The sequence below is a fragment of the Gymnoscopelus microlampas genome (genome assembly GCF_963454915.1).
Source record: "Gymnoscopelus microlampas genome assembly, chromosome: 20".
In the NCBI taxonomy this organism is placed as follows: Eukaryota; Metazoa; Chordata; class Actinopteri; order Myctophiformes; family Myctophidae; genus Gymnoscopelus; species Gymnoscopelus microlampas.
In genome coordinates, this window is record NC_139957.1 from 13,114,776 (window position 1) to 13,186,864 (window position 72,089).

Sequence of the window (72,089 nt, forward strand, 5' to 3'; positions counted from 1 at the left end):
TTGAAGTAGTAGAGAGAACTGCTCAGAGAGGGGAAACCGGGCCACATATACTGTGCCACCAGCAGACACTCAAACCTCCAAAAAATACCTACAAATAACCTTCAAAAACACATCTGCAAAGACTCTGGGTTTGGATATCATTTAATTCTAATATATACATTCCTGCTGATTCAGACATATGAAACTGTATAATATTCGGCTATTATTCACAAAAGTGCAATGTACAACGTCCCAGATGCTTAACCTCTGTTTACAATGGAACAAAGAAGGGGGGATGTGGAGAAAGGCAGAGAGAGACAGAGAGTAGAGTAACATAGTGGAAGAACTTTTGAACCCACACTCCATCCTCCACTGCATCATGACACTCCACCCTGGATCTGGAACACACACACACACACACACACACACACACACACACGGGAAGAAAGGAAATTACGCAACAATAACTGTCTGCTGTTTGTCTTAAAGGGAAGGATGTGAATCAAAATAAATTTGAGTTGTCTTCTCGAGGTCCGCTAACTGCTGTCTACTTTGTTTTAAAGGGGGGATAGAGGCTGAAATAAATTACAGCGCCCAACTGCAGGCCTAACAGCAACAGCCTTTGAGTTAAAGGGAAGGATATGAGCACAAATAAATCAAGATGGAAAATATCTGTATCATCTATTTACTTTTTTTTTTAAGGTTAGCAACCTTGCCACTGAACCTCTAACAATTATCAAGTGCTTATCTTAAAAGGGAGGATAGTAACATTTATCTAAGGTGTGTCTTAAATGAAAGGATATGAGACTGCATAAATTAAAATGTTACTTGAGCACAGGTAGATAAGTATACTGTACTGTAGCATCAGTATAAAAAGTTGAATGATAATGTCAAGTTATTTAACACACTGGTGAATCAACACTGGCCTACAAACTCAAGTTGATATTGTTCATCAAAACAAGTCAGATTAAATAAATGCATGAAATACTGTTAAGTTGTTAAACTCACTGCTGAATCACCGATAGCCTGCACAGCATCAAGCTGTGGACAAAGGACTCCAGATTAGTGATCATCAATATTGAATGTGATAAAGGTGAAAGCACGAGGGAGTAATAGTTGCATCATCAGCATAAAGATGACAGAGTATCACTAATACGTTCAAATGACAATACAAAATAGATCAAAATCAAAATATATCCATAGAAATTTTATTTTTTTACATTCAAATAGTTGTCTCATTTAAGCTGTTGTTTGCTAAAACAAAACAAAAAGAACATCCTGCTGTACAGCGTCAGTAACCGACCTGACGTAGATAAAGCATCTTTACATAAAGAACATTGGTGAAAACTGATCTGAATAAAGCTGACTGTTCTGCCCAGGCTTTGTATACAGGATAACATGGTAAAGCAGGCTTGGGAAATGTCCCCATTCACTAATGCCAAGAACACACAAGTTCAAGCTTAAACACCGATAATAACCCCCGTTTGGCGATGATGACTGATATTCAAGATCTGCCTTGGTCTGTACAAATTAGGGCAGGTCACCATGGACAGGCACATGTATGTGTGTGGGGTTTAGGATTCAAATCTTGTCTTCCGATCAAGCCTCTGACAAGTCAGAGCAGTCATGATTACATCAAACATAATTGATTTTTACAACTAGAATATGGCCAAATCTGAATGTGATCTTGTAGTTTGTGATGCCTAATCCTTCGGCTCGTCGGCAAATGTGTGCACCTCTATGACGGAGTGTTCTTGTCACTGACTAATCTGTGAAAATCAGTCGTTAAATGTAATGTCAAGACTTTTCACAGTATAACAATTATTCTAGTGTTTTCAAGGATTAAGGGAGAAAATAAGGGCATAGTCTATAGACTGAAGAAATGCATCCCTTCCATTAACTAGAAACACTCCTTAAAGACTTAAACACGGCAACTTTCATTTAAGGCCACTGGGCATCACAGCTACAACTATACTCCCACAATCCTGCTATATGGCTTTTACTAGGGATGTCCGATATTATCGGCCTCCCGATATTATCGGCCGATATTAGCATAAAAATTGATATCGGGAAAATATCGGTATCGGTTTTTGCTTTATAAATAAGTTACAGGAGTTCTTACTGTATATGGTGTGTGTGATATGAAATTTGAGCTTACCCTAATCACAATAATCCCCGCATATATCGGTATCGGTTGATATCGGTATCGGTAATTAAGAGTTGGACAATATCGGTATATCGGTTATCGGTAAAAAAGCCAATATCGGACAACCCTAGCTTTTACCAAAGTAGATCTGTAGAAAGTCGGGCATCTGTCTGTGTGCACCAGGAACCGAGCAGAAGGGTTTTAGCACTCCACCACAAGCACAATAAAATATTTGAAATTTTAGCAGAAGCTTTTCTCGTAACAGCAATGGAAAGCGTGACCATCCATTCCCAAAAGGATACACTTGGTACGACTTTAGTTAAGTTATGGAGACCACTGTTACATATTAAAGGCCCACAATTATAACTTCTGTAAAAAATACAAATACAGCCTGAGCAAACTATAGATAGCTCTGGATTGATCACAGATATCACTCTCTTCCAGACAAAAGGCACTGAATTTAAACTGTCTGTGACTAACTGCAGGATCCTCAAGGAAAGTAACAATCCCATCATAAGACCACCAGGAAGCCTGTCATTTAAAACTAAAACTCTGAATCAAACATGTAGAAATGACCACAGTTGTGATGTTTCTATGATGATTTGAAATACAGCCGCTATGAATTTGTGTTTTGTAGATTTGCACTGTTGCTACACCTGCTAGAAGAATTGTAAAGAAAACAAGGTTGATAAGTTTGTACTTAAATAAACTGCCGTTTGTTGGCTTGGGTTTGCACGAGTGACAGAGGACTATGCTGCCCCACAAAGACAAACTGCTTTAACTACACTTTGTGTGTTTAAAAAAGTAAATGACTTAGGTAGGATGTCCCACAGGTGCCTCACCCTACTTGTGATGTAATAGAAGCCTACTGTTTTACCAGTGGTTAAACAGGTACTATTACCTCACAATTGGGGTGTGGCCAGCATCGCAAACTAGTGCAAACTAACCCAGTTTACTGCCAGAGTGTAGTTCCTATTTAAAGGGTGCATGTCATTACCAGGGTTTGGATTTCATATAAACAGAAATGAAACTTAGAAATGCTATTATGATACACTGTCTACGTATGTACCAACAATAATATATTGTTGGTACAGAAAACTGTAATGGTCAGGACAGCTGAATATACACATTTAAATATTTTTTTTCTCAGTTTTCCTACTCTGGTAGTTACATATTTTTGGCTTTATACAGCATCATAAGTGTATTTTTAAATGTGTACACTCTTAAGAGGTACAAATGTATAAATGAGCACATGATTTTACTGTGTATACAGGGAGGATGCTATGGCATCAGGTAAGGTCTGAGGTCACCACGCCAAGTGGAAACTGCAGCACACAAAACAAATAAAGCAAATATATTGACAAGGACATCATTTCAGAAAGTTTCTCCCTAAGGGGTCATTATAACAGCCTGAGACAGGGGGCACTATCATTACCATTGTCATCTCCTCCTGTTCGTCTGCTATGCTAACAGGACAGGGAATGACCTTTGACCTGACTGCATTAAGTCCATGAACCCTTCTTCCTGGTTCATAACTCCGAAGGTGAGGGGGGGAGGGTTCAGATGACCGGAGAACATTATCATGGTATAAAAAACAGTCATTGTTTTAGTGTAAGTCTGTTTATAATGGATAGATAGATATTACAAGGTGGAGAGACAGGGAAGAGAGAGTAGGGTGTGTGTGTGTGTGTGTGTGTGTGTGTGTGTGTGTGTGTGTGTGTGTGTGTGTGTGTGTGTGTGTGTGTGTGTGTGTGTGTGTGTGTGTGTGTGTGTGTGTGTGTGTGTGTGTGTGTGTGACACAGGTCACAAATCAACCATAATGTCACAACTTGCTCTGTCTATGTGGTATGTGCACTAACCACATGCCACATGGCATCAACCACATGCCTTCACACAAGACTTATACAATTTCCTGTCCTTCACAAAAAGACAGAGGAGGAAGGCAATGGCGGGATTTGACTGAAGGACATGCGCCAACTTGCCGGCAAGTGTGTGTGCCAAGGGCACACAGACAATATTAAAAACCAGATTGTCCTCAGCAAGGATGGGCACAGGCAACTGGATTTAGAGATAATCCAAATAGGCTCACTGGTGCCGAATAGGGATGATTCAACGTGCCCTGTAAGCACAGATACAGATGGTGTGATGTCAATATATGGTTGATTATTGTTATTGTTGTTAAGAAAAGACGGCCCTCCTACATCACAACAAATATCTGCCCTGGTATCCTGACATTGAGACAAATACAAATATTAAGGCAATATTCAGCTTCAGAAGTCAGAAAACATCCAGTTTCGGTCATATTTCCGAGATCTATCAAAATAACAAACAAAATGCATCGAAATACACCAGTAAAACAAAAAATGAAATAATTAAAATATACACATTTATTTCACATTGATAAGGAATTGGTTAATAGATTAATTCCCATATTCAATGTTTTGAAATATTTGAAACTAATATACGTAGAGTGAAATTTCTCTAATTTCTCCTCTACACACAAGGCAACCTAGAGGTGTGCATAACTGAGCCATTTCAGCACCCTCAGGTTGACAAATTTGCAGAGTGACATACATAGTACATATATACATCGAAACTAACAGACAACCTCATTACAATAGTTTTGTGTTGCTTTGTGGCTCAACTAAGTAGGTAGTAAAATATTGTGACGATTAGATTTTTTTGTGATTGGTCAACTGGTTAGGTTAGCTATTCATGACTTTAGCTAGCTGGTTAAATGTGACTTGGTGGTATTCTGGGAAATGTCCCACAACAACCTTTTGTTGATGAGTTATGTTTGCTGGCTAGGTAATCATCTATCTAGCTGGCTAGATAAGTTTGTTTTAAGTGATGAGTTTCCTGGCGAATGAATGCATGTGAATAAGATAGAATTACTTGCTGGGTAGTAGACTACAATATTAGTGGTGGGGTTCTTGCTACATGATAATAAAAGAACAAAACAAGTAGGAAAAAAAACTGTAGCTAGATACACTTTGTGGCTGCTGTTGTTTTGGTTGGACTTTGTTTCTTTGGTTTAATTAATTGATTTGCTGGCTAGCTAGGCATGCTAACAGGCAAATGAGTTAGCTGTCTGGTAGTCTTTGTCATGGTTGTAGAAAACGATAATCATGAGATTCTTGTTGTGTAACATCAGCATTTTAAACTTATGGATGAGGCATTTTCTTTGCTGGCTGGCTAGGCATGCTAAAAAGCACGTTAGCATCAGTTAGCTGGGGCCTCCAACAGGCTAGGTGTCTTGCCTAGTCCTCGTCATGGTTGTAAAGGATGTCGGCAGTGGGGTTCTTGCGGTGCGAAGGGGGTATCAGGTGCATGGGCAGCTCGCTGGGAATCTCATAGCCCTCCAGTTTTACTTTGATGAGGTGCTGAGCGAGAGCAAACTCCTCGTCGTCGAGCATGCCGTCATGGTCACAGTCTGCCAGCTTCCAGATCTTGCCCAGTACCGTGTTGGGCAGGCGCGAGTTCATCATCTCCTTCTTGGCGTTAACGCCGGTGATCTTTCCGTTGACGGGCATCAGTGTGTAGAAGATCTCATCGTAGCGATGTTTGTCTCGGTTCACGATCCAGTCCTCCGCGTCTTTCCCGGCACTGATCCCCTCGCCGTAACCCTGACCGAACGGACCGTCCTGAGAACCCTCAAACGCCCCGCCAGACACCATGGCTGGAGGCGCCTTTGACTCTTCTTCTCTGATCATGGCCATGAGGCCAGCAATCTTATGGGCCAACATCTTGTCCACAGACTCTATCAACTTCATCTTCAGAGATGGAAACTTGCTGAAGTCGTAGTGCTGAAGCTGGTCCTAGAGGAGGGAGGGAGGGAGAGATTGTTGTTTAAGTTAGACCTTAATACATCTGAATGTACACGACTATGTCATGTGTGTCATAATCATTACAGATGATATCACACACACACACACACACACACACACACACACACACACACACACACACGGAGTGGGGAGGGGGGCAAGAGAACCAAACTTTAAAACAGCAGCTGGTTCCACCAGACCCAGTTCAAGAACAGAGTTGTGGTCCAAACGGACACTGTGTCCTGCAACATAATCCCTCAGTGACTTTTGAAACCTCCACAGAGCAGGAGATACGTCTCTGCACAGGGAGCCAAATACTACAGAACACAGGTGTGTGTTTATGTGTGTGTGTGTGAGTGTGAGTGTGAGTGTGTGTGTGTGTGTGTGCGCGCGTGTGTGAGAGAGAGAGAGCAAGTGAATGAGGAGAACGTTTTCTATATTTTTTTAACAGGTCATAGGATTACATGTCTCACCAGGGGACCAAACATTCTGTAAAATTCAGTCCAATAAATCCAATCTGTAGCTAGGGAGTGACGCACACACACTGACACACACAGACAGACAGACTGTGTGTGTCAGTCTGTCTGTCTGTCTGTCTCTCTATCTACAGATGTATCTTCTTATCGCGACATGGTGTGAGCTTGTGGATAAGATATTTTGGTGCGCGACACCCACGTGTAATTAAGTATGACTCTTGGCAACTCCGTACCTGCATCTTGGTGACATTGGGGAAGTCTCCAGGTGAGATGTGATGTTCTCTCTGGATGATGGTGTAGATTTCTGGGAGGCGGAGGATCAACTCTTCTTTCTTCTTCTCTCTCCCAAATAAAGATGGCATCTCCTTCTTCAAATAGCTGATGATGTATGCATGCACCTGGAAAGGATGACAGACGTGATTGGTTTTAGAGCTGGGCAATACATTGATATAATGGTAATATTGCGATATGAGACTAGATATCACCTGGGATTTTGGATTATCGTAATATCATAATAATGGCAAGTGTTGTGTTCCCTGGTTTACAAGGCTGCATTACAGTAAAGTTTTGTAATGTCATACCAGACTGTTCCTAGCTGTTCTATGATTTGCCAATACCTAGTTATTATATAGGTCAGGGGTCTTGAACATGTTTCAGGTCAAAGAAGGACCCGTTAGCTGATATAGATACAGAGCAGGGACCCCCTACTACATATCACTGCTGTCGGGCAGTAACCACCTTATCTCCATATTTAAAAAATGAACGCCCTACTTGATCATACTACAGTGTCACACGTAAGCATCAAAAGAAGCAGATCTGCAAGCTAAAAAAGCATTGTGAAGCGACGCATTTTGACATCATCACTGAAATTTGCAGCCAGTTCTAGTTTGTGGTTTTGGAGAAGTAAAAACTCCTGTAGGTGTGGTTACTCTAACAAGCATGACAACACTGTTCTGTGTGAAAGCCATCGAACCTCGGATTGGTAAAGCTGAGCAGTGTGTTCTTCTCCCGCCGCAGCCAGAGTAGAAATGAGAGAAAAGCCTCTTTTGGCTAAATTGACAGCTTTCATGACGAATCCATAACATCTGACACTTCAGCAGTCATATCTTTGGCAACAAGTGACTCCCTGAGTGAGCAGCATACAGCGTGTCCACATCACGTGTGGAGCCACATCCTTTACAAGCAATATTAGTCTACTTTTTAACCAGCTGTGGTTCTTGCACCATCAGTAGTACACAGCACAACACATTGAGTTCATATCTGATGGTATCAATGCGGTGAGCAACGGTTGTGCCCAACACAATAGTTTTCAGTTTTTTGACTTACTCATAATTCCTAAACATTGTTTTACACATATCACTTGCCGAAAGCAATATTAACCACATAAACTCTACCGTCCCTGTTCGGGGTATGTCATATTAGGTAATATATATGTAATATATATTACCTAATATATATTACAAATGTTACATATATATGTAACATTTGGCAAAAATAGTTATTCTACAAGCTCACAACGCATTAACACGCGTTTTGAGCTTGTGGATTGGCTATTTTTGGTGAATAGATTTGGTGTAGAGGGAAAAGGGAGGGGATAGAGCCCCAGTCAACGAAGTGTATAGGGTTTAAGTGGTTAATTCCTATGGAATTCTGTATGGCTTTTCTGAATCTGCTTTCCTCACCAAAAATGTCCCTTAGAGCTAAAGTCAAAGGTTAATCAGTGTGTCACCATATCCCCCCCCCCCCCCCCCCCCCAACACACACACACACACACAGTAATTCTCTACTCCCTTCAACAATCAATACCCAAATTGCCCTTGAGCAAGGTGCTTCAAAAAGGAATTGCTACTCAATGGCCGACAGCAGAAAACTATATATGTACGTATATACAGTATATGTACAAGTTAGAATGTAAAAGGAGATATAGAAAATAAGTGAGGAAGAGAGGAGGGAAATAGAGGGAAGGAAGAGAGAGAAGGAGAGGGGGAGAGAGGGAGACGAGGTGATACAATGTGCAGTCAGGTCAAAGTACCACAGTACACATTCCATAGTACATAATATATCTACAATATATCACACAGACAAGGAAAGGGAGGTTAGACATGGGATGAAACATGGAAAGAATAGAAGGGAGATGGAGGTGGGGGTAGAACAGAGTAGCGCAGTTCAGTGGATTGTGAGGAATGTCTCACATGTGGTCAGTAAAGTTAAGCTCCTACTAAGCTACACTGAGAGAGAGAGAGAGAGAGAGAGAGAGAGAGAGAGAGAGAGAGAGAGAGAGAGAGAGAGAGAGAGATAGAGAGAGAGAGAGAAAGCGAGAGAGTGTGTGTGTGAATGTGTGATGGATATATTGCTGTGAATTGATATGTGGATGCATAGATACAGTATATGTGAGTGTGAGTGTGTGTGTGTGTGTGTGTGTGTGTGTGTGTGTGTGTGTGTGTGTGTGTGTGTGTGTGTGTGTGTGTGTGTGTGTGTGTGTGTGTGTGTGTGTGTGTGTGTGTGTACATTCCATTTTGAAGCAGGGAGTGTGAGGAGAGAGAAGCTGAGGAAAGTTCAGTCAGGCCAGTCTGGAGAACGCTGGATAAGCTCACATGGTCTCACCAGTGTGTGTGTGTGTGTGTGTGTGTTGCCAGATTCCTGTTTGTCTGCCCAGCGAGGGAAACACTGTGAGTGTGAGTGTGTGCGAGAGTGTGTGAGTGCGAGTGTGTGCGAGTGTGTGCGAGTGTGTGCGTGTGTGTGTGTGTGTGTGTGTGTGTGTGTGTGTGTGCATACATACATCAGTGCCAGTCTACAGTACCCAGTACAGACTGTATATCCTCTGTACAAGAGTTCCCATTCAAACAGGCTGTTTTCTATGTTTCTGAATGTAATATTTCTTTGACATTTAGTTGACACTTTCCCTAGACTGCTGAACATCTGCCATGCAATCACATACGTGTCCAATTTCTTATTGGTTTTAGTCCCAGGGATTTGTTCTCCCCTCTGTTCCGGGAGTTCAATTAAAAACAAAACAAAAACAAGCTCTAAGACAGCTGCAGTCGTTCAAACTCCTCCAGGGAGTTTCACTTCTTTATCTGCTGAAAGACACAGAATTGAAAACAGGATCCGGGCAACACGGTTCAGCCACATGCTGAACCTGACTCCGAACCCTAACAACGAGACCCAGTACCCCTCATCATCCTACAGTACAAAAGCGGTTCCCAGCCTTTTCTGGATCAGGGCCCACTTCAAAATCTCAAAAGCGTTCGCGGTCCATCCATCTGACCATTTAACACGGCAGCCAGCCAATCAGTGCGTTCTCAGAGCATGTTTATTTTAACGATCAATCAAATCAAATCAGATTTTGATAAATACATAGTGTTTAGATTGTGATCAACGGAATTAAGGTAGGATGTTCCTATTTATGTGATGACACATTTTTCAAGAATACGTAAAAATACCAGCACACTAAAGAAACGTCTCCTTAGAATTAGAAGTGCATTGTCAAGGACACATGGGACGGAAGCATCATTACACAACGGAATGTGGCCATTGCCGTTTGTTGTTGCATAGGGAACTAATGAGGGAATGGAAGTTTCCTGTAGGAAGTACTTCTCTGAAGGAAAAACTGCTTTGGAAACAACACTGGGTGACAGAAAAGAGGCGAGAGTCAATAAGAGCTGCCTTCAAAGACTGAGATTTAACTAATTTAGAATCCACTGTCTGAATACTGAGATTTATCTACTGTTCACCAAAACATTTCCTGGGACTGAACTTGTATATTTTCGGAACTGAACGGATCACAGACAAGCACAAATACGTTGAAGCCCACGTCATTTTTTAAACAAATTTCCAGAGGTACATGTATCTTGGCGCTTTACCCCTGTATATTTCTGTACTGATCTGAGACCAGCATGTGGTCTTCCTGAACAGCCAGGCTTAAAACACAGATATGAGTTTCTGCCACCCGAACTGTGAAATCTGCAGCAGGCCAAAACAAACACAGGAAGACAAACACATCACTCAACTGTTTAACACCACAGGGAAGAGAAGCTAGCACCACGTCTCAACTCCTCTGTTCTGGTTCTGTCACTTCCTCCTCCCATCATCTTTCTTTCTTTCTTTCTTTTTTGATACTTTTGGGGGCTTTTTAGTCAATCAGAGAGTCAGGAAACTGGGAGAGAAAAGAACAGTGACTTGCAGCAAATGATCCGCCCTGAACCGGGGATTCGATGGGCACTAGAGCCTATGTGGTATGTGCCCTAACCATTCGGCTTTAGATCACAGAAATACTGTGTGCTCACTATATTATTGATCTGATCCTTGGGACTCCTTAATGTTGCTGACAACACATTCTAAAAAACAGTTGCGTCAAACGGGTGATGTGCTGGGGCCACGTCTGTCCATGCGACAGATGGGACTCCCCTGCGTAATACATTGACACGATGGTGCTCTACTGTCGTATCGCATGTTGACGAGGACGGATGATTTTTAAATCTAAGCCTACTGGTATGCAACTCGAACCTGCTGTGTCAGCAGAAGGGGACTCATTAAATATAGCAAAAACAGCTGATGTACTTGTAGATCTGCTATTTTTGCTTAGAATTTGCTTCTCTCTCTCTCTCCCTCTCTCTCACTCACCTTGGCCAGGCGGGCTCTCTTGATGAGGTCGTTGAGTTTTCGGAGCGCTGCGTTGCGAGGAAGACCCTGGATGTCTTTGAAGAGGTCCTGGGTTTCTGCTTCAAAAAGACGCCTGCGGAGGAAGATGAGGAAGAGGAGGAGGCTTTAGCAGAGTTAACATACAGATGCATTTTTGAATAAATGAGCAGGCAGTCTGTTTTCAAAGAAGCTGTCAGGCTGCGTTCACACACTAGCAGCGACAACACACTAAAAGTCATTTTATTGTTTCAAATATTTTTATTGTGAAGCACAGGTTATAGTTGTACATTTAGCTTCCTTTTTTTTTTTTTTTAACAAAAACAAACAGACATAAACACAAAACAGACAGGTCTAAAAGTCATTTTAAATGGAATTCAGCAACATGACGCTACAAACTATCTGACACTTGTCGCTGCATGACGGGCGTGACGCGCTACAAATCAAAGTTGAGATGGCTTCATCTCCCTTGAAATTGGTCCAGTAGGTTAGTAGGTACATCAGTTATAATAGGTAAGTTGTAAGTTAATAGGTAAATAGATAGGTTGGTACAGTAGGTGAGTAGGATAGTGTGTCCGGCCTACCTGTTTTCAGTGACCTGTAGGGGTTTGGCCCAGAAGGAGCCCAGGTAAACTCTGCACACCTCAGGTGTGTTAATCACTTTCCCCAAAGACCACATGAGGGCGCCGTACACACGCATCAGCTGCTGGGTGTCCACCTGACACAGGTGTGGAAGAGGAGGAGAGTCATATCAGGTTCATAATGGTCCAACAGTTATGTGTGACAGGGACTCAACTGGTTTCTCACTGGGACCGTCCTGAACTTTCTTTTTGCATGAAGTCACAAACCAATAATATTGGTTTGTGGTATTGGTATTTATTATATTATAAATAACACAATAATCATAACAATAATCATAATCATCATAATGTGTTGTTGGGGTCTATTCTATTGCAGTGTGTGGTTAACTTGTTTTCCACAACACTTGAACTTTAAACAAATTAAAATCTACTGTATCCTATCCTACCTGGTCAGCCTTGTTGAGGACAACACGGATCTTGTCGTCTTGTCCTCTGAAGGCCTTGATGGCTTCAGAGAACTCATCAGAGATGTCCAGTTTATGAGCATCAAACAGCAGAATGATCCGGTCCACCCGCTCTCCGAACCAACGCAACACCTCAGAGAAATCATAACCTTGAATGGAGAGAGAGAGAGAGAGGAGCTGTTTGCATCACTTTTGTTAGCTTTAGCTTCTGTCTACAGTATGTCTACAGTATATTAGGCTGTGTGTGTCCACCAAAGTATTTTTTCCCCGCTAGGAAGGTGCTCTCCTAAAAACTCATAGAATATATTTCAACACTCAGCGTGTCAGAATGTGTCAGTGCAAAATAGACGCTGAGCACCTCGTCACGCTGCTGGTCTTTCTATACTTTCTATAACTATAATACTTATAATAACATTAGCAATACCCTTGTCTCAGTCCATAAAACAAGGGTATTGCTTGCCATAGTCTATAATATATGGTTTAATTGTCCATTTTTTAAGTTTAGAACATTGAGATATGCTACAGTACATCTGTCCGTAATGTTACCCAATAACAATGTGACAGGAAGCAGAACTGTCCCTGCTCTCACTTCTCCTTGTAGTTACACAACTCATAGCATGCAGAGTATACATATCAGCACACAATATACTCTACAACCTTGTGTTACAACTGTACTGTATATGGCTGCTTTTCCAGCTAAACCATTACTGACAGTGACTGGCCATAAGAACAGAAACATTTCTGTCTATGACACAAGCCCGATATGTTAAGAATGACAATAATCCTGTTAGAAGGTTTCTATGTCTACAGACTGCCTGTATAAACAGGCTCTGTATATAAAATACACTCAGACAGAGGGTGATTGGTTCCCAAGGGCGTTGTGCTGTTTCTGTCAGACTTTCACTGAAACATGCTTAACCCACATCAATTTGATGACATCACAAACCATCTATATATGGAACGCACCACGCAAGCCACAATACCAACACACAACCACAACTAAATGACACTCAAACACACACATAAACAATATACACACAATCATGCTATAATTAAACACATAAAGCACACACACACACACACACACACACACACACACACACACACACACACACAAGCAACGACGCACGCACAAACATAAACAAAACAATTCTCCACACACTACTGGTTCAGAGAACAGAATAAACAGTGAGTGGCAATGAAGCCAACTGGATGTTATGGAGGATACGAGACAGTCACAGTCACGCTATCAGACTGACTTCAGCAGCAGTGTATGTGCACGCGCGCGCACACACACACACACACACACACACACACACACACACAGGTGAGCACCATTTCAACTTGCTATGGAAAGATGACTACTCTCTAAAATCTTTGTGGCATGGTAGACTCCCTTCATGAATTATTCATGAAGGACTCAAGGGAGTCTAACACAAGAAGGACTGATGGGCGGGACCTAGGATCGGGTTACAGCATAGGTGTCGAGTGTCGCCAGTTCACAGCTCTGTTCTCCCTGGGGAGGGGGGGCGTGGCCTATAAACAGTAAGTACAGTCTGTCACAATGAGCCAAGAAATTTAACCTTGCTACCGTACCGACTGACTGACTGGATTACAATCTCTGTTCCAATAATGACTCGTCCCCATAATCTCATGTTCAAACATCTCAGGAACATTTTCACACTGTCCTATATTATACAATTCATTTGTATTTATTCTTTGGGTGAAGTTGTTATCACACAATTGACACAGCTAAACAAGTGAAATTTAAATGACCAATGTGTGAAGTAGCTGGGTAAACAATAGAACAATTCCAGGTAGAAACACACTGAGGACAGCAAATTATGTGCAAGGGTGTTGTTCTGTAACCACATGGTCACACATTCAACAGTCAACAGTCATATATTCTGTCACTGAACCCTACCTGCAACTCATTGTATATCTGTCAGAAATGTCAAATGAAATGATCCCCTTGAGTACAGCAGCTACAATCCTGCAACCTCATATTAAAGAAATAACTCACTTTTCCATTCTGTGGAGTAAAATCACTATCAGCTATTCCATCTCCAGTCTTCCTAACTCAGGACCAGCTCATTATTCCAAGACCGCTGATTATTTCATAGCTATTTCCTTCTTACAAAGGAAACGCCACGGTTCAAACAATAATACTTCCTGTTGCCATGACCTCAGCTACTACAGTATGACTCTGGACTGGAACAAAAACACACACTACACTATGGCCTCTAGTTCGATCCGATATACCCTGCCGATATCCAGTTTTCTCTGAGTTCCATGTACAGGGTTCCTGCACTTCCTGTTCCTGACTTTTTAAGACCCTTTTAAGACCTCAACAAAGGTAATTTAAGACCCAAATAAATGTCACAATAATGTCTTCCTATATTGAAATTGGCTAATGGGAGTGCGGGCCAGTGGGTGGTAAAACTTCCGTTAATACCTTAAATTCCAGATTTTTTTAAGGACCCGCGGGAACGCTGATGTAAGTGCTGAATCAAGACTCTCAGTTATTGTGTGCTTAAACCATCGCTGTGGGTGTAGCATTGCTGACATGTCCATCCATCTTCAACCTCTTATCCAGAGCCGGGTCGTGGGAGCAACAGAAGAGAGCTCCAGACTTCCCTTTCCCGAGCATGCTGGGGGATCCCAAGGTGTTCCAAAGCCAGCGTGGAGATGTAGTCCGCCCATCTGGTCCTTGGTCTGCCCCGGGGCCTCCTCCCAGCGTGACATGCGCAGAGGACCTCTCTAGAGAAACACTCAGGAAGCATCCATACTAGATGCCTGAAGCACTTTAACTGGCTCCTTTCCATGTGAAGGAGCAGCGGCTCTACTCCCGAGTCTCTCTCAGGTGACTGAACTTCTCACCCTAAGGGAGACACCAGCCACCAGTCTGAGAAAACCCATTTCGGCAGCTTGTATCACGATCCTATTCTGTTGGTCATTACCCACACTTCATGACCATAGGCAAGAGTAGGAACTAAGATAGACCGCTACATTGAGAGCTTTGACTTCTGGCTCAGCTCTCTTTTTGTCACAACAGTGCGGTACAATGACTGCAATACCGCTCCTGCTGATTGATGTCATATCTGCAATATTCCGCTGACAATGTGCAAGTTTACACAAGTTCACATTAGCATCCAAGACAGTCAATTTCTAAGATTTACCGACTATGCCTTCCCTGTACCAGCATGCAGTGCACACTGCACATAAGGTTCTCATTGGCGAGACATACTGTATATTTACAGTCAATTACAAAGCTGCAGACTGCAGAACAAATACAATGGAAGTTGAACATCCAAATATGTTTCGTCATGAGTCGGTTGGGTTACTCCACGATTGCTCCATGGTCCACAGGCACATGCAGTTGGAACTCTGCCTGTAGTTCTTCGGCCAGCCAGTGACATCAGAATACATCACTGGGTGGTGGTAGGCTGCTAAAGTGAATACAGAGCAGCCAAGTTCTGCAGACGTTATAGACATGCCACCCCTATGACTAATAACTGGAAATCCGTTGAAAGGCAACAAATGTATGTACTGGACACTGTATACATCATAAGGAGAAAATGGCTTTACAAGGGGGATTCCACACAAAATGTTGTCATATGTACAGTAAAGTGAGAGAAAGACAGAAAGCGAGAGAATAAGAAAGAAAGAAAGAAAGATGCAGGGAGACGCACAATGACATCGTTTTCAGTGATATCATACATTAGAGAGGAGGTCAGTGGGTCCGTCTGCAGACCAGAGACTGGGATGACGATCCCAGTCTCTGGTCTGCACACACACACATACACACACACAGTTTTCTGCCAGACTGAAGGAAGTCGTCTTCTCCACGATGGAACGACTTGTATTCATGATAGACCAGCATGTAATGTTATTTAGCTGAGCCTCTCATACAGAGTAACTTAAAATAAACACAATTAGCATAAGCTTCAGTTCCTAGATCACTGCTACAACCAACTAGCAAAAAGAGCACAAGAACCAGAGAGACAGTGGACACTCATTACTCCTGAGATCCTAGAGGTCGTGAAAATGAGACTTTCAAGAATAGGCATTTCCCACTCTCTCATTAAAAGACAAAAATACAAAAGGAGATTGCACTGCCTACTCTCCTTTGAAATAATATCCAAACTAATGAACCCTATACAGTGTTTGAGACAGTATCTATGTATAAAATACTGTAGTTTCTGTGTTGAGGTGAGTAATTAGAAGATGGGAGAAAATATCATAATTGATTGGTGGTCAAGACTTTCTGGACAAATAGAGGAAGGTCAGAATCTATCGTTGCACTTCAAAGGGCAGACACGACACGCAGTGTCACATGTTTGCACACATGAAAAGTAAACACGCACGCACGCACTTTAGTTTTCTGCCAGACTGAAGGAAGTTGTCTTCTCCATGATGGAACGACTTGTATTCATGATAGACCAGCATGTAATGTTATTTAGCTGAGCCTCTCATACAGAGTAACTTAAAATAAACACAATTAGCATAAGCTTCAGTTCCTAGATCACTGCTACAACCAACTAGCAAAAAGAGCACAAGAACCAGAGAGACAGTGGACACTCATTACTCATGAGATCCTAGAGGTCGTGAAAATGAGACTTTCAAGAATAGGCATTTCCCACTCTATCTCATTAAAAGACAAAAATACAAAAGGAGATTGCACTGCCTACTCTCCTTTGAAATAATATCCAAACTAATGAACCATATACAGTGTTTGAGACAGTATCTGTGTATAAAATACTGTCGTTTCTGTGTTGAGGTGAGCAATTAGAAGATGGGAGAACACATCATAATTGATTGGTGGTCACGACTCTCTGGACAAATGGAGGAAGGTCAGAATCTATCGTTGCACTTCAAAGGGCAGACACGAAACGCAGTGTCACATGTTTGCACACATGAAAAGATAAGCATGCACACGCACACCCACACACACACGGCTGTATGTCTGTCAGTTTCATGCAGTCATCAAACAACAACAAACTAGAAGTGAAGGATGTTTCACTCTTATACTAGCCTGATTATCAGACTGAAGCGTGGCAGTCCACTCAAGAGAGCGGGCGGGGTCTATGGTCTGGAGCCAGGCTACTCTTATACATTTGTTTGTTGACTAATGAGTGCTGCTGAAGCTTCAGTTCATAGATTAACATTAGAACACATCAAACTGGAAGAGATGTGACGATTTAGGTCCTACAGAGGACTGGGGTGCCACAGCAACATTGACACAGACAGACACTGAACCAGGTCGCAACATGTATTCACCCTGCCTATGTCCTGTACCTACTACTGTACACAGTGGAGATATTGTACATGTCCAGTTCAGAAAATGGTTCAAAGTGAATGACAGACAGCCAGACACAGGGTTTTTCCTGGCTGAAAATGGGGCTTGGGTGGTGACAGTGAGTGACAGTGACTGTAGTCTGGCTTAGCTGCCCCGATCAACTCCATGCATCATCTCCCTACGGTCTTGCAATTGCAAGATGAAAATAAAATATATACATTTAAACGTGAAATGTGACACAAATAAAACGTTTTGTGCATGTATTGAAAATATTATATTGCAAATCCCATTGCAATGAATAAGTGGAAACATAACATCTCTGAAAAACGTAATGGTAATGACAGAAAAGGCTTTAAAGACAAGTTAAATAAAACAAAGTGCCTAAAACATCAAACATTAAAACATCAAATATATTTGTTGCCGCTTGTGATAATGCCAATTGGAATTAACGACACAAATTATGCAGATGTCACATCAAGTGACATTGCATTTAACTCTTGTTGTGACGTTATTGATAATAACAATCCCTCCAGATTTTATTCATCAACTGTCAAAAAGAACTTAAGGGAAGTACAACCAAAACACTAAATCCTGTATTGCTGCCAATATGTCAAGGTAACGTGTGTGTTCTCATGGATGATTCTTCTACCAAAATGATCAGACAAGCAATGCCCATGGGGAAGTCTATTAGCAACAAAAATGCAACATAATGACATCTCATTGAATTACATTATGAACAACACTCCTAAAAAATCTGAAATTTCACAGAAATGACATATGCAGGAAAAACCTCAAGACTTAGGCCAATCTTTCGGTCAGCCAACAAATCAGAAACGACGATCAGTCACTCACACAGTCAGTCAGCCATCCAACCAGTCAGTCAGCCAGCCAATCAGTAAGTCAGTCAGCCAATCAGTAAGTCAGTCAGCCATCAAATCAGAAACGACGATCAGTCAGTCAGTCAGTCAGTCAGCCAGCCAGCCAGCCAGTGTGTCGGTGTGACTCAGTTGGACTGCTGAATGTTTTCAGGAGGAATTCATCCTCAGCTGAACTAAACACTTCCAGATGGAGGAACGCCCTCCACACCTCCCTCTATCCGCCAATCCCTCCCTCCATCATCACCCCTCCTCAGCTGCAGGCTTCTAGTGTTCCTTCAGAATCTAGCCTCCATTGTTCTCCATCCGTTTTCTGTTCCTCCATCACTCAAGTATCCTTTATCCATCCCAACATCATTTGTGTAGGCATTCATTCCACCCTTCATCCATCCATCCCTGTAATGTAAACTGCTATAGCCTCCCTCTATCTCTCCATCTTATGTTATCAGTCTTTTATCTGATGTTCTTATCCAGAGATACACTGAGCGAACAACAAGTTGGTGGTTCAGTGCCTTGTTCAAGGGCACTTAGGGAGGATATTGGCTGTTGATAAGACACACTTGTTGAGTTGACTCTCATCAGGCTTGAACCTATTAACCTTCATGCTTAATCCATTAAGGGAACGCATCTGTGTAATTTTTTAGATTTCTTTGGGCTATCAAAAAAATGGCCGATATACAAGCTTGTAGATCTGCTTTTTTTTTTTTGTGAAAATGTGTGCACATCTTTCAATATATATATATTTTTAAAGCGAACATTTGTAACTCAAATCTTTGCCTTTTGGGATTCTACAAATGTCTTCTAAATCCTAAACGTTTTTTTGAAAAAACTTTTGTTGCTATAATCAGTGGTTCTCAAACCTTTTCATGTCAAGGACCCCCATCTCATAATATGTTGTCCCAGGGACCGCCCAAAAACAAAGATCTGAGTTAAAATGTTTGCTTTAAAAATATATATATTCAAATATTTGCAAACATTTTCACAATTTAAAAACAAATAGCAGATCGCTATGAGCTTGTATATCTTTTTGAATAGCCAAAGAAATCTAAAATGACACAGATGCGTTCCCAGTCTTAATGGCCCACACAGGTGGGCTCGCATTTTTGGTAACCGTTCCCCCCAGAATATGGATTCTGGCGTTCAAGTGGTTAAGAGGATGCATTTCAGTTTGCACAAGTCATGGCGTAATTAGGGTGACCACCTCCAAACAGGCCCATTGAGGGACAGGTGAACCCCTTTTGCGGGACATCGCGGGACACATGCACGCGTGCTTCGTTATTGGGCGGATTCTGTTAGTTTTCTTTCCGATTTTTGGTTACTTCATTTTGGTTTTAGGGTTAGGGTTATGTTATTTAATTCTTATTTTAGCCTGATTTTACCGATTTATTATCAAAAAAATAAAAATCAATAAAAAAAAATATATATCTTTTGCAAAAAGTGGGGGGTATGAAATCACGGATCTGTGAGTGAGGGTGTCGCGTCGTACGCACAGTGAATGGCCATGACGCCCCTTGAACCCCTTTCTTTCAGAGGATAGACAGACAATAACACCAAATATAATGCAGCTGAGAAACTTTGGTCAACTTCATTATGTAGCCTACTTGCATAATACAGTCTTTTGGTCGCAAAAAACTTCTACTAAAAAGTCTACTTTGGATCTGCTGGATAGGGTTCTGTGCAGACTGCAGTCCATTTGGAAACACTTGGTTGGACCCTACCTGGTCGTAGTGTCACTGGTCCAGGTCCATTGCTCCTGACATTATCAGAATGGCAGCTGCTAAATCCTTTGATCTCTGATGACCGTAACATTCTCAGTAACATTTCCCCAAATTCGACTTGTAAACAAGCCGGTGAATGAATCACATGTTGCTGCTGGTGGCCGGGATATAATACAAGAACGCCTCGTCCCAAAACACACTCGCCCCGGGTATATCCGGCGGCCTCGGTCGCCGGATATCTAGGAATTTGGACTAATCTGTGGGGAGGGAGGGTGGGAGGGACGTTGGAGTAGTTAGTACATTGTTCGTTCCACGGATTGCAAATATAAAAACAGGAAAAATAAGACTTGTAAAAAAAAAAAAGGCTATCCAAGAATAGTAGGCCTACCTAAAGAGAAAAGATTGTCCATGACTTATTTAACCACGCAAGTATGTTGAGCCAACTCCATTATTCAGGTCAATTCGGTAACAGCTCAATGACTATGGAGAAAATGTAAACATGCAAATTCTAAAAAATAAAACCATTAATGGAACAATGGTCTGTTTATGTATGATATATATATAGCTAAAGCTATGAATAGACAATGACATGTATTGAATTATGGTCCTTCAAACTAAGGCAGCAAATACACATACTGTACATACACATGCATGCACGCACGCACGCACGCACACACACACGCACGCAGCCTACAGAAACAACAGTGATTCTCCCCTGTGTGAACACTAGCATGTCCACAACGTCCAGATGACTGATTCAGTACAGAAGTACTACCTTCCTCATAATGACTTTGTCTTAAACGTTTATTTGCAGCTGCTTGTTTCATCTGACTCTGTTCACACTGGGACATACACACCTGGGTCACGCTATACTCACTGTAATGACTGGACCTGCCTCTAAAACACACTCAGCCTTCATATCCAGACACAGATTCATTAGAAACTAGAAAAAGTGCTCCTTGATCCATCTTGATCACATTACTATAGAGATCATGTGTACCGATGTGCGTGAAATTTGGATAAAATCTGAAGGCTTAATATCAAAAAATGTGTTTTACATAAGTCGGCCTGCTGGTGGCGCTATAAAATGCAAAAGTAAAAAATGCTGGGCATACGTTTTTCCTTGGCCTCTAAGGAGTGTGCGTGCAAAGTTTGATGCAGATCGGTGTAGTTATAGTTAAAAACGCAAATCGGCCTGTTATACCGCCACGAGGCTGATTTGAAAATGTTCAAGTGGCATTTCTTCCTCGGCCTAGTGGGAATGTGCGCGTTCATGATTTGAAGCATTTTGTTCAAAACGGAAAAATCCTGCAAACTTTGGAAGCCAACCTTAGCCAATCAGGAGGGAATAAGGACAACAATGGGTTTTGCACTAATCGGCCTCCTGGTGGCGCTATAACAGGCCCATGTGAAGAATTTGGGGCAGAGGTTCTGAATTGGCACCCAGGGAGTGTGTGTGTCCAGTTTTCCAGCGACTGGGCCAACGGTGCCAGAGATTAGCTGCTCGCGGACGGACAGGACACACGGACGGACGGACTGACACACGGACGGACAGGGGGTAAAACATACACAATTAGCAACCATGTTGTAGTAAACCTGTGCCATGTACCCAACACCCCCCAGATACTATCCCATCAAGTGCAACATTATAGTAATCTTCAATTTCAAGATTGCTGGCATTACAGTGAGTCAACCAATAAGACTTAATAAAGTGCATAATGATCAGATCCTAGATCAGCAACATTACAATTAACCAGCAGTAAGGCGCAAAATGATAACGTCATAGATCAGCAACATTACAATAAAACAACAGAATGGATTACACAGATCCAAGACATAGCGAGCATATATGAAGTATGAAGAGTAGAATAAGAAATTCTTGTTTTACTTTTTTGTACATTATCTGGTTAACAGAATTTATTTTTAGGTTTATATGTAACTTGAGTGATTTTGCTTTCACATCCCCTTTAAACACAGGGGAAAGAAAGAGCAGAGAACGAACAGGAAAGAAGGTATGCGTGTGTGTGTGTGTGCGTGTGTGTGTGTTAGGGATGGGTATTGGCAAGAATCTCACAATACGATATGTATCACGATACGTGGGTCACGATACCATTATATCACGATATATTGCGATACGATACATATTGACATATATTACGATATTGCGATATATTGCGATATGTTGCGATATCAAGATATATTACGATATGATACATATTGCAATATATTGCGATACGATACATATTGCGATATATACATATATCACAACTACATATTGTATATATATACACACTACATATTGAGTAGCTGCAGATCAGTGACAGGTTTTTCGAATGTTTTTTCATAAAGCCTGTATCTGGAAAAGCAAAAAAAAAAAAATATGACGGCCTGGAGTATCGATACAGTATCGCGAAATAACATATTGAGATATAGATAATATTGCCCATCCCTAGTGTGTGTGTGTACAAACGGGCCCTCTCAGCTTCCCCGCTGTCTGTCTGTATCTCCTACACTGTCTCCCTCTCAGCTTCCCCACTGTCTGTCTGTATCTCCTACACCTACACTGTCTCCCTCTCAGCTTCCCCACTTCTGTATCTCCTACACCATCTCCCTCTCAGCTTCCCCGCTGTCTGTATCTCCTACACCGTCTCCCTCTCAGCTTCCCCGCTGTCTGTATCTCCTACACCGTCTCCCTCTGAGCTTTCCTTCTGTCTGTCACTCCTACAACCGACAGGTTGATTCATACAAACCTCTACTGATGCGTTGTTTCTCTCCAGACAGGATACCAGGTGTGTCAATGATGCTGATACTCTGAAGAACCTGATTGGGCATCTGGGAACAGATGAACCTACACACACACACACACAATGAATACACACCCACACAGACAATGCACAGGCATGAGAGTCACGAGGAAATGTATTTGAGAGATAACAGATTATGTCTCAGATATAAACAATACTCATAAATCAAATAGTAAATCAAATATTGACGTTTTGGTCAGTTTGGGATTCTTCACACCACAACACAATGTTTAAGAGGCTGAAACATCTATGTGTGTGTGTGTGTGTGTGTGTGTGTGTGTGTGTGTGTGTGTGTGCGTGCGTGCGTGCGTGCACAAGCCTATTGTCTGAATCTGGAAGGATCCTCTGCTGTTTTTATTAACCACTTAAACCCCAGCATCCATATTGTGGGGAAAGCTTTCGCAGAAAATAGCAGATCGACAAGCTCACAAGGAGGTGTGAGCTTGTGGTTAAAGATGGGGGGAATGAGGGGTCCTTTATGTAATTTAATTCTTAGAGGATGTGTCCTCCAGTGTTAGAAAGCATAATTCAGCAATACACCCACAACACACAAACATTAACAATAGTGACGGAGGTGGAGTGAGACAGATTTGGTTCCTCCCATTCAAACGTAGAGAAAACATCTACCGGTAAACATACATGATTAAATGATCTATATAAAAGCACTATTCTCTCATCTCTGGTCTAAATAAAGAACATATTTCTACTTTGAAGACAAACAGAGCTCCGCCTTAAATGTGAACATCACTTAGTGCCACTGTAGCTGCTATAAATGTAACTTGGCCTCTGAACTCTGGAGCAGAGCAGGGCCTGGTAAATTGGCAAATGGGAACAAACACACTCCACACTGACATGTGGTGTGACGCACAAACACTTCCCCCACGGAAACAATAACTTATTGTAGAAGCAGGTTCCTCCTCTGTACAGGACGAACCTGGATTCCTGGGTAAGGAATGTCTGTGGCGTGCGCACGCGCACACGCACACACACACACACACACACACACACACACACACACACACACACACACACACACACACACACACACACACAGCTTGCGTAACAAGTGGCTGGGCTCTCCTGTCATCATCTTCTGAAATATTTCAGGAAATACATTTTAGTCTGCATGTTTTCCTGCTAAATTTAACCCCATCGTTTGTAAACTGTGCCAGTTGACAGGCCAACAAGTGTGTATGTCTATGTTTGAAAAGGAGGTTGAGCTTCCACAATGCCATTCTCAGTAAAGTGCTAAAACCAAAATGAAAGAGATTTGAATTCCAGGTCAAGGAGGACATCAAGGAGGACAAAATACTCACATTTCACTGATTTAGTTGGCTCACACCTATAGAAAAATGCTTATGTGTTTCGGCACAGATCCTTCTTCAGTGTGCTTATGTGTGTGTCTTTGTATGTCTGTGTTGTCTTGTAATTCTATTCTTCTAAGGACAAAAATGTCGGAGGATGTGATTAGAAAGATTACAGTAGAGTCAGGTTTTAGGGTCAAGAAAGATCAGGAAGATCAGAAATTGTTAGTGAATGAACTAAGTCAATAGACATCAATGGAATGTTCTCATTATTATAGTACTGTACAATTATTTTATGTATTGTGCTATAGAGCTGCAACTATCAATTATTGTTTTAGAGATTATTCGATTGATTACTTTTTTATGTCAACAAATTGACAGATACAAAATAAATACCTCCATTTTTTTATATTGATCTGTCCCTGCCCCTTGCACACAAAGCTGAAGATGGTACACATGGTTGGATGATTTCAGTCCCTTTTATTCTCAGTTCACTGTCGCTGGAAAAGTCTAGTCAAATGATTTGTGGTTTGTCCAACGTGTCTTTCCATGTTCCCTTTCTTTGCCATTGATGTGCAATTATTGCTGATGAGACAAATTATAATACTGATTACAGCACTTGATGCAGTTTCATGTATGGTAATACATATATGGCTGAGATTTCAGTTCCTTCTTTCTTTTTCTGTGCTGGAAAAGTTTAAAATAATGTATGGTTTATCAGAAAGTGTCTTTCAAAGTTCATTTTCTTCAACATTACTGCATAGTTGTTGCTAATGAGACAAATACATTTCCCATTCGACATTATGAAAAAAATAGCTATGGTTGAAAGGTAGTAGTAGCCTAGTACAAAACATTCTGAGACCGTCTCAGGCCCAGGGGCCTATGTACAGTATGTAGTGGGTGTGCGTATATGCACGTGTGTGTATCACACTCAAAGGCCTATGTACAGTATGCAGTGTGTGCGTATAGGCACGTGTGTGTATCACACTTACAGATACAGACCGTGTCGTTGGCTGTCATACTGAACAAGAAGTAATCAATCAGTAACAATCGAAACTAACACCTCAAAACTGAAGCCTCATATTATACCCACACTGACTGACTGGCTGTTTGATTGAGGTGTTTGGTTTGTGTGTTTGGTTTTAAATGCAAATTATAATTCAGCAGCGACAACCTCGCGGTCTGCCACCTCTTATCAGTTGAACCACATGTTTATAATATTACCAATGTTTTTTTTTTATACAAACAAATTAATCATCTGATCTCAGAGCTGTGGGTTCTCAGCTCCACTGTGAGGTCATGGAACATTCCAGATGCCAGGCCCCACACACACACACACACACACACACACGATAGCCAGTAATCTTGGACATTGACAATGATGAATGATCAGTCTTGGGTGTGTTTGTGTGTGTGTGCTTGTATGTGCTTGTGTGTGCTTATGTGTGCTCGTACCGGTTAAGGAAAGCGTTTCCGAAGGCGTTCAGTTTCCGGAATGGTTTCTTGGGGTCGACGACCAGGGCGTTGCCAGGGACGACACCCTCGTTCTCACCGTACATCACTGCTATGAATCCATCTGTCGTTGGTTCTGGACCAATCCGCATCCCTGGAAAGTCCTGTTCCAACAGATACCTGTGAGAGAGAAAGAGAGAGAGAGGTGTGATCAATAAGTGTTCTGTATCATCAGTTCTGGAAGTGATTATTGTTTACAGTGATGCCTTATGACTGAACCATGTTACTCATAACATAATGACTGTTCATAATGTTTGAAGTTAGGCGGTGGATATTCAGCCGTCGTACCCACTGCATTATTTATTTGACAATTGTTCTAAGTATATTACATTATATACTGGCTGTACAACATGTTACTATGTTAGGCAGTTTTACTATATTATATACGCATTATTACATTATGAGTTGCTAACCGGGGTAAATGTGCTGCTTAATGTAATGGCCACACCCTCCAGTCTCTGCACACAGTACAGTCTGTGTAATATACACAAAGCTGTCTCTCTGCATAGTCGGTCTACTCTACACAGAACTGTCTTCTCTATATAGTCTGTCTAATATACACAGAGCTGTCTATGTGCACAGTCTGTCTACATAGTCTGTCTAATATACACAGAGCTGTCTATCTGCACAGACTGTCTAAAGTACACAGAGCTGTCTCTCTGCACTGTCTAATGCACACGTACACAGATTACCAATTTCTGCTGCGGTCTTAACACTCGCCACTAGAACTCCTCATTCTCATATCACTTCTTGGTTCCTATTTTGATAAATGCTATTGCTAGTTATACAATCCAGATTTATTCACATGTTGTGTATGTTATTTTTATTTGATTTAGCTTGACCACAAATGCTAAGCAAGTTATTTGGATGGCATGTTGTTTAGAGTAGACTGATGCTAGGTTTGATGTTTACCTGGTATCCTAGTTACTTGTTGCACTTAATAGATTTATTCGCACCATTTCCCCAGTCGTTTGTTGACTAGGGTTCATGTCATTTACTTGCACTTGTTCTGGATAAGAGCGTTTGTTCAATGACATGAAAATTGTAACATGGACAGGCCTGTCTAATGCACCCAGACCTGTCTATCTGCACTGTCTGTATAACATACAGACACCTGTCTATCTGCACTCTCTGTATATACACAGACCTGTCTTGCATTGTCTTTATAACTTATACACAGACCAGAGAATTATTTCAATACTGGATCAGACAGACAAGACAGACAGACATACAGGCTGAAAGTGAGACAAACAGTATTTACAGAAGCAAGAGAGTGACTGTGAGTCAGACAGACAAACAGACAGAGGGCAGAAAGACACACTCAGTCAGACAGACAGACAGATATGCAGAGTTGCAGACCAACAGAAAGACTGGCAGACTGACAGGGAGATAAATCAAACAGAACAATGAATCCTCCCTTTCCTTCTGTATTGTTTGGATCCTGGTACCGAGTCAACACTGTGCGCACTCAGAAAACACGTGCGCACGCACGCACGCACACACACACGCCACAGTTTATTTTGCTGGCACAGTAGACCAAACTAAAGGTCAGAGACAGAAAGGGTAGAGTTTCCATAGAAACCAGTTGTAAATATGCCGTTACTGATATCCGGAACTGTTCTCAGATCAGGCTGTTGCTGACACCCCCTGTCCTCCACGTAGCCACTGAAGGATGGCTGACTGGACAGTATACTGAAGGTATACCAGAGAACTCCTGTTCCAGGATCAGGTAATGTACTCCTCCTCTGTGTGTACAGAGTGTGTGGTCCAACAACCAAACACAGTCACCTCTCTGCACAGCAAAATGTAACTCTGAAAGTGTAAATATGGACCCATATAGAGTAAACTCCTGAGTGTTCATTTAAAGCTACCATAATAGCAAATATCAAATTACTAATATATATTATTAATATGTCAATATTCCATTCACTCCAAGCCCATAATATTGCCCATACATTGCCCTGAAAGCCTGTCTGTGATCTAAGTAGCCTGAAGGTAAGGAAGGTGTTACTCCTTTTGTTAGGGATATAAGGGTTCCAAACATATGTATAAAGAGGCCGGTATGCCCATGCCAGAGGGGGTAGTTCGGTCGTGGAGATTACAGTCTTTGAGGGTGTGGTTTGAAAAGGTTAAATACTGCTTAAAAGAGGAGTTTGGGGTCCTTTGGGAGGGAGCAGGGAGCCGAGGGAGGTAATAGAGAGGAGAGCAGAGAGAAACAGAGGACAGGGAGGCGAAGGCAGAGGCCTTGTTAGGATAAGATGCGGTCTGCTTGCTTAATGATCTGCTAAGAAACTTAATCACTATGCATTCACCTTTCTGTGTGGTTAGATTATGAAGTCACTTTACAAACAGTTTTGATGTATTTTAACAACTTATATGACATAATTCTGTCATATGGAATAATATGCTTACTATGCTAGTATCCTTAATTTATCAATTTATAGCATGCATATTTAACCAAACGGAACATAACGGACCTGTAAGCATCCGTTTGGTTACATTTGTACACTCTCAGAGTTAAATTAACATTCAGGATTTTACTGCAGCGACAGGGATGTTGAGCAGGATATGAGCAGTGAGTATGTAGTGGAAAGAGTGACTGTATGTGATGTTGCTCTGATGCAGTCTGGGGTTCTGTGCCACCAGAGCTATGTTTAGACAGACTAAAATAAAAACAACTAGTTTTTCCCCTTCCTTTCATCTCTGCCTCGACCTTCACGACCTCACAATGACTTTTCCAGGGTTAAGGAAAAGTGAGAAAAGGAAGGAAGTGCTGTAAAGACAAGAGAAATGGAATGCGGCTCAGAGTCCCTGTCCAAGTACTTCCTGTTGTGCCAGCCGACCAGAAGACAGAAAAAAACAACCTTGGCTATTGAGGTTATCCGGTCGCCATTTTGAATCCCCAAACATACTGGGGAAACCATGCACCAAGGGAATGAGAGACACTCCCCCCTCCCTTTCAATTTGTCCTTGAGCAAGGCACTTCACCATCACCTTCTCCACTTGGGCATTACTCTGTCTGTCTCTCTCTTTCTATATATATCCAGTAACAGCTCATCAGCACTCATCATTCAACCTCTCTATTGATCTATTTTGTCCTTCCTCCTCCCACTTCCCATCAATGAATGACTCACGGCCCCCCATATACTCACACAATCTCTCTCTCTGTCTCTCACCATGCCCATCACTACATGTTCCATCATTCATGACTTTTCTATCTTCCTAAACCCAATGATCCTAGAGCAGATCATTCATTTGTACAGTAAACTGGTACAAACTGGTATAGATGTCTCACTACCTCCATCACCACCACCCCCCCCCCCCTGCCCCCCATCCCTCTTTAACCCTCGGTCTCCCCCATCCCTCCTTCCCACTTCCATCTGTTTACTCAATCCCTCCTCCAGTGCCATCCTGTCGGAAAAGGAGACAAGGTCAGGGGCCATCAAACAGATCACAGCAGAGAAACACACACACACACACACACACACACACACACACACACACACACACACACACACACACACACACACACACACACACACACACACACACACACACACACACACACACACACACACACACACACACACACACACAGTGAGTGTAGCTTAAGATTTCCACATGCAGTCACATTCAAACTCCTGAGGCCAACATTCACTGATAACCAGAATGAATGAATGAACCAGAACTCACTCTGTGCCTGGAAGTCTATTTGTCTCTGTAATAAATCACTACTAACAAGTGCTAGCCAAAACATTGCTTAATTGTTATTAATGATTTTCTTGGCTGGAATATTTTGTTGCTAAATGAAATGGGGGTGGGGTGCATCACAAAATCTTGTACTTGACTTTAAAATGAATTGAAGATGATTTTTTGCTATTTTTGAAAATTTGAAAATTCTTATTTCAACTCAACTTCAATAACCTGTGTTGTTTTACTCTGTATAAAGGTTTCATTTCAACCAATGCACATGAAAGATTAAATGTGTCGACTCTGCACTTCATTGGCCTCAGCTCCCATGATTCATAGCATTCTTTTTAAGTTCCCATGATTCATAACATTCCTCAGGGCAGGGCGGAACCCCTGTGTGTGTGTGTGTGTGTGTGTGTGTGTGTGTGTGTGTGTGTGTGTGTGTGTGTGTGTGTGTGTGTGTGTGTGTGTGTGTGTGTGTGTGTGTGTGTTGCAAAGTGCTGCAGAAATCTCTTCCATAGAGAATAACTTGTGTAAATACTTTGATTTTGAATGAACTATGTGGTACAATTAATAAACAAAACTAGCATGGTTACTTCAGTGAGACTTCCCAGAGTGACAGATCCCACCCCTACACACCCATCTCCTTCACCTTGCATAGCAACCAGCAAGTTGTCTGTAGCCTGCAAATACTGTATGACTTAACCCCACACACACACACACACACACACACACACACACACACACACACACACACACACACACACACACACACACACACACACACACACACACACACACACACACACACACACACACACACACACACACACACACACACACACACACACACACACACACACACACACACACACACACACGTTCAGCAGTTTAGATAAGGCCACTGATGTGTGTAACTCTAGTTGGAGGTCATTCAGTCTGAACACTCCAGATCGAGTCTCTGTGTGCCACACTGAAACACACTGAAACAGCCACATACTGTATCCACAAGTCTAAACATGATCTTCTATTGAAGGCAGGGCACCCGTTAGCGGTTGTAATGTAACTCTGTAAGCCTGCTGCACTAGCTAGCCAACCAGCTGGCTTGTGAATGTTAGATGTTATTAAGTATCTGGGAACACACATTGATGATAAACTGAGCTTCAGAGTCAGAGATACATTTTATCTGTAAGAAAGCAAGTCCGAGACGGTTTTCCATCATGATTAGCTGCGGGGGAGTGGCATTATCCAGGCCAGGATATCTTGGAGAGTGTTTATGTCAGCCTGATAAGGCTTCTTAAGTTTAATATGTCAAGTCTGTGTCTGTCTAGGAAGTCTGAACACAATGACCAAAGAAAACGAAACCAACTATAATCATCAAAATGGTACAGTACAGTACGCCGTCAGCTAAATAAACCGGCTGACCTGTGCAACACAGATGTATGAACTGAAGGAAGGCATTGGAAACTGATGACGCAAGTCAGTTGTTTGAGATGCACCTAGGTCAGCGCTTTAGGACACCTTTGGCAGAGAAAAACGGTCCACAAGAGGTGTTTGTTTGGTGCCTAGTACAATTGGTCTGCTAAACAAAACTAGGTGATCGCCATGGCTGCATTAAATAGTATTTGGGAAGCGATTCTATTAAAAGGTCCGAGGTCAGGGTTGTACTTTGTAGCCTACCAGTGGCACATCCAGCTTGTAATGCCTGAGTTACACTGTACTGTTGCATGCAGGTGTCACACACCAAAAATGTTAATCTACAAGCTCATAATGCCTCACGTTGTAGTCCATTGTGAGCTTGTATATCTGCAACTAAGTATTACTCAGGCGTCTGCCACACAGCCGGTTAGCCATCTAGCCACTAGCCAGCAGGTGAGCCAACCACACCAAGAGAGACTGTGTGTGTGTGTGTGTGTGTGTGTGTGTGTGTGTGTGTGTGTGTGTGTGTGTGTGTGTGTGTGTGTGTGTGTGTGTGTGTGTGTGTGTGTGTGTGTGTGTGTGTGCCACTTTGCTATGTGTACATTTGCATGTTTAACAAGACAAAGCATTACTGCATGGGCAACAAAAGGCAGCTATTGTGGTGACAACCTGTGTGTGTGTGTGTGTGTGTGTGTGTGTGTGTGTGTGTGTGTGTGTGTGTGTGTGTGTGTGTGTGTGTGTGTGTGTGTGTGTGTGTGTGTAAACCAAAAAGGGGCGTGTTAACATATTTTTCAGTAGGGCATTCTATCAGGCCAGCCCAGCTGTGTGTGTTCAAGTGTGTGTAACGTTATACTGGCTGTTGCCAGACAGATAGGACTGCAGCAGGTTTTTGGTATAATTACAGGTAGGGTAAGTGATATTTTTTGGTTAAAACAAAAAGTATTTTGTTAAAAGGTTAAAATACTATATTGTGATAGTAATCATTGATATAGAGTGTTTGTTCAGTAACAGATGTCTCCCTGTCTCTCCAGCTCTTTAATAAACAGAAAATACATTTTTCGGTAGGTGTCAAAATCTCAGCCAATCAGGAGAAAGTACCCATTTTTAAGCTTAATTTGTATAGTGTTCCAGTTCCAATTTTGCATGCTCATTTCTTAGTGTCATCACTTCCAATTTCACTTGTATCCTGTATCCTGATTGAGTCCTCTGTCCTGGTTGGATAAAATTGGAAATGAAACTGAAACTGAAACGAAAATGCATTTTCTGTTTAATAAAGAGGTGGAGAGACAAGGAGACTCCTTTTACTGAACAAACACTCTATAGCAATTAGTACTATCAGAATATAGAGCTATTTAACACTTATTTTAACCAACGCAAATCACTTACCCTACCTTTAATATACATATACAATTTAAGTCGCTTTTGAGAATATTCACAAGTATGCTAATCATAGAAATTCACCACGATAACATTATCTTGGTTTTTAGCGTTATATCCTCCCATCTCCACCCGTGTGCGTGTGTGTGTGTGTGTGTGTGTGTGTGTGTGTGTTAGTGATGAGTCGTCATGATCAATTCGTTCATAAGAACTAGTTCTTTGCCGTGAACGAACACGTTCACTTCTTGAAACTGTTACGTTCACGATTTTGTTTTTCCCCACCACTAGTGTGTGTGTGTGTGTGTGTGTGTGTGTGTGTGTGTGTGTGTGTGTGTGTGTGTGTGTGTGTGTGTGTGTGTGTGTGTGTGTGTGTGTGTGTGTGTGTGTGTGTGTGTTGACCTTGGTGGCCAACCCTCATGGTATCCACCCACTTTGTAAAGCGTTCAGCTCAAGCACACAGTCACACCAGAACTGGTTGTCTGAACAACGTCATGGTTGTGTTCTCAGTGTAATCAGACCACAGTGGGCTGGTCATGGTCAGTCTGTTGACCATGCGGTGAATGGTTACTCCGCAAAATCCTGAGTGTTCATTTTACTCAGAGTGTAAAAACTGACTAGTATAAGAGTCCAGTTGTACAGTAAGTTCAGAGTAGACAATACAACGATACGTTACTGTCCCTTCACAAATCTGCAGTTCAGACTGTTTAATATTAAAAAGTTAGTTGTATACTAACCCATTAAAACCGGAAAGCATCAGACATGTCATTATAGATTTTTGCGTTGGCTATTCAAAAATAGCAGATATACAAGCTCACAGTGCGTCACTTCGTGCCGTGCTGCGAGCTTGTACGTCTATTTTTTAACATTTCTGAAAAATCTTGAACGTGTGGGAACTTCCGAACTACTTTAGAAGGCATTTGTAGAATCGGCCTCAGATCTTAATGGGCTAATACAAAAAAGGTTCTCAGGTGAACACCGCCATACTCCAAAAATGTTCCACAACTATTTGGTGCCCATGTCTACAAATACAAGCACATGTAGCCTACGCAAGTTCACTGCACACTTCACACAAAAAGACACAAACATAAACACTCACAGTGACAGACAAACATAAACACACACCCACACACTGTCCAGTCCCTAGATGAGAGGAGAAAGGAAGGATCATGTCTGGTCCAGCAGTCGTCGCTGACTGAACAATAGAACATAGGGGATCAGACCTCAAACTAATAAACAAACAAAACAGAGAGAAAGAATCCCCCCCCCCCCACACACACACACACACACACACACACACACACACACACACACACACACACAGTGTATCAAATGTATGAATAATATATGATCTTAAAGCTTTTAATAATATTGTTATTAACTTTTATGCCAATGAAGCATGCTGAATTGAATTAAACTGAAATTGAGAGAAAGTCAAGAGGTTACTTGGAGAGAGAGAGAGAGGAGAGCGAGGGGGAAAGAGAGAGGTATTCCCTCACTCACTCATTCTCTGCTTCTCTCTTCCTTTATTTTACATTCTTGCCTCCAGCTGTTTCCATACTGTAGCTGACAGTAAAAATTTAGAATCAGTTCTAGGTTTGAAATGCAAACACCCCCACCAGGTAGAAATATAAACAGGGGGACTCGGGTAACAGATGAGCCCCAGGGGTTCAGTAGAAGAAAACAGAGAAGGGTTGGGATAAGGTTTTGTTTTTAATTCAAGGATAACACCTTCACTAAAAGCGACACAGAACTGCTAGAACATGGGTTCATTCATACATGTTCATAAACGGTTAACAAGCTTTTCCTTTGTATCATTTCCCTTGTCTTACCATGTCTGAATAATTTGGCCTGACAAAAACTAATAATGGCTTCATTGGTAGTTAAGGGATAGTTCACCCAAAACATTACTTATTTTCTATCAATTACCCACCCCATGAAGCCTTGAATTCATGGAGATTTTTTAATTTTTGTCACATTCCTAAGCCAATAACTTAAACGATGACTCCATTGGTCATCAAATTATTGGCTTAGGAATGCGACAAAAAAACTCCATGAATTCAAGGCTCCATGGGGTGAGTAATGGAGAGGAAAAAAAGTAATTTGGGGGGTGAACTATCCCTTTAAGTTTTGCCTCTATGGAGGCTGACATATGCTTGATATTTACACTACACACATTTCTCTCACACATTTCTTTCTTGTTGGCACAACACACACACACACACACACACACACACACACACACACACACACACACACAAACACACACACACTTATCATGCATAGGTAAATCCTGTTTATTGATCCATTTGTAACTCTGAGAGGGTACAAATAAATATTTCTACCCGCTAATTTTTTACTGTGCAAGCATGTTCTCCAACGTTTAATATCATGTACTTTATGTTCATTACATGATGATGCAACATATACTACTGTGTTGGACCAGGATCGGTCTGGGTTTAGTTAACGTGATCTATAGACAAAACAACACCACAGGTGTAGGCTATTTAGTGCGTCATGACCAGTGGTGGAAAGTAACCAAGTACATTTACTTAAGTACTGTACTTAAGTACAATTTTGAGGCATTTGTACTTTACTTGAGTATTTCCAATTTCCAATACTTTTACTTCTACTCCATTACACCTCGGGTCCAAATATTGTACTTTTACTCCAAATATTGTACTTTTACTCCACTATATTAATTTATTTGAAAACTTTAACTAGTTACTTTGTAGATTTTGATTATTACAAAACATACATTAACCACTTCAGCCCTATACGTTTCGGCCATTTGAAAATAGCCGATCTACAAGCTCACAATGCATAGCGATGCAACGCAATGAGAGCTTACAGATCGGCTTTTCAAAATATTTTAAAAGTACTTTTAAGTATATTTTGATGCCAATTTCGTACATTTACTCAAGTAAATGTTGAATTCCGGACTTTTAATTGTAACAGAGTACTTCTACATTGGAGTATTGCTACTTTTTACTTAAATAAAACAAAATGTGAATACTTATTCCACCACTGGTTATTATTACTTAACGTGGTCTAAGACAAAACAACACCACCATAGGTGTAGGGCTATTCGTAGTGCGTCATGACACGGTGGTCAGGTGAGGGGGACAGGTGGTCACAGGTGTGTATAATATACCTGATGAAGGTGGTCTTCCCGGTGGAGTACTGGCCCACCAGCAGCACCATGGGCTTGCTCTGGAAGTCGGCCGCCTCCAGCGCCGGCGAGTGGAAGTCATGGAAGAGGTAGGTCTCCTCCAGAGGCAGCAGCTTCCTGGTGTACAGGCTCTGGAGACCCTCCGTCACCGTCTGGTACATCTCCCCTTCTTTATTCCGACCTCCCTGCTCCTTATTCACCCAGCTGAACATAATGACACCGCGGTTCACCTCCCGTAGAGCGAGAGAGAGAAAGAGGGGGGGAGAAAAAAAAGCAGAAGTGAAGGATTGTGTGTAATGTAGTTCCTTTAGAGTCTCCAGTCAGCAGCAGCAGCGCCGGGGGTTTCTCTCACTCACACAAAAAACAATACTCCGTTTGTTGTGCGCCGCGTGTGTTAACTACCCGGAGGACTCGGAGGTTGCACTGTCTGCTCTGCTCTGCTCTCGCGCTTGGCAACTGGAGGAACTGGACGTGGCACCTGATGGTCTCCTGGCTGTTTGACCGCGACCACTACTGCTGCTGATGCTGAACACACACGCCTCTGTGTGGAGAGCACTGTTGCCAGATTCTGTGAGGGAACCAAGCAACAGGGTCTACGAAAACAAGCCCAAAAGACGCGACTATGAACATTAGCACTTTAAACATATACATTGGCTATTTGAAAATAGCCGATCTGCATTTTTTTTTAAACACACACATCTTGTATGGGGGTCCCTGGCATAAAGTATTTTCAGATGGGGGTCCGCAGACAAATTCATATTCATTTGGGGGTCCTTGACTTGAAAATATTCGAGAAACCCTCGTTTAAACAACATAAGGAAGCAAGACCAAATAAGCAACTACACTTTAGAAACAAGCCAAGACAAAACACGCAACCCGCAATCTACAAAACTTTACAAAACAAGCCCAAAGTCGCTTTAATAAGCAGACCTGGCAACACCGGTGTGGAGAGAGAGAGAGAGAGAGAGAGAGAGAGAGAGAGAGAGAGAGAGAGAGAGAGAGAGAGAGAGAGAGAGTTGTGTGTGTGTGTGTGTGTGTGTGTGTGTGTGTGTGTGTGTGTGTGTGTGTGTGTGTGTGTGTGTGTGTGTGTGTGTGTGTGTGTGTGTGTGTGTGTGTGTGTGTGTGTGCGTGCGTGCGTGCGTGCGTGCGTGCGTGTGTGCGTGTGCGTGTGTGTGTGTGTGTGCCGATCACACCACTGGCGCGCCTACCTGGGGGCACCGCCCTGCCCGCTGTGACGCAGCCAGCCACTAACGGAGGCAGGGCAAAGGAGAGAGGGAGAGGGTCGAAAATATACTCTCTCAATGTCAAAGTAAACCAGTGAAGGGGGAAGGGAGGGAGAGAGAGAGAGAGAGAGAGAGAGAGAGAGAGAGAGAGAGAGAGAGAGAGAGAGAGAGAGAGAGAGAGAGAGAGAGAGAGAGAGAATTATATTAATGGGAGATTTTACATTTTACCATGCCAATACAGCCATTTGAATTGAAGAGAGAGAGAGAGAGAGAGAGAGAGAGAGAGAGAGAGAGAGAGAGAGAGAGCGAGAGAGAGAGATTTAGCTAGTCCTCCCAAGTGATGTCATCGGGAGAAAAGTTATGGGTTACTACTGGAACATGTTGTTTTAATGACAAAGTGTGATTTATGTCTGAGTGATATGGACTTTTTATGGAATTCAAAACAAAACATTCAAATGATGATACTGATTTACAGGATAATGAAAATGTACCATGGAGAATCAGTAACACTGACTACAGTTTATAGTGATTATAGGTTAAATAATACTCTAATACGTCTACTCACTAATTATGCTGTTGTAGCGTACCCTGGTGGACAGAGGCTAGTATCAAGAATAAAAAATCACAAGTGTTTATTTGTCACTTACTCATACAGGACAGGACGGGTACAATGTTGGTGGGACGTGTTCCAGAGACTGTGCTAACATTAATACGACACAAAAAAAATAGACTTCATACTGGATGAGATAGAAATAAAGGTAAAGGCAGACTGGCAGTATTATGAACCCTTTAAAGACAGGTATCTTTTTAGCAGCAGTATCAAACGTGTGCAAGAACAGAGGCATAGTAGGCTATATCTTATATATTTATCTTCAGTGTCAAATGTTCAAAAGCAGCAGGCAGGTACGCATGCATGCATACATACATGAAAAAATCACTTGTCTATTTCACTATGTGCATATGCAGTAACAGTTTGCTGGTAGGATTCTTACAGTTGTTATATTTTGTCTATTTTATTTTGGCTGAACAGACTATTTTGGACATAAACATCCTCCATCTTCTCTTCCATTTTCAGGACCTCAGATGTTTTCCATGTATCACATGGAAAATATGTTTTCATAATGGAAAACATATTTTCCATGTGAAAAGATGTTTCCACATGGAAAACCTCTTTTCCATGTTTCACTTTTCCATGTAAGAGAAAGAGGGAAGGGTTCCATGCCTGAAAACGGGCAATACGGGCAAACTGTGGCTGTGTATTTATTATAACACTACAGAAATACTAAAATGTTACATGTAACAAGACCCTTTGGGTCATACACAATATATTACGGGTCAAGTTAAAATAACATTCAGGATTTTACTATAGTCTGTTAAGTTCACTGTCAGGATTTTACTGTGTAGTCTGTTAAGTTCACTGAACTTTATTTGCTGTCACCACAGGTAATAACAATATACAGTATAATACTATAAGACTACAACAAGACCAGGAGACCTGGCTCTGCCAGACCCAGAATAAGTACTTTATAAGATCAGAGCACTACGTCACGGCTAAGCCGGACTTCACATGACGTGTCAGCCTGTGCCCATATATGGACGGAAGGGGGACAGACTTTTATGGCTGGGGCCTAAGGGCAAAGGGGGCATGCCCATGTATGGAGAAAACAGGTACAAAACATGCCCATGTATGGACGAAAGGGGGACAGACTTCTATGGCTGGGGCCTAAGGACAAAGGGGGCATGCCCATGTATGGAGAAAACAGGTACAAAACATGCCCATATATGGACGAAAGGGGGACAGACTTTTATGGCTGGGGCCTAAGGACGAAGGGGGCATGCCCCTGGGTCTGGCAATAATCACAGGTAATAACAGTGATATTTAATAAAACAATGATCACAGGTACTAATAATAATCACATTAAATAAATCTGTTATCTAGTATCCATGGACTTTCACATCCAAATCTTTCCAGTCTTCCTCTCTTCTCCCTCCATCATGTCTTTACTCTCACTGATTGAAGCCTTTCAATCAGTTTCTTCCTCTCTTCCTGGAGCTTCCTCCTCTCTTCCCGATGCATTTCAATCAGTTTGTCCCTCCACCCCAACTCCCATTCATTTATCTTCTTGGTTAAACAGTCTTCCTCCTCCTCCAACATCTTTTCTGTTTTCCGGTTCTTGATCTCTCCAGTCTTCCTCTCTTCTTCCTGGAGCTTTTCAATCAGTTTGTCTTTCCACTCCAGCTCCCGTTCATTTGTCTCCAATTTCATTTTTATCTCCTTGATGCAACGGTCTGTTTCTCCTGTCCTCCAATTGAGAGATTCAGGCTTGATGTTGGAGGCGGTTGGACTGCTACTCGGTTGCATGAACTGATGCAATGAGCTTGGATACTTCCTCATACGCCTGAATGTGTCTTGACTGCACTCTCTGAGAGACTGGATGGAGAGAGCCTGTCTCCTTCCAGAAGCATTGTCCACTTTTTTGAAAGACCAGAACTTCTTAGGAGTTAAGGTCCCATCGTCAGGCCGAGGTTCACCATCCTGGGCTTGAGAATGAGATGATGGATGTGGAGTGCTGAAATCTCTTGTACTCTTTGATTTGCCAAAGAAACGCATCTTCACCACCCTCAGGACACGGGCTGTGCCCTCACTGAAGGCAGAAGCAGCAGTATCTGTGAAGAAAGGCCTCTTCATTCCCCTCAGGAAACAGGGTGTTTCTCCTGTTCTCCCCTTGCTGGATCCAGGAGCTGGATCTGTGCTGTTCCCCACTCTGAAGGATTTGAAAGTCATTGTTATTGAGCGTTTAGTGAGGTTCGTTAGAGATATAGATTAGGTCTGTGCAAGTCCTCTCTGTTCTCTCTTCTTCTCAGCTGCCTTGATACGCCGCTTCACTGGATTTCAATGTGACTGCTGGGCGTCTGTGACCTGCCTTTTAAGGATGAAATAAATCAACAAAACCATGGAAACCATGGTAAACAGCTAGCTCGACCAATCAGAGACGTTGTTACCTGGTGTAACATCACCACCATGTCACCAACTTGTGGCGTATGAGGCACAGCACTACAAACTAGGCAATCCCTGCATCCAACGCTATTTGAGCAACAATAAACAATTATCCAATTTTAACACAGTTAATAATTTCAAAATATGTTTTTTTGCATTGTCAATCCCTGAAGAAGACCTATCCAGGTCGAAACGTTGGTATCAATAAATAATCCTGCATCGTGGCTATGAGTAGGCCTATGCAGCCTTTTCTTCACTTTTAGACTTATTAACCAAGGTCAGCAGCACCTCATCAATACTGGTGTGTGCCCTTTTCCTGTTTGTTTGCCAAAATAAGATTTAAATATGAATGTAATCAAATATTAAGGTCAATGTTAAATACCTACAGTAATCTTTCATATTTGTCTTTATGCCTCAACCTCAATGTTTTATGAATGAACATTGTGTTTTGTGTTTTTGTGTTTACTGCAGGTTCAGTGGAAGGTCTGACTGGATGTCCATGTGAACGGTTATGTGATCCATGACAAGGAGAGCAGCACAATCCAACCCTCAGGAGGGCAAACACATCCAGTGTGGACGGGCCTCCCATCACAGAAACGTGTGACCGCCTGGTAGAAGTCAGAAAAGGAATAAAATAACACAAATTATGGAATTAAAATGTGTTTGTGTTTGTGTGTGGTGTGATGTATGCGATTTTAATAGCAATAAACAAAAATGTATGCCATTTAGAAAACAATGAACTATGCTATTTAAACATTAGCAACAACAAAAAAAACTACATGTTGCTCTGTATTACAACTGGCTCACATTTGTAACAAAGGGGAGACTCAGGCACAATAAATTTAATTGATTTAAAAAATAAGTAATAGGCTAGGCATAAATGAAAGAACATAACAACAGAATCTGTCAATAAAGGTGAGTGTGTCAGCAATGTATGGGTGGAGGTGTATGTGCAATGTGTATGTGATGAGGTGTATACCAAAGAGATAACCCATGCATGACCTGAAGCAACCTGTGAGGGGAAAAAGAGTGACTTTTATTTATAGAAAGAATCAGGTTTTTTTCCGGAAAAAGCAATCGAATAGCTGTAGACTGTAAGACTGTTAGAAGAATGGACTGAACATGCAGAAAATATCAGCACTGTACTATATCAGGTAAACAGTTAGGCCTGGCTATTTGACATAGGCTAAGGCTAATGTCATCATCACTGTGTTCTGGACATTTATTTAACAATTGTGCTCCATTACTGTTGCCAACAACACAAGCAAAACCATCAAAAATGTTGAGATTTTTGTATTTCTTCATTTACCCCTGAACCAAATGCATGACTAAACCCTGAAATATTTTTTTTCTCCAAACATTAACCTTTAGATTTATTTCTACCAGGAGAGGAGTTCTGTGCCCTCTAGCGGTCAGTAGCTGTATCACACTTTGCACTGCTAAGCTTCTGTTTTTGTTTGTTCACGCAGCATTATCTAAAACAAGAAAGACAGATGTACATTCGTTTAATAATCTTTAATATCACACATCCATAAACAATCTGTGCAAATAATAATCTCCATGACAACACGCATACGTACGTACGTACATATGTACGACCTCGGCCTCAGTTATGTGTCCTTCCCAATCCTGCTGGAAAAACAACAACACAAACCCTTCTGGCTAGACTGGAATCACTGGATATACTGGGACCTGGTCTCATTTATAAAAAAACGTTCTCTGAGACTGTACTAAACTGTATTATATGATAATTTTACATAATATGAAAGTAAATGACCACGAGTCATGTGGTTTATGGTAGTATAGATTATACATATTGTGGTTTATAATGGTATATATTATATGATACTTTTCTGTGTAGTGGAAATCCCATGTTTCCTTAAACAGGTTCCTGTTGTCTGTTTTTTCAAGCAGGCAAGGGCAACAATGTAAATAAAATAAAATAAAAAGACAAATATGAAATGATGCACAGCATCAGTAATCAAACATTATAAAAACAATGTATATAAAACATACCAAAGATCAAAGATACAAACATGTTCATAAACTTCATGAGGTTGCTAGTTCTGACCAGAGATGCACAGACAGAGTGAAGCCCTGGTAGCTTCTTCCACCAGGAGCAATGTTTGCTCCACCATTCTCCACGTTGGCGCCAGAATCCTCCTCAACAACTGCTATTAGGAACACCTACTAAGTTCTGTCGTTTGTATTTGTAATATATGTACATATTATTACATGTATTCCATTTGAGTTTTATTGAGATATTTTGATATTACTGTGACTCCTGCATTATGGTTATAACTGTATCTGTATCAAGGTTATTATAGTTCATTATCTAAAATGAAATAACAAAAACTAGCGCTGGAAAAAAATGATTTTAGTTAACAGAAATAAAAACAAAGCTTTCACGATAACTGAAACTGTGCTGTGTTTAAGAAACTGTAATGAACTAAACTAGCAGGGACGCTTTAAAAATTAAAATTAATTTGAAATCAAGGTAAAAATAAAAATAAAAATAAATAAATATATGCTAATGAAAAATGCAACACTATAATAACCTTGATCTGTACTGTCTTCACTGGATGACAAGAGTAGAACCAGAAAGCAGCTTGCGGTTTTGCTTAATACAAAACACTTTGCTACAAAACAACAGCAGAACCCTGCTATAGCATTTGACCACTTGAACCCCACCGCCCCCTATTGGGATAAGAACATTCGCCAGAAATAGCCGATCTACAAGCTCACAACGCATTGTGAGCTTTCTGGCAAAGTGATTTGATGTAGAAGGAAACAAGAGCAGACAAAGTGCACAGTTGCAACTCAGGTCCGTTTTACTAAGGGCTTTAAGCAGTTAAACCTACTTAAGTAAGGTTACAGAGGAAATGCTTTCCTATTTACAGCCAACAGAGGAGGGCAGCAACATGGCAGCCATCAGAACAGCCAGGGAGTGAAGCATCATTTGTACTCTGTGGTATGTCGGTGTCACTTGCCAATCTACCAAGGTTATTATAGTTTACTATTAGTTTAGAAAACAAAATGTAAGACTAAAACTAAAAGGGGAAAACATTAATGAAACCAAAATAGAACTAAAGTAAAAAAAATAGAACTATATAAAAACTAAACTACACTAGAACTAAGCTAAAGTCAAACACCAGAACGAAAAACGAAATAATAACAAATTAATATTTCAAAACTATAATAACTCTGCCAACCTCACAATGCAAGCGACACCATCGTATGACAGAGTATAAATTAAGCTCAAATTAGGCGTAACGCTGTCCATGTACAACTCAGGACCAGATAAGATGAGATTGTATTGTGTTGTATTGTGTTGTGTTGTGTTGAACTCCTCCGTACCCTGGCCCCTACCTCACCTGTCAACACTCTGATGAACAGACAGGAAGGTCTGCCTGTTTCTGTTGATGAAATATCAAAATCTACAATGAATATTATATCATTAACAGTAAGCTTGGCAAGACACGGGCATACACACATATACACCCCCCCCCCCCCCACACACTCACACACACACACACACACAAAGGATTCAACCAATGACACAATCCCAACAGGCACGTATAAAGACACTGCATGCACACCCATACACATACATGTTTACAGACACCGCATGCACTCCCATACACATACTACATTCCGTATTTATCTCAGTATCTCAGTTGTAACTTATAACCAGTATTCACCAGCTACACACACACACACACACACACACACACACACACACACACACACACACACACACACACACACACACACACACACACACACACACACACACACACACACACACACACACACACACACACCATTTTCAATAACAGTCATTTTGTTGTATCTGGAAGGCAAGCATGTGTCAAGACAGAACTGCACGTGCACGTGCACACCCACACACGCGCACATTTCGGCCATAACAGTCTCAACTGGCAGCCATGCTAGCGCCACAGTCCAGTTCCATGGCTGTTGCTGGGTAACATGGTCCATCCATATGAGAATATGAGCGACATTGTACAATCTGGACTAACTCTGTCCTTCCAAAGATTAAATATAGATGTATAAAATAACAAAGCATTAGTCCACTGGTTTCAGCGGACTGGTTTCTGTTCAGAATGTCTCTTCAATCTTCTAGAACTCTGCCTTCCAGTTCTCCGTGTTCCGTTTCAGAGCGTTCCATTTGGTTTCAGATTCCAAACCCCTCCAGTGCGGCCGTCTCTCAGACCAGCGATGTTTGTCTGCCATTTATCGATGACCATATTCATACAGCAGCCATTTTGCTCTTCCGCCATACTCGGAGGGGAGTGTGACGTAAGAGCAAAATGGCCGCAATTTGAATATGGTTATTTGGTGGGTTTATGTTGTTGATCAGTGACAGTGGCCTGTGTGTGTGTGTGTGTGTGTGTGTGTGTGTGTGTGTGTGTGTGTGTGTGTGTGTGTGTGTGTGTGTGTGTGTGTGTGTGTGTGTGTGTGTGTGTTTGTGTGTGTGTGTGTGTGTGTGTGTGTGTCCGTCCACACACGCACACACTCATGCAAGACCTCTGCAAGGCCTGTGCATGTGCGCAACACTGTCAGATGAGCTTTATGTCACAGGGACGAATACCCCTGTTGCCATAGAGATACCAAGCGACTGTCCGTGCCAGCATCAGAGCCGCATGTACACCCTGCCCCAATTTAGGTCCTCATTCATGGGTCCTCATCTGATCCTGCATGAAGTCCCCCCTCTCACTTTATTTTCTTACATTTTCTTTTCCATCTTTCGCATCTTCTCCACTTCCCTTGTCTGTCATTCTTACAGTTTCTTTTTCTCTTTTCGTCTTTCTGTTCGTATACCATTTTCTCCCTTTCTCTCCATACTTTCCCCAAGCCACCGTTCTTTTTTCTCCTCTGTTCATCTTTCTCCCCTTCCTACAAGCCCCTTTTTTCATTTTCTCTCCAATCCGTATATTCATCCAACCTTCTCTCTCTTTCAAGTCAGTGTTTGTTCTTCTTTTCCATTCCTTCTAGAGCTTTCTTTCATCATTACTTCACCATCCGTCTCTCTCTTTTATCCATCCATTCGTTTTCCCCCTCCCTTTGAGTTGGACATGTGTCCTCCTGTCTTCCATCCATCCTTCCCATCATGCTTTGCTTCGGTGGGTGTGACAGGTCGGCTGATCTCAGACCAGCGAGGTCAGAAGTAAAGGTCACGGGTCAGGGAGGTCAGAGGTATCCACAGTAACCTGTAAATGATATCAAATACAATATTGGATCACAAATAATAATAAAAATACACACACAATATTTCGTAACTATTACATACTACAGTATAATGTATAATGTAATCATCAATATACTTTTAACTTATAACAACTGCTTTACCGTCTACTGTAACTAGCCAAGTCATGGCTGTGAATGGCGGTCGAATCAGACTGAAATCAAATATGGACTCATATGTCATAGATACGTCATAAACAACTGGCGTCAAAGACTGGCCACATGAAGTCCAAGATCCACATGAAGCATGTATTAGACCCAGGTTGTTGTTTTGTTTTTTTCAACTTTATTGTCACATCACAGGGAAGGAAGGAAGGTATACCATTCTAGTGGGAAATTCAGATTCAGTTTCACGCAGCTGATGGGTGCTCAGAGGTAATTGGGGGTTAAGCGTCTTGCTCAGGGACACTAAGACGCATATGCTGGGCGGCCTGGGAGCGATCCGGTGATTACCAGACGGCCTCTCTACCCACTAAGCTACAGTGCCCCTAAAGTTATATAAGATTTTTTATAAGATATTTTCTGTACAAGCGTCCGCACATTTTCTGGGTCTTTCTTTGTAAAAAAAAACACCTATAAACATAATTATCATCATGTTAATACCTTGATAAATATGGTGTCATCTTTGATGTAGGTGCCATTCTCCAGGACGGTCTGAGCCACAAACAGAGGACAACCAGACGCTATGTTCATCTCTGCTGCTGGACGTCTGAAGCTGCTGCTGTTAGGATCTGGTTTGAACGCATCACCTAGGTGCTTCCTGGTCGAACCCTGGTCCATCAACATCAATGTTACCTGGACGACAGAGAGACAATGATGTATGTTACCTGAGAGAGACTGACACACAGGTTTATACCTTGTTCCATCTGTCATTCACGGATCCATCCCTCTATCAGTCATTCCTCCCTCAATTCATCCATCAGTTATTCCTCCCTTCCCCATCTATCCATCACTTCATCCATCATTTTTTCACCCAACACGCTTCTGCAACTGCCACGCCCCATGTGATTCGATGTCACTTCATTGGTTGATGCCACACACCCCAGGCAAGACAGACAGTGGAACAGCATCACAGTTGTTCATACCTTCTGCTTAAAAGGCCAGGGCAGCAGGGCGTCATACTCTCCTCTCATCACCACAAAGAATAGAGAGAGGTGCGTGCCTTTCCCCATGCCGTCTCCATTCAGATACACCCTGGCACACATCTTATATCCAAAGTACCCCGTGTAGAAAGGCTGGGAGTAGAGGGAGAGCGTTTTTGACGCCACCGCTTCCTGTTTCCTCCTCTTGTAGTCTCTGATCTTCCAGATGAGCGTGCCGTTGTAACTCGCCGTCTCTAGGACCTGGAAACGAAGGTCCATATCAGCCAACCGGATCTCATGCACGCTCAGCATGTCATCGTGGCGATTCAGCTGCGTCTCCAGGGATCCTGTGGGGGGAGGGGTTGAGGAATTATTGATTGATTTCATTTATTAATGCTAAAATGTAGACATTTAGATTTAGTTGGTGTTACGAGTGGCTTAGAATAGGGCTGCAAATGACGATTATTTTCCATCGATTACTTTTTCAATTCATTGAATAATCAAGAGTCACGTTTCTTTTTAATGTATTCTTTTATGTTTTATATATCAACGAATCAATTAATCACATAAGGGGTATTTTATATTTATCACTCAACCATTTTGTGCAAAAATAGTGAAAATAGCCGATACAAGCTATTTTCATAATTTTTGTCCACGATAGGGATAGATTATGAATAGATTATTTAATTAAATGATAAATATTTTAAATAATCGATTAAATCGATTAGTTCAACTGTTGTGCCCCTGGCACAGAACAGCACAAACCAAGAACCAGCACAAACCAAGAGCCTAGCATCAGTCTAAAACTATATACAGTACAGACCTAGTGTGTGTGTTGAGGTTCCTGTAGCAGTGCGTCCACCCTCCAGGGAGGACAAACGTGTTCGGACGTTGTCCAGTGTTCCTCTCAGGCTCTCCACCTCCTCCCTCACCAGACGCAGAGAACGAAGCTCCAACTCCACTTCCATCAACTTCTCAGACTGAGAACTCATGAGTTTCTACACACACACACACACACACACACACACACACACACACACACACACACACACACACACACACACACACACACACACACACACACACACACACACACACACACACACACACACACACACACACATGCGAAAATAGATGATGTAATATTGCATGTTATATGCACATAATGTTGTATAGTAGTTGTAGTGCATTGTGCAGTATTTGCATAGCAGTTTTGTATCTTGTGTAGTAGTGTGTGTAGTATGTTGAATAGCATTGTTTCCCAAACAGTGGGTCGGTACTCGGGACCCATGTTCGCTGACCAATCTTTATGGCTCGGGAGTAGAATATCCCTTTTTTTCCTTACATACATTTAAAAAAATTATATATATATATTTATATATATTATTTCAAAAGATTTAAAAAAGTTTAAAGAGAACAAATTACAACTTTTCATCAATTAAAAACAATTCCTACATTTTTCAAAAGTATTTCATAAATAAAATGAAAATAAAATCTAATAATTTCCATAAATAAATAAAAGAAGTAGTGAAAATAGTATATCTACAAGCTCACAACGCGAGGTGACGCGTTGTGAGCTTGTAGATGCTATTTTCACTAGTTTGGGCAAACGTCTAATTTCTCTTTTGGGTCTTGAGCTAAAACGTTTGGGAACCACTGTTGCATAGTGCAGAACATGATCCAAGCCGGAACATCAATCAATTGATTGATCATTAAAATAAACATGCTCTGAAAATGCACGCGGCCCCACCCATCCGACCACCATTCAGATGGGTGGGCCACGAACGCTTTTGAGATTTTCAAGGTGGGTCCCTGATCCAGAAAAGGTTGAGAACCACTGTTCTAGTGTAGCAGGCTGTGTGGTACTGTGTACTAGCAGCTGTGTACCTGCATGGCAGATACTTTCTGCTCCAGCTGCCTGTTCTTCTCTCTCAGTTCTTCGTTGAGCGTTTCCAGATCCGACAGTCGACTGCTGAGACCTGGCAACACTTTATAACGCTCCAACAGCTCACTTTTAACATCCTCCACCTGTACACAAACGCACGCGCGCACGTGCAGACACACACTCGCGTTAGTAATCTTGAAACTGGCTAAGGGAGCAACAACAGTGTGAGGCTCAACTTTTTATCCTTTGAAACAATATGACACTAAACTTGAGACTGTTAGATGTGTTTGCTATGGTTACCTTGGCCTCCAGCGTAGCGTTTCTGGTTGCCATCAGCCTCAGATGCTCTGCTGCTGAGCTGCACTCATGTTCCCTCATTGTCTGGTTCAGACCCTACAAAATACACACACACACACACACACACACATACATAAACACACACAAATACTGTTGATTTTCTGCTTTGTCTTGATCGCATAACAGTGTCAGACAAAAGTAGCGAAAGTAGCCAAACTACAAGCTCACAACATTCATGCATGGACTTACAGGACTCCTTGATGCAACATTACATTAAAGTAAATATTGACATAATGAAATAACTAACCAAAAAATATGTCCAGCTGAACATGACAGAAAGAAATATTTCAACAATTAAAAGTATTAGCAAGATCGTGAGACTAAACTAGAAAAAGTGCTCCTCGGAGCACAGGTCTCCGCCAGGTCAGGTAGGTTATTGTGGGCCAGCAATGTTGATGGAATATGAAGAATCGCACAGATCCATCTTGATCACATGACTATAGAGATAATGTGTACCAATTTGCATGATGTTTGGACAAAATCTGTAGGAGTAATATAAAAAAATGTATTTGCAAAAATCGGCCTGCTGGTGGCGCTATAATAGGCCGATCTGAAAAAAATCCGGGCAGAGGTTCTGCTCTGGCATCCAGGGAGTGTGCGTGCACAGTTTAGTTGCGAACGGCCCAACGGTGCTGGAGATTAGCTGGTCACAGACAGACGGACACACACACGGACACACACACACACACGGACGGATGGACAGGGTGCAAAACATAGTCTCTGCCACTCCTTCGGCCTGGCGGAGACAATAATAACTTTATTGGTTTCATTGGAACACAGGTTCTTTTTTTAATTTCCTGAAACGGTTTTGGAGATACAGTTCAAGGTTTTTTGGCCTACAGCAATGTTTTACAAGAACACTCAGGCTATTGGTTTGAGGTTAACTGACACACTCAACCTATAACTACCCAGTGCAGTTGTTTTATCTCAGTTCCATGCAAGCGCTAATGGAATCTCCCGGCGTTGTGAGATGAAACCGTCAGTGTGGATGTGGCATTCCTGATGTGTGTGTCAGCAATATTCCATTGACAAAATGTGAGTTTGCGTAATGACAGTCATATCTAATGACAGTCATATCTAACTAGCAAAAAAGATTCCCCTTCCCCTTTATTTGGAGAAGCACATCGACTTGATAGGGTGAACAATCATTGAACAAATCGACAATGACACGGCAGTCGAGACTGTAATGTTGACCAAGGGTTTTACCAATGGTGGGAAAAAGAAACAGGGTGATGTCTACTGCCAAAAAAACAAGAGTATAAGAGTTGGAGTTTCATTCAGGTGTGTGTGTGTGTGTCACAATGTTGCATTGTGTTTCTGATAAAATGAACTGTTTAAAAAGATTTGTAAATATTTACACTTCCTACTTTGCTCAACAATGACATGGGGGAAACACAGGGAAGTTTGACGATTCAACTGAGAGAACGTCAGTCGACTGAGGGTTCTCTGACTGACGGTTAGAATTGTGGACTTTTAGGGGGGCAGTAGCTAAAGCCAGTGTTTTTGTGGTTGGAATGTACCCTTTCAGTCTGTTAAGTGTCAGCTGAACAAACTCTGATGCTGTGTATCAAATGTCCGAGACCAACAATTGCATAGCCAATAAACATGAACTTCATCACCCTCAGACTAGAGGCCTCACACTATTACACACACACACACGCGCGTGCGCGCACACGCACACGCACACGCGCACACACACACACACACACACACACACACACACACACACACACACACACACACACACACACAAGACAGACAGACTGACTGACTGACTGTAGGAGAAGGTGTCTGCCTATCCCTCACCTTGAAGGTACACCCGTAGCGGATGAAGGGACATGCAACCTGGGCTTTGGGACAGTCATGTTGGTGATTGGACAGCTGAGAGACAAACACAGAGGATACAAACACAGACGATATCTTACATTAAAACAACACTAACACACAATCCTGCACTGCCAAGACAAACAGGTTTTAAAGGTCAAAGAACATGACAGGTTTAAAAATGTATCTATTAGCCACATCTGCACCAACAATTCTTTGACATAATATACTTAGACAATCACGTTTTTTAATGTAATTTATTCCATTGGTCTTTACTGGTTAGTACCATAATGACCTTAATATTGGTACATTGTTCACTATCCCCCATTTGGTAAACTATGCTATGATGATGATGATGATGATTATGTGTGTGTGTGTGTGTGTGTGTGTGTGTGTGTGTGTGTGTGTGTGTGTGTGTGTGTGTGTGTGTGTGTGTGTGTGTGTGTGTGTGTGTGTGTGTGTGTGTGTGTGTGTGTGTGTGTGTGTGTGTGTGTGTGTGTGTGTGTGTGTGTTTGTGTGCGTGTGTGCGTGCGTTTGTACCTCGCTCCTGGGCAGAGAGTTGAAGGAGCATTGGTTCGGACAGGCTACAGGGAACGCTGGACACACCGTCTCCTTGTGTTTCTGAAATAACACACACATTTATGGTGCATTCATGCCAAATGGGAACTGGAACTTCCTACAAAATAGACACCTGAGATAAACTTGCGTTTGTCTGGCATATTTCACAACACACAACAGTGCTTCTTGTGTTTGTAATGTCACAGTACTGCAGTTCAGAGAAATCAGAGCTTTGAGAAATCCCCAAGTTACCAACCAGGAGTTATGTGTTGGAGGACCATTCGTGTGGATTTTTCCTACTCAAAAGTCAGAAACTTCCCAGTAACCACTTGACACGAATGCACCGTACCTTTAGCTCTGTGGAAGTCATCTTGTTTGTAGTTTTATTTAAAAAGAATGTTTTAACTAACATTTATTTTTGCATTTTCTGCTTTATTTGACAGTGAGTAGAGAGACAGGAAAGGCTGGAGAGAGAGGGGGGATGACATGCAGCAAAGAGCCTGGGGTTAAATTTGAACCCAGACTCAACCTTGATATGGTACAGGATTTACAGGAGAGCTACTGGGATGCCTCTAGTCCAGTGTTTCTATTTTATTTACTTGTAGTTCAGTGTTTATAGTTGTATTTACTTGTGGTCCAGTGTTAGTAGTTTTATTTACTTGTGGTCCAGTGTTTGTAGTTTTATTTACTTGTGGTCCAGTGTTTGTAGTTTTATTTACTTGTGGTCCAGTGTTTGTAGTTTTATTTACTTGTGGTCCAGTGTTTGTAGTTTTATTTACTTGTGGTAGTGTTTGTAGTTATTTACCTGTAGTTCAGTGAGAGCCATCTTGTGCATGCAGAACTCGCATGTTGTCTCTCTGTGTTTACATTTCCAGCTGAGATGATCTGGAATGTCCTTCCTCATCATCCTCTCTTTACATTTACCCAAAGGACAGGGAACCTCAAAGAATGAACACACATTCAGATGGTCCTGGAGAGAGAGACAGACAGAGAGATAGAGAGCGAGGGGGGGGGGGGGGGGTAGAGGAAGGTAGAATGAAGACAATCAATCAAAAACAAGAATAATAATAAAGCCAGAGGATGAGGAGGAGGAAGGGAGGTAAAGGAGTGTTGAAATAAAGATAATAAGAGAAGAAACAGTTTGAAAAAGATACGTAGCAACAGACAAAATGACAGAAAATCATGAAAATACGACATTGTGAATCTGAAATAGTATCAGAAACGTTATATGTGAAACCTGTGTGTGTGTGTGTGTGTGTGTGTGTGTGTGTGTGTGTGTGTGTGTGTGTGTGTGTGTGTGTGTGTGTGTGTGTGTGTGTGTTGTGACCTCACCATGACCTGATGTAAACTCATCTGTTCCTGGCAACCGTTAGCTTCACTTCGACAAAACACCTTCAGAGCCATGATCTCTCTATGACAACACACATCACGGAAGATCTACAACCACAAGGATGGAAGTGTTAACTAATGCAGCATGTTCTGTTCTGCAAAGCATCATAAAAGCTACGGTAAGTCAACTTGAAATTAAGTAATCAAAATAGAGTTAGCTTCGTAGTTAGTTCATAGTGATTACTTTCACTTTAGCGTAACTGGATGTGACATCAGACATGGAAATTCAAAAAATGTAGCCATGGAGGGATGGAAGAGATATGCTACATGGTTAGTAATGACGTTTATTTGCAACAACCTGCATTCACAGTATTACCAGCTAAATGTGACAAACATTTCTCACCTTGTCTTTAAATAATGGGTCCAGGTCAACTGGACACACTGGGTTAGCTTTACTGAGGAGAGGAGAGGAGAGGAGAGGAGAGGAGAGGAGAGGAGAGGAGAGGAGAGGAGAGAGAGAGAGAGAGAAAGAAAGAAGAAGAAGAGAGTTTCATAATTACTTGTTTTGACTTTCAGTTACTTTTTCAAAATTGTTATTTCTGCTTCCTGTGACTTAAACAACTGTCATCTCCTTCAAAACATGACATATCACATCTTTCTTTCTCATCCACAAAGTTGGGTGTCTCTCGTCTCTGTCATTCTGATCAAAGTTGCTACTCTTATTTTACTTTTTTTATCAGGGTTCTTTGTATCATATTCTGTCCTGTCATTTTTTGGTAAGTATGCCTTCTCTCTGCCTATAGCTTTCTGTTTCTCTCTCTCTCTCTCTCTCTCTTTCTTAATGCCCAAATGTTTAACGTTAAATGCATACAGGCACGGACGGAGCCTGTCCCTTCTTCCTCTGCATTAATTTCCTCCATCTTTCAATTTGGCACAGGGACAAACAGTTATCGCCTTCTACTTCTCCCCTTCCTCCATCCATCTTGCTCTCACTCCCTTCCTCCTCTCTTTCTATCCCTCCCTTTGTCTCTCCTTACCTGAGTAGGTCATTAATGCAGGTCTCACAGAAGCGGTGTCCACACTCAGTCTGTCTGGGCTGACACAGGACCAATCTACAGGCCTCACAGCAGTACTTGGCTTCAGGCGTCAACACAAAATGGTCCCTGAAGCCTCCGTGGATAGGCAGGAAGCCGGGGTCCGGCCCCTGGGAGCCACCTAGGAACAGAACAACAAGGACGGACGGGTCAGACTGTTAGGCTGAATGGGTAGAGAGGCCGTCTGGGAAACAGAAAGTCCCAGGTTCGATTCCAGACCACGCCAATGTGTCGAGGAGTCCCTGAGCAAGAGACTTAACCCCTAACTGGCCCCCCCAAGCTCAAAGTCTGACCACTTGGGCAGCAATCAGCTGGGTGAAGCTGAGAACTTAATTTCCCCCTGAGCAATGAAATAGGTGTAATTATTATTAATAGAACAAGGACGGGTCAATTTGTTACCTTGTGGTCCTGTGGGTTCGCTTGACGGCCAGGGATTGGTTGGGCGATGAGGGGGTGGTGCAAGGGGTGCAGCCAAGGAAAGGGGTGTGGCCAGGGATGGTGCCACCTGCTGGAGAGGGATCTGCACCTCCCTTCCATCAGCACTCCTCCCTCCTGACATGACCTGAGGAGAAGAGCGGGCATTGAAACCATGTCCGACCTACAATAAAGATGGTGGAGCATCTAGTGTCTGATTCAAATAACTTTATTATCATTGTCAACCAGTATGTGTGCTGTCCTACCTGACACCAGGGCCAAACGTTCTCAGTGGAAGAGAAGGGAGACCACCTCTAACCACTGCAGATGTACTAGTTATATAATATTGTATAACATACTCTACCATAAGGATTGGTTAAACATAAAATAACACTTTAGTCATTAAAACAATCCCCGGACTGTAGCTTTAAGCAGTTAGCTAAAAGGTTAGCTAGTTATGTAGTTAGCTTGTCAGTCAGCTAGCACATAAATCACCTTCACAACATAATGCTGGATAAAGATTAATGCTTTGATGATTTACATGTTGACAGGAGGGAACGTCAGCGCAGAGGAGACAACATGAAAGTTGGAAATCCCACAGTACACTAAGCTCTGTTTATCTGTTCATTCATCCCCCATGTTACAAAATACAGTATAAGACTTAACATGCACACACAAGCGCTCGCTCTCTCTCTCTCTCTCTCTCTCTCTCTCTCTCTCTCTCTCTCTCTCTCTCTCTCTCTCTCTCTCAGACACACACACATTTCGTGTGTGTTAAATACATACAGACGGAACTTGTCCTTTCTCTGCATTCTGAAAGCTTATGGATATGGACAAAACTGAGCAGTACCACCGGAAATTGTGGGGGTAGTGTAGCCCCATGATATAGATACAACAAAGACTTAAAAAGTGAACGCTTTGAGGAGAGGTTGTGTGTGTTGGCGAGAACATTTAAGCATGATGTAATTTCAATCTGGCACAGGGACAAACAGTTATTACAGCTGGGAGGACATTGGTTAAATTAAATGTGTCAGCAAACTTTTGACTCTGAACTGCCCTCTAGTGGATGTACTGCTTAACATCCATGTTAACTAAAGGATACATAGAAGTATTTGAGCAAGAGTTGTGAGTAACGCTTAAGTAAAGAACTGCATAGAGCGTGCTTGTGGGTCTGTGTGTGTGTGTGTGTGTGTGTGTGTGTGTGTGTGTGTGTGTGTGTGTGTGTGTGTGTGTGTGTGTGTGTGTGTGTGTGTGTGTCTTTCCGCAGTGAATGTCACATACAACATGGCCGATCAGTGTCATATTTCTTGTGCATAATATTGAAAATACATGTCATTTTTGTGAATTAATAATCGCAGAGAACAGCCCACCAGGCTATAGGATACGAGCAAGGTTATGGTTGGACTGTAACTACTAACTAACCAATCAGTTAACCTCCGTCTACTAACTAGCCAATTACAATGTTCCTGTCCCTCCAAAACCCCCAAATCACAAGTGTATGTCCGTGCATATTCAACTCAGACCGAGCTGTCTTAAGTCAGTCTTTTAGCCTCTTTGATATTATTAGATAGAGTTTAGAGTGCCGAAGTTCACAGTGCATGTTAAAGCCTAATACAGTGCTGTCTTGGAATCACAGGCATGTAGAGTTGCCAAACGAGCATGCAGGATTTGAACGTGATTTGTTTATGAAATCCCTACTGAATTTAACATTAAATATGTCATGCATGTTTATGGGTTGAGAGACCAATCTGTCCCCTCTCTCTCCATCTCATGCGGAGCGTCACACATGCAAACACAGGTCTGCGGTCTCTTTCCTGATACTATGCTGTCATGGTCTGACATCTGCCAGATATATAGCTGTGTACATCTCATCCTATATGCCATTACTTTTCAGTTTTGTGTACAATTGACTGTCAACTTGTGTAGCCGTAATATCAATGACATTACAGAGCTTAATTCCTCTCACAAATGATTCACAAAGTAACTGTGGGGCAGCAAAAATCTGACATTTACATAGCAAATTGCAACCATTGATTGACTGGTGATACAAACCATAACTGACACAAGGAATTAACAACATCATACTTAGCAGATTACAGAGAGCATTGATAGACAGAATCTCTTCAGAATTCTCAGGTTCTCCTTGTTCTTACTGACATTGGAAATGGAACGGTCACACAAATCACAAGCTTTATACTTATACTCCACTACATCTGAAAGGCAAATATAGTACTTTTTTTACTCCACTACAATTATTTGACAGCTTTAGTTACTAAGTTACTTTGAAGATTTAGGTTATTATTTCAAAACATGCATTAATCACCTATTTTATACTTCGGATCTCCCAAAATAGCCGACCTACAAGCTCACAACGCGTTGTGATGTGACGTGTTGTGAGCTTGTAGATCGGCTATTTTTGAAAGATTTTGACAAATTTAGAAGACTTTTGCACTTGTACTTAAGTCAATTTTGAATACCAGACTTGCACTTGTAACAGAGTATTTCTACAATAGGGTATAGATACTTTTACTGAAGTAAAACATGTGAGTACTTCTTCCATCACTGGTGACTTTTCAATGTGTTGTTCACTGTCCAATGATTTGTCTCCTTATAACCTGTCTATTCTGGTCGCATTGTAACAATGTAATGAGAGTCATTTATTATATCCCTTCCCCCATTACATTGCCCCATGCCTTTTCATACACACAACCCCAAAACATTGTCATCACATGCCCCAGACAGACAGAAAGATGGAGAGAGGTAATGTATGCCTCCTGGAAGAGATTTCTCTCTCTTTCACACACACACACACACACACACACACACACACACACACACACACACACACACACACACACACACACACACACACACACACACACACACACACACACACACACACACACACACACACACACACACACACACACACGCACACACACACACACACACACACACACACACGAAGACCAAATGTACAGAGACAGTCACAGACAGCATGTGTAGACAAACACACACACACACACACACACACACACACACACACACACACACACACACACACACACACACACACACACACACACACACACACACACACACACACACACACACACACACACACACACACACACACACACACACACACACACACACACACACACACACACACGCTGGTCAGTGCCCAGTTCCTGTCCAGTGGGTTAGTCTGGGATGTTAGGGGCTTTTCCACAATCAGTCAGCACACTGCAATTACACACACACACACACACACACACACACACACACACACACGCGCGCGCACACATGCGCACACATGCACACATTATACACACAGAGAAAGCACAAAACTAATTTACGCACATGCACACACGTACACCACATGCAAAAACACACAATTACATACAGACATACAAGACAACACAGACATAAGCATAGACACACAACACACATCGATATAAAAACATATCGTCTCTGTTGGGTGGAAACCTCACATATATCCAAAGCTGCTGCTTTTCAGGGTTCAAATTCAAAAATAGCAAAAAAAAAATGAAATAGCCCAACAGCACGATATACAAATACACAAGGGCCAGGGCCACTAAATGTACATACCGTACATCAACAGCAGCAATATTGCCAATATTCACACACAGCAGCCATTTTGCTCTTGTTTCATACTCGGGGGGGTGGGAAACCCCAACGGGGTGAGGTGGGAAGCCCCAACTGGGTCGGGTGGGGCAGTATGAAACAAGAGCAACATGACCGGCATGTGATGTGTACTGTAAATCATCTCTTCACTGTGTTGAAAACATTGGGAGGTGAAATGATAATCTTTTAATTCAAATGAAAGCATTTCCTCTGACGTGTACCTGGACGTTGACAGCGACACACAACGCTGTGTTTAGAGAGTAGAAAGTTAGTGGACTGAAACGGTTGTAATTCTGTTATGCTCTCATGATTAGTGCATTAAGCAATACTGGGATTTCAATATAGGCATATTTTGCATCAAAATGGTGTCTCTAGAAGGTGACAGATACCGTGGGAATACAGTTTTAGTTCATATACTGTGGCTCGAGTGTGAAACCAGTTGAGGAACATCTTAAAGCACTGACACAGATAACATCCAAACCATACCATACCAGCTTCTCCTACACTAGCATGGCAAACTCTTGAGTATTAAATGAACACCAATGAATACTAGCTGGTTAATAATTCTGATCAACTAGAGGTCAGTAGGTTATACTGGTTAAGTCATGTTGGTAAGTCATGCACTTTAACAACAAGCATGTTCACTGAGCAGTATCCTACTTGACCAAAATAACCCAAAGCAATTCCAAATCGTAGCACATACCACAAATATGATCGAATTAACTAAATTATGATTTAGCTATTGATGGCATACACATTTTAAACACAAAAATGTCCCTCTGGGATTAATAAAATACAGTCTAATCTAATCAAATGTAATCTAATCTTTTCTAATCTAATCTTAGACATAGCCTACATGGATGGCATCAACAAATTATAGTGCGAAGTAGGAAGTCTGTCAAATCAATCATCAGACAAACATCAGTGCTGTTGAGGTTGAGTATGCAAATACATACATACATTGTTGGTGAATCTCAGTGATCTGACTTCTTGTTCTTGAAAGTCTCAGTGATTTGGTTTTTTGTTCTTGAAAGTCTCAGTGGCTTGAGTACTTGATCAAAAATATTTCTTAGTCTTTTTCGTTCTTTAAAAAATGGAAATTACGTCAAACCAAATGACAGTTCTGGTAAGATAGTAAGTTTGAGTGAAGCGGAAATAATGTGTTTCTGCTGAAACACTGGAAGCAAGAAAAGGGTATTCCCCAACATGCACAGAAAAATACAAGTATAACAAAGACACACAGAGATGTGCATACACACATGCACACACACTGTCTAAATGAATAATCATGAGTTGTCAGAAATAAAGAGAATCTTTCTCAGTTGTAAGTGACCTCAGAGTAGTGACATCTCACAGTTTTCAACTTAGTATGGTTTTCTGATTCATTTATCCTGCGCTCTTATCCAGTGTGTTTGACTCAGCAAGTCAAGTGTTCACTGACTTATTCAAAGACTTTGGCGTCACTTTACACAAATTCATTAACCACTTAAGCCTGATTTTATGCTTCGTCGCAGAATGGTGTCAAGCGGCAAAAATAGCTTGTCTACAAGCTCTAATGACTATAATCACTTATAACACCTACATGCCCAAAATAGGGACCCAGGTTGAAAGTGGTTATCACAGCCAAGGTTAGCGGTCCCATTCCATGTGGCAAGGCATTAAGTGGCAAACAACTGAGGAATGCAACAATTACAGATTTTGATGGTACAATCGTATTCTGAACCACGATTTCACGATTGGACTATTACCCGTAAATTTATTCCAGAACATTATGGATGTTTAAAAACACATGAACATTCGTAAATTTGAGATTTTATTGTATTTTTGACTTTTTTTTTTTTATCCCACGATTTTGTAACCCACATTTTTTTTTTTCACCCAGTGCCAATTGCCTATGTAATCCTGGGCACTACCTACCCTCTGCCAGCCTAGGGAGAGCCCAAGCTGAAGCTCATGCCTCCTTCAATGCATGAGGAGCAAGCAGGCCGCTTCTTATCACCCGACAGGGGGGAGTTTCCCTGGTTGGACATAGCGCGTGGAAGGAACACATTATTCCAACCAGTTCCCTTCTCCTCCATCAGGCGCCCCGGCTGACCAGGGGGAGGCAGTATAGTGACCAGGATTACTACATGTTTTTGTGAGGGTATTAACTACCCTAGGAGACACGGGGAGAACATGCAAACTCCACACAGAGAGGCCCTTTCGCCAACCCCACCTAGGGTATGGGCGCCGATGACGTGGAGGAGAGAACACGCCCCCAGCGCCCACAGCGTCCCCGGCGGGAATCGAACCCAGGACCTTCTAGCTGTGAGGCGACAGCGCTACCGACTGCGCCACCGTGCCCCCTGTATTTTTGACTTTTGTTGGACTTTTGTTGGCCTTAAAACATTCAAAACACAAATAAGTAACCAAATATGCATTAAAATTATAAATACAAATAATATTGAATTGTAATAATAATATATATATATATATAGTTATTACATATCAATATTATTTGTATTTGTATTTATTATTTTTTATGTATATTTGGTTACTTATTTGTGTGTGTGTGTATATCGAGTGTGTGTATGTATGTGTGTGTGTGTGTGTGTGTGTGTGTGTGTGTGTGTGTGTGTGTGTGTGTGTGTGTGTGTGTGTGTGTGTGTGTGTGTGCGTGCGTGCGTGCGTGCGTGCGTGCGTGCGTGTGTGTGTGTGTGTGCGGGCGTGCGTGCGTGCGTGTTTATTCGTATTGGTTGTTCACTGCATTCTTAATTTAATATCAGATTTTCAGAACAGAACAGAACACAATTAGCCTACTTTTTTGTAAATATTCCTTTACACTTCTGAAAGATAAAATAAAATGAAATGTTTATGATGGTCATCAAAATATATCTATTAGGCTATACAGCAGAAAACAAAACTGCACAACACTGCACATAAAAATCTATCTATCTGGTACATCTGAGAGATAGTAAGAGCGAGACAAAAAGCGAGAGCATTTGTGTGTGTGTGTGAGAGAGAGAGAGAGAGAGAGAGAGAGAGAGAGAGAGAGAGAGAGAGAGAGAGAGAGAGAGAGAAAGAGAGAGAGAGAGAGAGAGAGAGACTGACTATATTCCTACAGTTTCAGCTCCAGGCGAAGTAATATGAACACACCATTCTACTCGGCCTAACAAACCCAACAGCAGTGAGTAGTACATGAGCTCTAGACACTGTCTATCTGCTGTCCCAACAAATGGATTATTTGAACATATTTTTTGTAACATTTACACTATTTTTGGCTGATAAGAAAGGTAAACGTTGGTACTGCTGACCTGTGACCTTTGAACCACACAGGAAGTGTTTTGTAGTGTTGTTCGTCTTTGAAGAGCAGGGAAGCAACAGTAGCAGTCATGGTATTACCCTGCTAAAAGTACCATGACATCACTGAACAAAAACTAAACTACTCCCCACGGGGAATTCTCTGTGTCATCATTCTGATTGATGGAATGACTGAGAGACCCACTCACTGGATGAATGAATGAATGAATGAATGCATGAATGAATGAATGGATGGATGAATGACATACTGGCTAATTGACCGATCTAACACAATTCTTGGGGTTATCACTAATACAACTAATACAATTTTCCGAACTTGCTTCATGGTCAATAAAAGCAGCAGAAATATGTTGTGAGTCCTTCCATGTTCATTCTTTCGAGGTCAGCCTGACTAGTTGACACACTGATGTCAGCTATGTTTTTGTATTCATTGAGAAAGGCAGCAGGGCAGGTGAGAGGGAGTCAGTGTAGGGGAGACACGGGAGAAAATGTTCCGGTGGGATTTGATCCCAGACTAAACAGGTTCAGGAGATGAGGCGGGTCTCAACCACAACAAAGGAGATAGGGTATTTCACGAAGAACTGAATACAGGCAGGCCTGAATTACAGTCGTTAATATTTTTCCTCTATTAGTTTATTGCTGAGTTGTTTCTTTTTCGATGCATATTATTATGGGCTCAAGTATGGATGTAAGCTAAATCGTAGGTTCTCAAAAGAAAAAGGTCATAAAACAGAACAGCTCTCTTGTAAACGTGAAAATGAAAGTGTTCACCTCGCAATAAAAACACACTTACTGTAAATTATCTAACGTGACACGTTGTATTATCAAGGCAGCACTTCTGTCTGTCTGCTGGCTGACAGACAGAAAATCCCCCTTCCTAACATCCTCCCCTGATGGAGGAACAACGGACCTGTAGCTACGACACATTTATATGAATGGAAACTTAAATGAACAACAACACAATTAGCTAAACACACAACCCATATGAACCCAAAAACTATACATATTTTGAAACAAATTCACGTCGTTCAAGATCATGATTTTGAAATTGTGATGACATCAGGATAGAAAATATGGCTGCAAATCCCATGAGCTATATATATATATATATATATATATATATATATATATATACACACACACACACACACACACACACACACACACACACACACACACACACACACGTATTACCACCAAATACCTGGTGCACTACAGGCTGTGGTGAAACTGTATAATTATACAGCCCTAACATGAAACTGTTATGCTAATAATACAAGTCGATTGATAATCTACATGGACACGTGTAGTACACTATAGTTCAACATTACATTACAAGACAACATCCATTCAAACACTAGACTCTTAGGCTACATTAGACACAACAATTCAGACAGTAGACTGTAAGCTACATTAGACACAACATCCATTCAGATAGTAGACTATACATTAGAAACAACAACATCCATTCATATATTAGACTATACATTAGACACAACATCCATTCACACAGTAGACTAACATCCCGTCAGACAGTAGACTCCATTAGATACAACATCTATTCAGTCAGTAGACTATACATTAGACAGCAGAAATGCATATATGAGGTGAGGTAGGAGGTCAGCTGTCTGGTGTTGCAAAACATGTGGTCTTCCTGAGGAACAGAAGCTAAAGATGAACCTCTTATTTTTGAATAATGAGTGTGTCAAAGTAGCTGTGACTCAAACATATGGGTCACCATCAGATTTACTTCTCGAGTTCACAGCACTCCAGGTCTGGCCAGTCAGTCAGGCTGAGGATGCAGCACTTTTTGTTTTGTCACCTGACTGAAGAGCTTTAGCTAGAAACATCCATAGCCAATAGCCATCAGTAGCCACTTTAAGTAATTTCTTAAAGCACACATTTCTCTGACCCTTGTACTTCTTACTATTGCGTTCTCCGCAATGTTGCTGATCTATGGACTATAGCTTACACTGCTGCTGTAAATTGCTGTGGATAAAAGAGTAAAAAAATGACCTTAATAAATGCACACATAAAGGACAAAGCCGTGTTATAACAATAGTGCCTCATCAGCAAGTGGCCTCAGTGTCATGCTGATGAAGGAATACTGTGTATGACTGTATGAGATACAGTGTTCCAATCACAACACATTGGTGACAAATACTCTTTTGGAGCCAATTATAAGTAGAGACGGACCAATACCAAATTTTTGGTTCCGATGCCAATCCCGATTTTGGAGAGTAGAGTAGGTTTTTCAAAAATAGAAAATTAAAAAATAGCCGATCAACAAGTTAATGCGTCAAGTGTGCTGAGCTTCTAAATCGGCTACTTTTGAAAGTTTTTGAAAATGTTCACCTAAAACGATATGGCCACAAATTGTGACACATCGGCTTCATTAATTGCCGATATCGATGTCGTCATTGCTGATATATCAGCCTGGGTCAAATCATGGCTACAACAAAGGACACAAACAGTGCCTGTGTATCCTAACACAGCCTACGCTGATCTCCAAAAATGCCCATTTGCATTATGACAATGACAATATGTAAAATGTTCCCTACCTAGTCCTACACGTATGATCCTGCTGTGTACGCGTCATGGAGTTTGATAGTAAACAGCTTCTCTGTGGTCCGCCTGCCTGTCTTTAAAATGCTACTGTAACAACTAAAACCACCTCCCTCAGGATGAATATAGTTTCATCTGACCTGAAAGAACAATTGACCTGCCTGTCATTACTCCAGTTCAAACTGAGCACATCACTCACTCACATCCAACCTCAGCTTTCTAACGTTAGCTTAGACTTCACAGTGCCTGTTGCCTTGTTCCATCACATACATTCCTGTACCTGCAATGCAGTTTTGTATACGTTATTTTATTATTATTTCATAGGCTTTGTTGGAGATGCCAGGCCTCTGTACTCTACTCTCTTTTTGTAATCTATGTAATGGTATGAATAGCACACTTTCATACTTCTAGGGACACAGGAAGAATTGTTATCCTTTTCCACCTGGTTAGTTTAACGTTCCTCATGGATGTGAGCAGAGCTGTTAAAATGTTCATAAAGGGAGTGTGTGATTGTTGGAGCATCCTGGTCGACCGTGTAGTAATACTGTAGACCATTGGTACTCATAGTGGGGTCCGGGGACCCCCAGGGGTTCTTGAGGGGGTCCCCAGCAAAATGTGTTAATACAGCATCACAGTCATTTTAACCACTTCATCCATATTTTATACGTTGGCTATTCAAAAATAGCAGATGTAAGCTCTCAGCGAGTCGCTTTGTGCGGCGCTGCAAGCTTGTACAACTGCTATTTGTGAACACTTTTGAAAAATCTTGTGTTTGTACTAGAGTCCGACCGATGCCAGATTTTTGGAGAGTGATTTTGGAGTCCTACACGATTACCAATATTTTGACCAATATTTTGACAAAAATTGCTAAAATGTTCTAAGCAATTAGAAAAGCTTGGATTTGAAAACATTTTCGAAGAATTAAGTTATAAGCAAACAAGTACATAATAATAAACACAAATAAACAATTAGGCTGTATTCACATTTTTCAAAAAATTGCTGATCTACAACTTAACGTGTCGCGACGCAACGGGTTGTGAGATCGGCTATTTTCTTTTAAGTTTGAATGTTTTCACCTAATGACATGCATAATTGCCGATACTGATGTCGTCAAAAAAGCCAAATAATGGCCGATATATCGGCCAGACCGATCGATCCGGGATCTATACTAGACAAGAGTAATACCGTTGTGATATCGGACAGTAGTACTGTAGGCATATCATGCAGTGTAGTACTCTATCAATATCATACAGTGTGCAGGACTGTTTACTACAGTGTAATGATCAGTATTGTAGTGACAACAGACAGCGTGCTACTGTCTACCACACTGTAATGATCAGAGTAGTATGTAGTGATATCATACACTGTAATGATCAGTGTAGTATGTAGTGATATCATACACTGTAATGATCAGTGTAGTGTGTAGTGACATCATACACTGTAATGATCAGTGTAGTATTGTCTACTACATTGTCTACCACACTGTAATGATCAGTGTTGTACTGTAGTGATATCAGACAGTGTAGTACTATCTACTACAGCGTAATGATCAGTGTAGTACTGTATACAACAGTGATCAGTGTAGTACTGTCTACTACAGTGATCAGTGTAGTACTGTCTACTACAGTGATCAGTGTAGTACTGTCTACAACAGTGATCAGTGCAGTACTGTCTACTACAGTGTAGTACTGTCTACTACAGTGATCAGTGTAGTACTGTGGTGGTGATTGGAGCCGCTCTGACAGCCTTTGTCTGGCTGGTTGGATGGATGGATGGATTCGTCCAGCTCCAACCACAATGGCTGTATGACATTACCTCATCCTAAGCCTTGCTTAATTCGTAGCCCCCCTGTCTGTTGTTCTCACACACACACACACACACACACACACACACACACACACACACACACACACACACACACTTGGATGGACCCTTCTTCTCCTCAGTGTGTTGCCATTACATACTGATCTTCTACCCAGTAAATGTCTTCCATATTCTATAATTGTTCACAATACAAATAACACATTAGCGGCCAATGCAGCATCGTTTACTCACATGAACGGAGACCAATGCAGCGGTGGATCCTTCCACAGTCTGGGGTGAATATTTCACAACGCAGGAGCTTGTGGCTGATCAATCTGGAAGGTCTGGGACCCTCACCGTCCCGTCCGCTCAAAACACACACACTTACACTCCGCTGCTCCAACACACCACGCCATGGTTGCTGCTACAAGGCTAAAAATGAAAATACTGCTGGATTTTTTTTGGTGGGGGGGGATAGAAATAATCCACGGTATAGTTGAAACGGGCTGCGCTCCTCCTGGCTGGTGGAGGAGCAGTGTTGTTACGAGGAGGCTGGAAAGCCCCCTTTGGGTACTTCCGCCCAGGAAATCCCCGTCATGAAAAACCACTAGGAGAGAGCTGCAGGCTGCAGGGCGCGCCAGCCGCCACGGGGGGGCGACACTTCAATCTTCTACTAGTATACTACTACTACTACACTACTGATACACTTCAGTGATGATTCTCGACCATTTTAATTTCAAGGACCCCCAGTTTGACATGCATTAGGCTACGGACCCCCGTTTAATGGAATTCCTATCTATGGGACCCCGATTTATATTGAAAAAACAATGTTGATTTAACTCAGAGAGTGTACAAATGGACGCAAATGGACCCTAACAGTAACAGGTCCATTTGGTTCCATTTGTAGACTCGAATTACAGACCCATAAGGGTCCTTTGGTTCCTAACTATTTAGCTGGAACTCCCTCAAGGACCCCACTTGGAGAACCACTGCACACTTTACTCTGTGCTGTGCAGTGCAGTGCAGTGCAGTGCAGTGCAGTGCAGCGTGCGTGCGTGCGTGTGTGCGTGTGTGTGTGTGTGTGCGTCAGACAGACAGACAGACGGACAGACGGACAGACGGACAAAGCTAGAGGCAGGTTAGGTATATCTCCCCTATAAATGTTGGAAACTATAACATATTTCATTGCTCCGACCTAGAAAACCAAACAGCAGGAATTGTTTGGGCACAGAAAAAGTTTAAGTTTAATTCCTGGCAAATAGTATTGCTGTTACAAAAGTGGATTGGATGTTGTTTGATGGCATGTTAATAAATAAATAAATGACCTGCCAAGTTAAAGTAGTTTATTGATTTATTATATATATATACACACACACAATAGACAATACAGCCGTGAAAATGCGAGGCAGTTCCTGCCTGATAGAGCTGTTATTTTTCCTTATCAACCAGATATATAGATATCGATACATGGCAGTACATCACATCGATATTTATATAAGTATTAGAACATTTTCATAAAAGGCGACAAAGAAAAACCAGACTCAGGACACAGGCAGCCATTGGATGTAGTGAAATATCTTGTATTCAGACAGAGAGAGTGGGAAGGTTACAGTATCAGCAAGTGTTCACGCATCATCGGTCGTCGTCTCTCTCTGCCGTTAAACAGAGAAAGCCCTGGACTTTAACAGCGTCCAGTAACATAAACATATGACATCATTGAAGATACATCGAGCGTCCAGCCATTAGAGGTGTCGTCCTACTATTGGTGGATAGTGATGATTACGTCGTCGTCAGATGAGGATGATGATGGTAGATGATGAAGATGATGAAGATGGTGTGACAGTTTATCTTTGAACAAACAGCGTCCACATGTCTCGAACAACACATTGGCCTCGGCACTGACCTGGTCACTGGTCAGTGGTGACTTCAGTGGCGCTAAAGGAATTGTTAGCAGAGAAGAACATCGAGATACAGTGTTCTCAAAACAACTGATAGCCACAGAACGCCTGTAGCTAGTTTGACCTTGTATAGACAGAGAAATAGCAGAATAGTACATGACAGAGTTTAGGCCAATATGAGCAGCTATTATATTAATTTGACATTTAAAGCAGGTTAAGGGCACTAGACAAATTATGATCAATCAAAATAACTCCATCAAGCCTACATCTTATCATGATTTGGATAGGGTCAAAGGGCAAGCTGATCAAGTCTTGTACCTTGTGACATTATTCAAACCAAATCAGACACAGACAAACCTTACAGTGACTAGGTAAGGACACAGAGATTTCAAATGACTTAAGGGCAAAAATAAATGGTTAGTTATTCAGATAACATACACATTTGTACTTCTTCAAAAGGACTGTATAATTTATTCAGATATTAATTCAAAATTGTACTTCTTCAAAATTTTACTTCTTCAAAAGGACTGTATAATTTATTCAGATATTAATTCAAAATTGTATTTCTTCAAAAGGACTGTATATAATGGTTATTTATTCAATTAGGAAGCAAAACATGGTTATATTTCATGACATTTTAAGACACCACACAACAAAGTTTTCCCCTTGCAATTTGCAAATAACTTTATTATAATTCAAAAAATCTCAGCTAATGTACTGTCCCAAACAAACCTTTTCAAAATATGTTTAGATTTGATCAATTTTAGCACCGTTAATGACCCTTAGCCCGTTTCTGTTGATAGAGTGAGAGAAAACTAACCAGCCTGACAAGTTTTCAAATAATCTGACAAGAGACCTACGTCACTTTGTCAAAGACGATTCTGGACACGTTCAGAAAAAGAAAAAGTTACCCTCCTCGTTGTGAAGCTGCGGTCCAGTGCTTTATTTAACAAGTTGACCTGTAGGTCCAAGTATTTGAAAAATGGAACGGTACACTCCTGATACCTGTATTTATTACATCACTTTATACTTTATTTAGGGAAAAACTCACGTGGAATGGTCTTAAAACTCAAGAAATACCTCCCGATTGCATCATGTAGGCATGGGGGCATCAAACATCTATCCAAGACATTGGTTGAAATCTGTAAGATAGATGGAAATCAAATTTACTGTTTGGCATGAGACCTACAGTTGACTATAGTATGAAACAGAGTTTAAAACAGTTTGGAATAAAATTAAAGTTTTAGCCCTGTATGTCACAATTAGCAGGTATTGTGACATTATTGTTGTCCAGGAATTGGATTAATGGAGTGGCTTACATTCTCGTTCTAAAATGAAACAAAGACAAGCAAAGCATATTAAACATTTAAATCAAATCATTCATCAAACTCCCCTCTATTTGACACTCATATATCTGTAATATAGTGTGTGTCAGAGGACGAATTTGTTGATGAGAAAGAAAAGAAAAAGAAAACTGAAAATCAAAAGAAAAAAATGAAAAAAATTCAATTTTTTTTTTTTTTAAAGTTATAATTAAAATATTTAAAATTAAAATATAACAATGAAAAATAAGGAATAAACATCTTTGTTCTGAAGAGTATATTAGAGTTAGGTAAAGTACACCAAAATAAATGGAAATTAAAACTTTCAAAAAGAGCAGATCTACCAGCTCAAAAAAATCTTAAGTTAAAATGATAAAATATTTTTCAAAACTTTTAAAATAATTCAAAATGACTTTATAATAAAGTTAATATTATAGTTAATTTTTTCCAATATTGATATTAGAACATATTGAATCGTATTAGGGTTAATTTAACTGAGATGGGTTGAATGAAGTTGAACAATGGAGGCTGTAGGGGCAATCGTTGCTAAGCAACGTGGCAGTTAGGATTACGAGAACTAACACTTCCTGTAAGGAATTATGGGTAATGTAGTTTTAGAGACCAGAGTGGTAAACTAATTTTAACTGACTGGAGAATGATTGAAATTTGGACTAAGATTGTTAGAGAACGAGCAAGACAGACAAACGCGCATTCAAACATTCACGCATGCCTGCATAGCTGAATCGCTCACACACATAGAAAAGAGAGAAAGATAAACAGAGAACTTTCACCTTACGCTCCCTCACTCACACACTGGCGGATCCACACAGAGAGAGAGAGAGAGAGAGAGAAAAACAATCGTTCATTAATACACACAGACATACCGAACATACATATTTCAGCGACAAACTAATTTTGGAATGAGAAATATTTTATCCTGACTGTGTTCAGTATTACTTAATATTTTTCATTATATTAAAAATATTTAAAACTTAGAATTTAAAACTTAGGATTTAAGGCTTATTATTAAGGTTAAGGAATATAAAAGGTATTATTAAAGCATTTAAAACTTATTGTTTAAAGCTCAATATATTGGATGGTTTAATCTACAGTGGTCAAAATAAAACCGGTCAAAGGAAAAAAATCTATATACGCACTCCTGCACCACCATGGCATAAAATACAGAATCTGGGTTCTGCCTGAGTCATAAAATACAGAATCTGGGTTCTGCCTGAGTCATAAAATACAGAATCTGAGTTCTGCCTGAGTCATAAAATACAGAATCTGGGTTCTGCCTGAGTCATAAAATACAGAATCTGAGTTCTGCCTGAGTCATAAGTTGTGGTACCAAAAAATGTTAAAACAAAAAATTTAAACCGGAGGTGGTGAGAGAAAGAGACAGATAAGATAGTAATCAATACGAAATCCACCGAAACAGATAAGGAGCAGGTAAGAAATCGCTGAAACAAATAAATACTCATAGAGTAAAAGACAGTAATTAATCAAAGCATAAGCTCACAATGAACGCAGGACCCCATATGGGAGTGTCCACTTGTGAACTTAGGCTGTAATAAATAAGATAGCCTGGCATCTATCTTGTGAACTGAAAAACCAGAGAAATAATATATTCATGCAGCACCACACAGACATACCCTCCCCAAAAACGTTGAGGATGTGTCTGGCGGTGTGTGATCAATATATATACAGAATGGACAAGCCAGAAAATAAAACGACCTAAATAAAGACCACTGTATTCTAAATAAGAGGATAATTTATGAGACATTCAGGGAATGTCCTCCCAGAAATATAAGGTGATAAAAAATGTTTTACTTGACTGACTCCCTGGCGGAGCTGTGTTAAACAGGAATTTAAAAACAGGCTTATAATTTATGAGACAAATCGTTCGGTAAAGACAATAAAATAAAATAAATAAAAAGGTATACTCATCAGATCAAGGTTTACATGGAGAAGTTACGTGGAGATCCCAATCACTGGACCATGGTAAAAATAAAAATAAAAAGATATACTCATCAAATCGATGGTTCAGGGATCCTGACCCCGATGGCTGGACCCTGTGGAATTTGAGACATGTCGAGAGTCAAGGGGCAAGTCCAAAGGTCCAGCGATCGCGTCCAGGTCCAAATTACTATAAAATAAAATAAAAATGTGATACTGTTCAAAGATAACCTTCATCTGAATAGAAGTGATAAATCGTTACACCCAGGGCTGGTTCGTTTGATACGTATTAAAACATGGTCTGCCAGGGGAAGAGAGTCTGACCGTACAGTTCCGGTCAATAGCTCAGTTCCCCCCCGTCCACCCTGTTTTAAACATATCCGGCTTCGATCGGACCAATTGATAGAGCTGTTATTTTTCCTTATCAACCAGATATATAGATATCGATACATGGCAGTACATCACATCGATATTTATATAAGTATTAGAACATTTTCATAAAAGGCGACAAAGAAAAACCAGACTCAGGACACAGGCAGCCATTGGATGTAGTGAAATATCTTGTATTCAGACAGAGAGAGTGGGAAGGTTACAGTATCAGCAAGTGTTCACGCATCATCGGTCGTCGTCTCTCTCTGCCGTTAAACAGAGAAAGCCCTGGACTTTAACAGCGTCCAGTAACATAAACATATGACATCATTGAAGATACATCGAGCGTCCAGCCATTAGAGGTGTCGTCCTACTATTGGTGGATAGTGATGATTACGTCGTCGTCAGATGAGGATGATGATGGTAGATGATGAAGATGATGAAGATGGTGTGACAGTTTATCTTTGAACAAACAGCGTCCACATGTCTCGAACAACACATTGGCCTCGGCACTGACCTGGTCACTGGTCAGTGGTGACTTCAGTGGCGCTAAAGGAATTGTTAGCAGAGAAGAACATCGAGATACAGTGTTCTCAAAACAACTGATAGCCACAGAACGCCTGTAGCTAGTTTGACCTTGTATAGACAGAGAAATAGCAGAATAGTACATGACAGAGTTTAGGCCAATATGAGCAGCTATTATATTAATTTGACATTTAAAGCAGGTTAAGGGCACTAGACAAATTATGATCAATCAAAATAACTCCATATTGGGTAAAAACAAAACAAAAAAAGCACCTGCTTACACTCACTCACTCACTCACTCACTCACACCAAAAGTTAAGAAAATGTATTTCTACCAAATAAGAAAAAAACCCAGAGTAGCATCACTGTATGCTACAGTAGTTGTTAAGAGCAGTTAATAAGAGCAGCCCACACCCAACCTTTTTTTAAATGTTTTTAAAAAATATACATATATTCATTGATTATCTTTACCACTTTTATATTTAAGTAATAAGTCAACCAGGGAAAACTTAACTTGTTCAATGGTGATTCTGAGATGGACAGATCACTTACTCTACGACGATTATAACTCAATCCTCCCAATATCCCACAAATGAATAGTTTTTTATTACTACCACGGCACCACACTAGCCTTGGATCAAGACTAACATACTATCGATTTTGACATTTGCATATCTATGATAGTCTTGGGCTGCACAATGCACAATGCACCCAGTGCCCTGGACCTTCACCAGTAAAGTCCGTATTTCTCCGAACGTGTACAAATGCAAAACATAAAGTGCTTACACTGTTGCCCCAAATGTTACATCACCCTTCGGAGTCTTTGTGCAATGTATTAGTCCATATTTCTTTTCAATATTGTGTTTCAATCCCGTCAGTTCCAGAACGCCATTCCCCCCTTCGTTTACTTCCTGTTTACATTGTCTGTAATTCCGGATTTCACCGGATGCGTTCCATCACTACCGCCCATTGGGAATTTCCAACAGAATCCGGCACAGACGGGATTAAAACACATATCTATAGAAAGAATACGTGCTAATTTAGAACACATGGTTCCTAATATTGAGTTAACATCCGGAGCTACGGGGTCAGCACTTTATATATTTTTGTTTGTACATGTACGGAGAAGTACGGGCTTTCCGCGCGGATGTTCAGTGATAATTGGGGAGATACGAAAGTAAAAGTCAGACTCGATAAAATACATCATAGTCTTGATCCAAGGCTACCTCCACACCACCTGGTGGCGCTCTGCTGTTTTCCAAAAAGCGGAAAGACAGCACCGGAAGTTGGTAGGGGGTTAGGCTTTGCAACAGCTTTCACAACTTTTGTTATAACCGCGACGTTCCTTTTAGGTATCAATTAGTTATCTTATTCATTGGTTAGGGTGAATAATATT

At 41.3% G+C, this 72,089-nt stretch overlaps 3 protein-coding genes across 3 annotated transcripts in view; 1 reads left to right on the forward strand and 2 right to left on the reverse strand.

Moving 5' to 3' along the window:
• Window positions 1–1,173: 1,173 nt before the first annotated feature.
• Window positions 1,174–35,799, reverse strand: ehd4 (EH-domain containing 4). The gene is made up of 8 exons (XM_084045036.1): window positions 35,261–35,799; window positions 25,567–25,743; window positions 22,754–22,851; window positions 12,094–12,260; window positions 11,651–11,784; window positions 11,052–11,163; window positions 6,662–6,826; window positions 1,174–5,943 (listed from the first exon to the last, which is right to left on the reverse strand). The coding sequence occupies exons 1-8, from the start codon at window positions 35,488–35,490 to the stop codon at window positions 5,386–5,388; spliced, it is 1,641 nt and encodes a 546-aa protein (XP_083901162.1). The 5' UTR covers window positions 35,491–35,799; the 3' UTR covers window positions 1,174–5,385.
• A 5,200-nt stretch (window positions 35,800–40,999) lies between these two features.
• Window positions 41,000–65,190, reverse strand: traf3 (TNF receptor-associated factor 3). The gene is made up of 14 exons (XM_084045035.1): window positions 64,876–65,190; window positions 53,293–53,455; window positions 52,837–53,014; window positions 52,203–52,254; window positions 51,803–51,907; window positions 51,276–51,440; window positions 50,453–50,533; window positions 49,895–49,969; window positions 48,032–48,124; window positions 47,734–47,874; window positions 46,670–46,844; window positions 45,850–46,193; window positions 45,368–45,559; window positions 41,000–44,730 (listed from the first exon to the last, which is right to left on the reverse strand). The coding sequence occupies exons 2-14, from the start codon at window positions 53,450–53,452 to the stop codon at window positions 44,695–44,697; spliced, it is 1,797 nt and encodes a 598-aa protein (XP_083901161.1). The 5' UTR covers window positions 53,453–53,455; window positions 64,876–65,190; the 3' UTR covers window positions 41,000–44,694.
• Window positions 65,191–71,986: 6,796 nt separating this feature from the next.
• The window catches only part of LOC311036388 (uncharacterized protein), an 11,558-nt gene continuing 11,455 nt past the window's right edge, over window positions 71,987–72,089 (forward strand). The window contains exon 1 of the mRNA XM_084045034.1: window positions 71,987–72,089. This exon is cut by the window's right edge and continues 35 nt beyond it. The gene's annotated coding sequence lies outside the window, so the exon portion shown is untranslated.

Excerpts from the sequence above, each read along its gene's own strand:
- ehd4 (XM_084045036.1), bottom strand. The coding sequence starts at position 35,490 with ATGTTCAGCTGGGTGAATAAGGAGCAGGGAGGTCGGAATAAAGAAGGG. Across the intron at positions 25,744-35,260 it reads GGGAAGACCACCTTCATCAG|GTATCTGTTGGAACAGGACT; the intron begins GTATATTATACA and ends TCTCTCTCACAG. Across the intron at positions 11,164-11,650 it reads CTACAGGTCACTGAAAACAG|GCGTCTTTTTGAAGCAGAAA; the intron begins GTAGGCCGGACA and ends CTTCCTCCGCAG.
- traf3 (XM_084045035.1), bottom strand. The coding sequence starts at position 53,452 with ATGTCAGGAGGGAGGAGTGCTGATGGAAGGGAGGTGCAGATCCCTCTC. Across the intron at positions 52,255-52,836 it reads TGCATTAATGACCTACTCAG|TAAAGCTAACCCAGTGTGTC; the intron begins GTAAGGAGAGAC and ends TCCTCTCCTCAG. Across the intron at positions 48,125-49,894 it reads GCTACGGGTGTACCTTCAAG|GGTCTGAACCAGACAATGAG; the intron begins GTGAGGGATAGG and ends TGTATTTTGTAG.